Source organism: Anastrepha obliqua, chromosome 3 (genome assembly GCF_027943255.1).
Source record: "Anastrepha obliqua isolate idAnaObli1 chromosome 3, idAnaObli1_1.0, whole genome shotgun sequence".
Taxonomy (NCBI): Eukaryota; Metazoa; Arthropoda; class Insecta; order Diptera; family Tephritidae; genus Anastrepha; species Anastrepha obliqua.
This window is the reverse complement of record NC_072894.1, coordinates 65,877,380-65,949,468: the sequence shown is the minus strand read 5'-3', so window position 1 is coordinate 65,949,468 and position 72,089 is coordinate 65,877,380. Positions and strand designations below refer to the sequence as shown.

The following is a 72,089-nucleotide window of genomic DNA, read 5'->3' as shown; positions in this document are numbered from 1 at the left end:
CCTCCACATTTATTACGTGCCCTATGAGCAAATTCTTGATAAACCTAATCTAACTAGATAAAGCCAGTTTATTTCAAACGCCCAGTTTATCCAGTTATGAGGTAAGCGCTTTCGGACTGTTATTATAGACCCTAATGATTTCTATAACTTGCATATTAGGATTTTTTAATATATTGGCATTGTTTTATAACCTGCTGACTGCCGCCGTAGCCGTAGAATGAGATGGTTCGAGTCTCCGTGCATGAAACAGCAAAGTGTTGTTTCTAATAGCGGTGACCCTCGGCAGGCAATGCCAAATAGAAATAAAAACAGTTCATCAAAAAAAATTATTTGCTATTCGGACTCGGGTCCATCCATTTGTGACACAACATCAGGACGTACGCGACAAATAGGAGGAGTAACTCGGCCAAACACCTAACAAAAATGCACGCGCTAATTATTTATTTTGCTTTATTTATTATGACCTGCCATAGGCACACAAGGTGCCTGGTCCAAAGATGCAAACTTCTGTGCTTACAATCCAAAAATGGAGCAGGTAGAATAAGGAGAGAAAGAAACTCAAACCAGTATTGGTTGTAAAATCACTAAAAAGAGCTCAGTTAGGAGTCAGTGAATTCGCCTTCAAAGTACAGATACCTTCATGTACATATGCACATAAGTATGTAAGTAAGTATATAAGTTGAAAACAGAACATACCGCTGCCCAAACAACAGCAAAGCAGGAATAATAATAATAATTTACTTTTGGCATCATAAACAATGCAATATAATAAAAATAAAATATATGGCAAGAGTATAAAATATTTGTAACAACAACCACAACAGCAACAACATACATGGGCCATGGCAAAAGCGGCAGAATGAAATGGCAGAAAACAAATAAAATTCATACAAATAATGCGAACAACAATAATAATGATAATAACAAACAAGAACAACAGCCACAAAGACTACTACACCGGTATGGCAATTGCTGAACAACGTCTTTGTGCCCCAACCGTGTGCCGCTGCCTGAACTTTGAGCGAGTACCGACAAATTCTCGTAAGTAGAACAAACGACGTCGACGTCATCGTCATCAGCGTCAGCGACCACGATGACAAGACCGATAATGCTGATGAAGATCATGGAATTGATAATAATGACTTTCGTTACTGCGCGCTGCCAGAGCTTCAGTAGATATTTTTACCGCCGCTAACTACTCGTATATTGACTACGACGCTGACGTCTATGACGATTGTGGCCACATTGCGAATTTGCAACTTAGCCAAAGGTAGCCGCTTTTTTAACTATTGCTGTTGTTGTTGTTGTTATGACTGTTGTGGCACGAATTGCGACTTTCCTCATCCTCCTAACCGTGCAGTTTCACTTGAACGAACAAAAACATATCAACATATGAACGTATATGTATATGTACATACATACATACATTTGCAGTTGTTAGCAAACTAACATACATATGTATGTGTATATAATCTGGCTGCTGGTGCTTGTGTGGCAATATGGCAGTGTGACAATAATACGTACACGGTGTGGCATGCAGGTGGCGTTAAGGCCGTAACCACAGAAAACTAACTGCTCAGTTATTATGGGCAATCAAGTATTGTAGGAATTCAAAAATTATGCGCTATGTAGACTGGTATAATATATGATTTTATACGTACATACATACTTGTGTACGTATGCTTCCACCCAGAAATATTTTTAAGACACTAAGGGGAGGAGTAAATAAAAGAAATATAAGTAAATGTAATAGATCAGGCCTACACTTGTCCTTGATATGGAACACAATTTCTGTTTACAACTTGTGCTAAGTGACTAACATCTCTTTTCAACGCAGTAAGAAGGCAATTAGATTCAAAATATACACCGTCACCTCATCCCCTCAAACATAACTTATTATTAATGAAAGTATGTAAGAAAGCGATGTCTGAATTTGGTATCCCCACAAAACTAATACGGCTATGCAAGATGACGTTGCTCAACACCAGCTCCGTCAGAATTGGGAAGGACCTCTCCGAGTCGTTTGATACCAAACGAGGTTTCAGACAGGGTGACTCGCTGTCGTGTGACTTCTTTAACTTAATGTTGAGGAGCATCGTACGAGCCGCAGAACTTAATCGCTCAGGCGTAATATTTTATAAGAGCGTAAAATTGTTGGCGTATGCCGATGATAGCGACATCCTCGGCCTTAACAAACGCGCTGTTAGTCCTGTCTTCTTTAAACTGGATAAAGAGGCAAAGCGAATGGGTCTGGTGGTGAACGAGGACAAAACGAAGTACCTCCTGCCATCAAACAAACAGTCGGCGCACTCGCGTATTGGCACCCACGTCACTGTTGACAGTTATGATTTCGAGGTTGTAAAGGACTTCGTATACTTAGGAACAAGCATTAACACCGATAACAATGTCAGCCTTGAAATCCAACGTAGAATCTCTCTTGCCAACAAGTGCTACTTTGGACTAAGTAGGCAATTGAGTAGTAAAGCTCTCTCTCGACGAATGAAACTAACACTCTACAAGACTCTCATCATGCCCGTCCTAACGTATGGCGCAGAAACGTGGACGATGACAATGAAGTGACTCTTGGAGTGTTTGAGAGAAAGATTCTGCGCAAGATTTTTGGACCGTTGCACGTTGGCAACGGCGAATATCGCAGGCAATGGAACGATATATGAGCTGTATGAGCTTTACGACGACATAGACATAACGCAGCGAATAAAGATCCAGCGGCTACGTTGGCTGGGTCATGTCGTCCGAATGGATACAAACGCTCCGGCTCTGAAAGTATTTGATGCGGTACTAGCTGGTGGTAGTAGAAGAAGGGGAAGGCCTCCTCTGCGTTGGGAAGAGCAGGTGGAGAAGGACTTGGCTTTACTTGATGTGTCCAATTGTCGCCGGTTAGCACGAGAAAGAAACGACTGGCGCGCTTTGTTAAGCGTTTGTTTGTAAGGTGTTTTGGTGCCACCATATTTACCACACTTGTCCGCGCTGTGAGTAGGGTCACTGTAGACTGTAGAGTCACTTGAACAGACGTATATTTGCTCCGATTGAGGAGATAAAGACTGCATATCCCTAGAAGAACTCAAGCCTATACTAAAACGCGTTAATAAGAATCTTCGATGAATGGAAAGAGCGCTAGACAAAATATGTAATTGTTCAACCTTCGATCTTAAATAAAAATAAATCTTTAATAAAACTAAGTTAAGTACCCAAAGTCTTCGAAAGTACAGTAAGAGAAAGTTGTATTAATTATTGCTCCTAACTAAATAATAATTCCCTTCCTAGAGCATATTTTGGTTTAGAGAGGAGGATATGTGCCTGCCAGGATATAAAATAGCGAGGCATATTGTTCCTTTAATTTTGGGAATCAATGACAGTTTATGCCAGTGCTGCCATAGGTGATTTAGTCAAGTTGGAGTATTCTTTTGCAACAAGATTGATCGTGACATATTTAGAGTAATTTACTCTGGAGCTCCTCACCTAGAACAACGGAAATCGTAGGTTCCGAAAAGGTACATTAAACGCTCGTTTGTCTAAAGGGCCAAAGCTATCACAAATATAATGGTAGCTACTATTCGTAATATTAGCTAGAAAAGGCCACATAAGACAAGTGACTTTTGATGTAGGGCTTTCAAAGGGCTGTAGGGCTAAGTCAAAAGCTGGCAACAGCATTCGTAAGTTGGCATAGATTTCCTAAAGTTTGAATTGAATAGAAACTTTTTTAATTTCTTCTATCTGGCTTATATGTGAGGCAACATATAGTCTCCAAATAAAAACACTACTTAGGTATAGACTTTACAAGCGTAGGGTATACAATCGTAAGTGTATACGCGACTGAAAACGGCAAACTCTCACTGCGAAGAAAAGCCAAGATTGCATACGCTTTCGGAACAAGATACCAGGTGCGGCACTCGAAATGTAACTAATTAAAAGACCATAAATTTAGTTTGGAAAATTACTATAATATATAACTAATATTTAGCATTTACCTCGCCGCCTGGCTCGATAAAAACGATTGGAGAGCATCTGCGGTTACAGCCGCCCAAACCATTTCCTGTGGCGGGTGCTTCTGCATGGTGGCCAATAGATGACTCAAATTCTCGTATGAACTGTCGAATAAATAAACCTTATCGTTTTGATGAGTGAGTATGTAACAAATTTGGAAAAACCGCAGTAAGTAACAAAGGCCCTATAAATGCTACTCTGAGAAACGCCTGAAGGCTTCACAAATGATTGCGAAGAGATATTATCGGAGGCAACCCCATAGTATCTATTACTTCAAATTGGACCTAATCCGCACAATAAAATTTAAAGGGAGTCCTAAAACTTAAAGGTTTGAATGCCAAAATTTTGTCCTCAGTAAAAACTGCAAGATTTGACACTATTGACCTGCCTTAAACAAATCTATGTTATTTAGAGTAAATAAGACAACTAATTGAGAATGAAAGTTTCTCTTTAGCAACGCACTCGAACATTTTAAATATTACAATCGAAATCGGTCTGCAATTACTGACCTCATTCTATTTGCCTGTTTTATAAATTGTGGTTATAATGTCCGTCCACATCGATTTGTTAAGAACATATTTGTGATCCAATGGCTCTTCTAACGTCATCATTAGTTGGGCGACCTGAAAAACAGTGAAGATACGAAACTATGGTGGCTTCGAATCAAACAAAAAATTCGGGTAAAAACCCAACTCTGTAAAGAACTTAGCCACATCATTGGGATAGGTCGTAGGCTTATTGTTATGGAATACGGACTAGTAAGTTGAATTCAGTTAACGAGTAAGTTGAATTCAGTTCCATGCCAAGTGGTCCATATGTTTGGGACATTATCGATTTTTCTGAAACTGAAAGAATTTTGAAAATAACTTTTTTAATTTTGAGAGTTACAAAATGCAGCACATTTTGGAATAGAGTTTTTAAAGTGAAACATCTTCGGTTTTTCATTTTAATTTAAATTTTTTCAGAATGTACTTTTTGAAATACATTTTTTTCGAAAAAAGAAACTAAATTGTTTTCTTATTTTTCTGTTTAAGGGCATGCAAAAACCTCGTTGGCTGGTAGTAGTACCAGTAGCACAAAACAAAATAATTTTTTTTTATTTAATTAATTTAAGCTTTGTAAATACCAATAGCATTTACTGGTACTTCATATGGCGCCTGCCGGTCCGCAGTAGGAATAACTTCTATTGCATCTGCTGCGTCAACAATATTGGCCAAATTTCTCTTACTACTACGCTAAAATTTTCATACCACTTCAACCTGAATAACACAACACACAGCTCCAGCCAATGTGCACGTATGCCTGTATATGTACATACGTACATATTATGTGTATGTTACTATGTATGCATGCGAAGTGAAATACGTTGTGCCTTCATTGAACCTTCTGATCGTAGCCTTGCTGAGGAGGTTCATCGTCACTTAAATACCTCCTGCTACTGCTGAATTATTTATACATACATATAAAAATGTGGAATTATAAAAATAAGGGACTTTTTGTTATTATAAGTTGTTATTGATGACTCTCGTTTTTTCCGCTTGTGCGTTTCGAGCGTTTGAGTTGCAGCAACATTAATATAAAGTTATAGCAATAAGAATGGCGGCAACAACAACGACAGACTCAAATAAATAAATAAGCAGAAAACATTCCATTCGTCGTCATAAACTTCAATTCGAAAATCATTTCCTTTACTTTGCAGCTGTGGAGTTAAATAATAAAATAATATAAGAAGCTGAAATGCACAGTGGGACGAACTTTAGGTTGAGATAGTATTTGAATTTTAGCATTTTAAATTCTAATTGACTGATGATTAACGAAGTAGGCACCGTATCCAAATAGGGTGGTGTGTGACTTCGGAATTCAGAGAGAACGTAGGTTCGAATCTCCGTAAAACACCAAAATGAGAAAAAGGTTTTTCTAATAGCGATGGACCCTCGGCAGCCAATGGCAAACGTCCGAGTGTACTCGTATTTCCGCCATGAAAAAGGTGCTCATAAAAAAATATATGCGGATTGAAGTCGGCTTTTATAAAGGCGAATTATGAAGTGCTTATTTCATTCCATTCACGGCAGGTGTAATATTTTTAAAGTTATTTAAGCTGTGGGATCGTAAGAACTAAAATAAATTAGAAGTGGTTAATAAAAGAAGTTAGAAAACTAGCTCATGCAAAAAGGTATAGATCCTTTCTCCACCAGAGGCAGCCTACAAAAAAATTGTTTGCAAAAAGAGACGAACCGGGGTAGATATCGGCTATTAGACTATCGTTCTGCTCTAGAGAGTTGTCGTGACCAGAATAGGGACTATACCCTATGATCAAAAAGTAGCGGAAATTTTTACTTTAAACGAACCGCGCTCGTGGGAACCGGTCTACATTTTTTTTATATGTGCTAGGACTGTAAGATCCACATACGTCACTTTTTAGCGCCATCGAATTACTAGTGTCTGCCTGGCCGTCCGGATATGTGGGTAAACAATTCTTGGATTTTGCATGATGATAACGCGCCATCGCACCGATCCCAAATTGTGCTGGATTATTTGACACTAAGTAAATACCATCGTGCAAGCATCTTATTCACCTGATATAGTGGCGTGCGACTTCTTTTTGTTTCCCAATTTGAAGTTACTACTTCATGGAAGGAGATTTCAGTCGATAGAGGAGATCAAATAGAATGCGACGAAGGAGCTGAAGGCCATCCTTTCGTCGGCCTACCAGGGTTACATGGAGGACTGGGTTAAACGTTGGCACTTATGTGTTGCTTCAGACGGGTCATATTTTGAAGCAGAGAAAATAAATTTGCATAAAATTTAACTTTGTTTTGTTTTATTTAAACATTCCCGGTACTATCTGGTCATAGGGTTCATAGGGTTCATAGTTTCTGTTGTTCCGTAGCTGTTTCTGAATTTTGGAAATTGGTTTGATGACTTTTTTATCTAGCGCAGCAACGTAAAGTGTAAGAGGGTGAATTTAAGTGACCGGCTATATTGAACAGTCCATTACGAACTGTAGTCCAATATGGGAGTGGCAGAAGATTTAACTATTCTATATGTATAGCATATCGTGGAAAGACTCATGATAGTGAACACGTTCCTTGTCCGCTGAGCCACATATGGTTCAGGAAACGTGCGCCTGATAAGCACTGATACGTTCCTGAGCCATATGTGCGTCAGGGGCTATATGAAACTTCTAAAGCAAATTATTCGACTGGACGTAACGGAACTGTACAGTTTCTACACTCGACGTGCTGGTACGATAATAAAGTAGAGAAAAACGCCGGGACATAAGAAAAAATGTTTTTATTTTACGCAGAAATCACAAATTATTTTTAATTATTTCTTATTACGACACTCCCAGGCTTATCCAAATCAGCAATCTCGGGGTCACGCCCTATGTTAATATCATAATTCCAGACAAAACCTTCTTCTGTGCACAGTTTATAGATTTTCAAGCCGTATTTATGAGCTTTTGATGGGTTGTATTGACGGAAAGATATCCTGCCTCTAAACGGCATAATCGACTCGTCAATGACGATACATTCACTAGGTGTTACTAAGCTCTTCCAGTTATTGATAACAAGGTCCAAAAGTGATTTTATTTTGTATAGACGTTCGTTTTGATCCCTCGGAGCTTCATTATCAACAAAGTGCCAGCAACGTACAATAATATTGACGAGAACCGATTATATAACATGTTTACGTTGTGAAATATTGGACTTGTCGGTCAATTTTGCATTTTTGTATTGGGACAGGGAACGTGTTAACTTGCAATCAATTCGAAATTGTTACATACTTACAAAACCCGTCTAAACATTTTGCAAAATTTACTTTAACGTTCTTATTTTTATTTATTTAGTTATTTTATTTACATAATATTAAATTATTATTAATATATGATTTTCGGATTTTCTGAAATTCGGTTGCCCCGGGTTCGAAACCCGCTCTATGTAGGCATGTGGAATCAAATGATAAAAAAAGATCTTAATATAAATTCTAATATTGCCGTCCGTCGGTAAGTAATGGCAGGCCTCTGAGTGTATTTCTGCTATGAAAAAGTTTCTCATAAAAACCATCAGTCATTCAGAAGCGGCCGCCGTAGCCGAATGGGTTGGTGCGTGACAACCATTCGGAATTCACAGAGAGAACGTCGGTTCGAATCTCGGTGAAACACCAAAATTAAGAAAAAGATTTTTCTAATAGCGGTCGCTCCTTGGCAGGCAATGGCAAACCTCCGAGTGTATTTCTGCCATGAAAAAGCTCCTCATAAAAATATTGCCCTTCGGAGTCGGCTTGAAAGTGTAGGTCCCTTCATTTGTAGAACAACATCAAGACGCACACCACAAATAGTAGGAGGAGCTCGGCCAAACACCCAAAAAGGGTGTACGTGCCAATTATATATATATATATATTCAGAAGCAGCTTGAAACTGTAAATTTTGTTGTTGGACAATATAATTAATGTAAAAAGAATATCTGATTTTATTCACCGGAATTGTTAGCTTTGAAATTAGTTCAAACAAGGCATTGATTTTCATTGCAGACTTGGAAAAGTGTCAGTGCTAAGAGAAGTGAGAAGATGATTTTCAGGAAGTTTCAAAAAAGAAAAAAAGTGGAAGGAGTTCATATGTTTTATCAGAAGAAAAAACTGTAGGTCATCAAACAGTCCATCGATTCACAATTTTCGAAGCGCTCCCATTCAACATTTTTTTGTTTTTTGTTTCTTACATTTTGTAACACTGTGCATCACTGTGCCCTTTGCACGTCGCGTCGTTAAAGAATATTATAAATTACTACAACAACAATAATGAAAGCAGCAACAACTGCAGTCATTGACTTGACTGCAACAAACACACAAAGTTGGCCAATAACAGACGCAAAGATGCGAACGTAAGAAATATGTGCGTGGATTTATCTGTATGTAAGTAGTTATACATATATACATATACGTACATACTTGCATACTAATGTAAATTTGAAATATTTATTTTATATTTTATTTTAAGCTAAATTAAAGAGTATTTCTGCCGTTTCTGCTGCTGCCTCGAATCGAGCTACTTTGTTTGCCTTCAGTGAGTGTCTGCCTCCTGCAGGGCTCTTTCATTCATTTAGAGTGCCAGTGCCTATTCAGACATGTATTCGTATGTATGTATGTAGTCGTTTATTAAACACACCTACATAGACGACATGAGTACACGATGCGGCTGCAGAAGTTGTTGTATTTGTTGTTGTTCCGATTCTGACGCTGCTGCGTTAAAAATTATTGGCGTCATTGTTGTGGTTGTTAGCGGCGGCCGACAGAATTCGTTTTCTTTTACTTTAGCTTCAGTTTTTGCCTCTGCATCTTCCAATCTTGCAATCTTCCGATGTGTGTTTTTCGTTTTTTTTTTTTTTTGCTCTTGTTGCTCTTTTAGTATTTTACACTTTGTTGCTGTACCTTCTTATTTTCTTTGTTATTGGTTTTTTTGTTTTTTGTACCATTTAGAAGGTCGACCAGCCACAGCGGGTATAAAACTTATAGACAAGAAGGGTGAAATAATGAATGCGAAGACGATAAAATATAATTTCGGCTTTATATTATTTTAATGATGAAAAATGTTGAAACTTTAATACGATCGTATAAAAAATAAAAAAAAGCAAAAAAAAAAACACAACACTCACAAACGAAGCGAAAAGTGCATAAGTGGTGTTTGTGTATTCCGTGGATGTGCGGGTTTGTATATATGAAAGTGTGGCCAAAGGCGAAGACTGTAAGGGTGACTAAAAGGAACTGTTGGAGCAATTTGGGTTTATGAGAAATCAGGGAGAGGTGTTATTAGAGCTGCCATGAGGTCACAATTGGTGAAAGAGGAGCTTATGTACGTTGCTTTCAAATGTGCTGTGGGTTATTAAAAGACCCACATGTCCCAGGAGGAACCCGTCTCTCATTTTTTAACACACTTTTTTATTTTTTGACGTAATGATGGATTTGAATATGAGCTAATTTATGTAGAAATTGGCCAAATCTCTAGTCATAGCTTTTTTTCAATCCATTCATTAATCTTGGGCATGAGTGGCATTATATCTAAGTGTACCCATCTTTTTTCAACTCTCAATCGAAACAGTTAAATAAATTCAAGAATTTTGTTTGTTGATAATACTTTCATGTGAGTCAAAAACATATAGAATTGCAACCTTTTTACCCTATGATCAGAAAGTACCGGGAATGTTTAATTAAACGAACCGCGCTCGTGAGAATCGGTCTATATTGTTTTCTATGTGCTAGGACTGTAAGATCCACATATGTCACTAGCGCCATCGGATCGTTAGTGTCTGCCTGGTAGTCCGGATATGTGGGCAAACAATTCCGTTGAAATTGTTCACATTTCATTTACATCGTACCAAACTACTCTGAAATATGTCATGAAAACTCGTTTGTTAATAAAAACATTTAATGCAACATCTCACACCGCCCTGTTGTATGACCGAATTATGCTACAAATTCGACAAATAGCATTTGAAATCACCAGATCCGCCAGTTTTATACGGGCCACAAGCAGACAATAAATCATAAGAATCGGTGATTCCATAATAGCATATAACAATATACTTAGGTATACATAAGGAGTGGCTTACAGGCACAATATAGAACAGGATGGTTTAACAAGAAATGTTAATTAGTACATAGAAGTAGAAATTAAAAACATCCAAAAACGCGATTTATTGATTTTACTACAACTTTGGTTAAAACTATGGCGAGATGGATGAGTTGAATCCAAGAATCGAAAAAAGAAAATGAAATTTTGTTGACCTATGGAATTAATGGAATCTCCAGCTGTTAATCTGCTCTACATTTGTAGTCTATAACATTTAACTTGAAGAGTCAGAATAAAGAGTGTCAATATACGTATGACACAATGAAGCCCCAAATACTCGACTGGTTCGAAACATAAACAACATATTGTTACGAATTTTCTTACGATAAAATGCAAATAATCCTGTTACAATAACTCTCTGAGTTCGAGCACTGGATTGTTGAATAAAACACACAAATTAATGGCAACGCACTTGCTTTACTTTATTTCCAAAACTTTACTTCTAAATGTACACGTTCAGCTTAAGAATAAATCACTCTATTACTTTTCGTTTATTCGCTCTCAAGTTTAATTTCGAAATGAATACCCCATGCACATGCACTTCGGCTGATATACATGAGCTTAATAACTATCGTAATTTCTAGATCTAGCAGCTCGTACCTCGACGAGTTCTGTTGTTGTTGTCTCTCGTTTTTGTTTTGGACTATCGTTCGCTTTTGTTACCAGTCGGTTCGCGAGACTTCGCGATTGTAACAATATGAACATCGGGTATTTTATGATGAGATTGCGATGGCTATCACTTCTTTTAAATTTCCACTAGACAGTGCTACTGCGGCTAAGTATAAACAAGGTTTGCACAAATATTTTACTAAGGCTACTAATTAAATTTTAGGTTACTAATCATCAAAATATCCTCTGAAAAGTAGTTCTTCAATGAATTATTCGAAAAAGGCCGTATGATAATCTTAAGCGTTGAACAATCTCAGAATAACCGGATTATTTATATTTACCTAGGCACCGTAGTTTGGATATTGATGCATAGGCCACCATGCTGCAGAACAACCACACATCTCTGCATTCGTACCTCTAAAGTCGCATAGAGTCGCTGAAATATCAGCAATGCTTTTTAGATCGAAACTTAACCTTCCAGGAAATTATGTACTTGCATTCTCCCCTTCCGGTCGTACGTCTACTATCAGCCACCACGGCAAGGAAACGTAATAATTTCACACTGTATTTACTTGTAGAATTATTAATTCTTATATATGCTTCATAATCTTAAAAGTTATGTATCACTGGTCTTTCAACGGAAATTAATTCCGACCAGCACGACAGCCATGTCCAAATTCAATAAGACCGCAAAGGATTAATTAGTGCTGCTTCTGCAGAAAGATCAAGATGCTATAATTTTTCTTGTTTTATAAGTGGATAGTCGATACGAGAGTATCAAATTAAAAAAATTGTTTAACAAGTTGCTCTTGAGCCCTACGCTCTTCTCATTCAGGCTTCTGACAGACTTGTAGTTTGTACCAGCGTGTAAGTATATTATATATTTTTTATTAATCTAACCAATCGAAGCAGTATCATGTTCAGCAATCCTTACAAGGATCTTACATAGATATAATAGATGTTTTGAACTTTTGTCTCAGAATCTTACCAGCATCTGCTTTTCATTACTTTCAGACTTTGTCTATACCACTATGTCCTGTGACACAGTTTATATTGATATTGCAAGAGTATTTGATATGAAAAAGGATACTTCGTCATAATTGTCTATAAGCTTTGGATTATCGCTTCATTGTTCCGAGACTTAGCCCCGATCGATGTTTAATGCATTCTTTCATTAACTGTTTTTGATATGTTTCTTAAGATTGTATACGCTCGGTCAAGTGCTTGCTTGCACCTTTTGAGATCTAGAGGAGTTTTTGTCAAGAATTACTCAAAGAGGTTTTCTTTATTTCGACAGCCTTAAATTTATGTCCATAAAATTCGGTTCTTTCGGATCCAACTTAATTACATAGCAGCCATCTTAGCTAATTTAACTTAGTTAAGGCCTGTATCTTCTCCTCCTAATTTGATGTCCGTCTTGATGCTTTTCCACAAATGCAGGGAGCTACAGTTTATACCGCCTTCGAAGGGCAGATGTACGAGACTCTCGCGGTTTCGAGACCCTACGCACTACCGAATGGTAGTCACTACCAAGTCTAGTTATATCATCTAAAAATTTTATATATTTAAATTTTATATTACCAATCAACGAAAGCATTTACTGTTAGCTACATGGCAACTCTACCCGCCATTAAATTGTAGGAAAATGCTCTAGAACTAATACATAAAACATAAAAGTTATGCTAAAGTGCAATAAATAAATGTAATAAGTTGTACGAACTGTGCGTCTGGCGGATGCCATAAAATACCGGAAAAATTTGTGTTGGAAAATAACCACATAAAAGAAAATATATAATTTTTATTATATGTAACTACGTATACATATGTATGTAGGTACTTTTGTAAGAAATCGTAAATCTAACAAAGAGTCGAGTGTAAGAATAAATAACAGAATTATGAAAAAAGACACCAGGAACTTGCATGGAAATAAATTAGTTGTAATATTTCTGTTCAAAACAAAAGCAAAGAAGTATAAAAAGAAATTACACCGGCAGCAACAACAATAACAATGTGCGACATGAAAAATTAAATAAAGGTGTGAAAATCTATGTTAAAAAAGCGAATAAACTCACAAGTGAACATATCCCCATACATACTCGTATGGTATTACATTGTAGGCACACATACATCCCAAATATGTATGGATAAGTGATTGACTTGCCGGGTTTACAAAAACAACACGGACAATTTCCAATTTGTAGCAATGATTATACATACAATAACACATAGTTAGAAACAGGTACCCAGCTTGAAAGCGAAAGGGAAAATCAGAAGCAGCAGCTCAACGCTGATCGCTGAGGAGCTTGGAGCGAAGCACCAGAGGCCAAATATTGCCGACGGCATTACCACGGATAGTCAAAGTCAATGTGCGCGCTGGCATAGATACATAAATATGTACATATACAATAAATGTCAAAGGGGACTAATAAAGGTTCGCTCACTTATAGTAGTTGGCAGCAATGCCTACAAATTTGATAAATAAATAAAAACGTTGGATACTTCACGTTAAGCTTCCCTGTGAAGAACCAACGAGAGAGATAAGAAAATGCAAAAGATACAAGGAATAACTTCTTAAAAATTCGACTGGGATCTCAGCAAAATATTCGATTAACCATTCTTCACGGATTTCAGTGTAATCTCATAGAAGTGGAAATATTAGGCACTTTCGATTCACCACTTCTCTCTGCTCGCTAATTAAAAAATTCCGCTTAAGTTGGGATATTTTACGGATTATGAGTATTCTTACCAAATCGTTCGTTGTCCATTCGTGTATTTTGAAATGATTTAGTTTTATGGTTAGATATTGTTTGCTTGTCTTTAATTACAAGAAATAGTTTGAATTTTTTCTTTTGCGAGATGTTAAAAAAATATCTTACAGTACTGCCAGCCAAAATATGTGCTAGATTCCAGTGATTTTTTTATTTTATTCACTACTCGAAGGATGATTGGTGAATCGAAAGCAGAGTATTAGTGATTGTGCCAAATAGCATTTGGTTCGAATGCATCATTGCTTGTGAACGTATCGAGCATTTTCGGAGATTCCAGGCCGGAATTTTATACGAGGAATACGAATTTCGCAATGATCGCCAAAAATCTTCAAGTCATGACATATTGAAGTGTACCATAGACGAATATCTAAGACTGACCCTGTATATTATGGCTAAGGAAGTGTGCTCGAATACCAAAATCGTACCTTGAATATACGTACAGAGATCGTTTTGGCAATAAGAAAACGTAAACACGAGAGGTTGATCAAACTTTAACTAATGCTCTAAAAGAGACCCAATATTTTCTTGAAATATATATAAAAATAGGGCGTTCAGCAACTCAATAAATTATAAGAGTTAATGATCCGTGCAACTTCAAGTAAGACTTAAAAAGACTTAAGACTTATCAAGATTTCGCGATGACGTCAATTTTTTGCCTTGAGAAAAAGCTGGTCTTCCTCTGTAAATAAGCAATACTAAATACTAGAACCAGCTTCGAAAACTTTTTGGAGAATCCGAAAAAATGAGCTGCGGTACTACTTTCGGTTAGTTGTTTCCAAATAAAAAAATATAAAGAAAAGAAAAAGAGAGGGAACGGGGGGAAGAAAAGTTAACGAAGTTGTAAACTTAAAAACTCGATTTTGAGAATCTTTTTTGAAGTGGATCTAGTGGCCTCAGAAATATATTTATATATACTATATGTGTAAATTAATTAATTAATCTCTAAAATTATACAATAGCTCACTTTATATCGTACAAAAGTCTAATACATTTAAAGTCCTGTTAAAGTATGGTTTTGTTCTCTGGTATAACAACTTGGGAAATATTTGATAACAATTGATTTTTACTGAACGCTCATTACTTGAGAACTAGTAAATTTATCGCGTTAAGCAGTTATGAGGCGAAATGTCCCTTTAGAAATAAAGGGGTATTCCAAAAGACGCGCTTAGATGTTGTTTTTATCGATGTTGAAGGTTATTCAGCAACATTTTGCGCTTCTGCTGCATAATTCTCAGCAGAACGTCCAGTTTTTGATCTGCGAGTCCTTTTCCTATCCTCGACAAAACCACTTTCTTAAAATTTTTTCACCAGCTTTTGAATTGTCGACTCATTCAAACAGATATTTCCACTAAAATATCACGATTTTAATGCGTTGCACCGTCTATGAATTATTCACTACTTCATTTAGGCGTCACTTTTGAAAGACCCTCTGTTAGAAGAGTCAGCAGAAATTACCATTGGTATTTTGCTTGTACCGTACCGAACTTTTGTTATTTCCCTTTTACACATATACATACATACATATATATGGACATGCTCGTACAAAGTGGTATGAATGTACACATTTTATATGTATAATATGTATGTGTGTGTGTTTGTTTATCTGTACGCCTCTATACTAATATGTACGCCTATTCGCATGCGTGCTCACTTCGCTTTTCTTGAGATAGGACATGGCCGCACGACCGACCGGCAGGCAATCACTCCAAGTAGCAGATTTTGCGCTAATTGCTCGCTGACTTGAGGCAACATTTGCCTTTATTGTTGTTGTACTGCCTGATTCGCATTGATTTCTGGGCCATAAGACGTCGCTAAATTTTCTTCAAATCCGATCACGCCGCGCAATTGACTTCTGCCACCAGATGCGGCTTTTGCCGATACGTATGTACGAATATGAATGTGTGTATAAGTAGTATGTGCGTAACTGTGTATTTCCTTCGATGGTCCGTCCGTCTGTTTGTCTGCCCGCTGCTGCTCAGCGGCTGCCACAAATTCTTTATGGCATTTTAGCAACCTTTTATGGGGTCTCGCCACGTACGAATATTTGTATATACATATGTGCATGCATGCATATATACATATGGTACGTATGTATGTCAATCGGTACGTGAATACAACTGAAACATCAAACGTGTGCAACAACAAAGTTGCCGCAATGCAAATAATAAAGTGCAGGCAAGAAGAAAATCCAGCAAAGGGAACAAACGCTTGCAACTCAAATGTTGCAGGAAGATGTTGAGGAAATTTTCATGCAAATATTTACAATAAGTTGTGGCATTAATCACGCAGCAGCAGCAGCAGCAAACTGGGCAGTAAGTAGATGGAGTGAGGAAAAATGGTTTGAACGACGGAAAAGGGAAGAGTACAAGGGACACTTTATAAATATGTATGTATACGCGTGTGTACGCATGCATGATTGTTTATTTATATGCAAATTGAAATAAAAACTGCCGATTGCAATCAAGTCAAAAGCGTTAGGACGTCCGATCCAGAGTTCAAAGCGATAAAAGTACGGAGGGGTTCGAAAGGATGGTGTCAATTTGTATGTTGCAAGCAGCAAGCAGCACATTTGAAGTTGTGGCAGATCTTGTAGATCATGACTGCGAGAAAGATGGTGCAATTGCATTCTTCCTTTGCTTTTTCGATTTCAATTCCATGCGCAGTGCTAGAATTGAGCGAAATACAAACAAACATACACTGTAATTACGCTAGCGCTCAGAGGTGGCTGCTGCTGCAACGTCATATTTCTCTAAAGTTGCCGCGATCAGTCAGTCATTCGCGCCGATCGCGGTTGTAAACACAAGCAGATGATGAATGCATACACTCTCAAGTGTGTGTGTATGTGCGTGCATGTACATCATCCAACGACAGGAAAACAAAGAAAAACACTCGGAATCTATTAAATACTTCAATCTACGTATGTGAGAATTTGTATGGATGTACCTATGTATGTATGTGTGTACATGAAGCCAGGCAACTGAAATGAATTCAACATTAATAAAAATGGGCGCAAAATAAATTAATTAAAACCAAATGCGAAAATACTAAAGCTAAAAAGAGTGATCGAAAAGAAAATAAATTATCTCGAAAAACAAAACTGAGGGCTTAGCATTTATTTAGCACGTAGGTAAAATATGGTGTAACAACCTCTGTTGGCTGGCTGACTGACATCTCGCCTGCCAAAAAGTCGTCGTGACGCCCGTTCGAAGTTTGTGGCAGACAGGCAGGCGGGCAACTTGTCAGCGCCCAAACTTCAACTTGGTGCAAGTGGCTTGATAATCCACAGTGCTTTGATGCTTTCCTCAATTGCCGCTCATACATACAAATGTACATATGCATATACATGTACTTATGTATGCATATTAATAATTCTAAGATCGGGATTTCACTGGAAGTACATATGTACATATATCTATATATATAAAAATGAAATGATGTTCGTTTGTACGCATTTTTTTGGGCCGATACGAGGCCAATTTTATTCGTTCTTTTTTCATATTATAGGGATCCACTAGGGGAAGGTTTTTAGCAAAAAAAATTTCTTTTAAATATTTTCTTCATATAAAAAAAAAAAAAATCAAAATATTGTACAAAACAAAACTTGCTCGATTCTTAGATTAAAGTAAGTTTCGAATCGACATTCATTTTATGTGTACAACTTTTTTTGAATTTTTCGTTATTGTATACAGAAATTTCAAATGATTCGAATGAAATTTTTTTTTTTGTTTTTATTTCTTCCATAAAATATTACACCTGTCGTTAGACAATAAGTAATTTGATTTACAAAAAGATGGAATGAGAGTGATATTGAAGGGCCAATGCCCCCAAGCTCATTTAGAAGAAATATATACATATTATTTAAAAACAAGTGGTTAACAAACAATGACATATACGATTAGTTGACAATTGATTACAAGGATTTTGCAAGATCTGTTGGTGTTTGACGGTTAAGCCGACTTTGGGTAGATTTTTCTTTATTTGGTAGTCTTCTCATCATAGGATTTGTATGCGTTAATAGTCTATTTATGTGTCTTCTGCTAGCGCTTTGTATTGTTTCATCAATAGTATCGATGTCAAGGTCGCGATGAATATCTGCGTTAGGTATGTACCAAGGTGCATTAGTTAAGGTCCTAAGTATTTATGAAAATAATGTTTCAATTCAATTGAGCAATGCTTTCTTTGACCAATTCTATATGGAAATGAATGCGTTTGCAAACGATGTTTTCGGCTATGAACAAATGTTGGAATCGAATGAAAAAGGAAAGAAACGCGAAATGATAAAAAAAATTCTTGGAAAATTTAAAATGAATGGTGCTTCATTGGAAAAATTCAAAGGTAATAAGAACATACACAAGATAAAGTTAGAATTCGAATTTTTAGATTTATTTTGATTATTTCTCATTTTTTCAGAAGTGCACCACACAACAACTCATTCCAACTCTAATTTTGAAATCCTTTTGGAATTGGTGATCGGTAATTTTGTCACTATAATGGTCAATGGAAATTTGCGTGCATCAGACCCTGCATATTATTTACCATATCAACTTTTTATGGAACATATGGACCAAATGAACACAAAAAAATAATTTAGTTTTGTTTTGATTTTTTGCAACATTTTGGTTTTCAGTTAATACAATAAAAACAATACTGTTTTTTCGTGAACACAAAATTCTAAATTTATTACGTTGTTTGTTTAGAATTTTTTTAGAAAAAAAGCAAATTTTTTGGTTTTAAGGAAATTTGTTTATTGTTGCTATTTGTGAAAGCGTAGATATTTGTAAGTATTTGACTTTAATCCTAAAAGTTAATGGAATACCACTATGACACATAGAAAACATTTTTTCAAAGGGGTGTTTTTCGAAAATTATAAAAAAAATTGTTTTCAAAAATTTTGAAGAAATAAAGTAAAATAAAAAAATTTCGAAAGCATGAAATTTTTTCAAAACCAAATTTTCCTCAAAAAGATAAAAGAAATTTCTTCGAAGAGGTGTTTTTCTAAAATTACAAAAAAAAAAATTTCAAAAATTTTAAACAAATAAAATAAAACTTTTTCAAGGGTATGAAATTTTTTCAAAACAAAATTTTCTGAAAACCAAACAAAATTAAAAAAAGGCGTTTTCAAAGCATTTCATATTCCACTATTAATAGAGAATGCATTTTTTCGAGGGGGTGTTTTTCAAAGCGGAAAAAAATCTTTTTTAACAAATCAATTTAAACTTTTACAAAAGTATGAAATTTTTTTAAACCCAAATTTTCCTCAAAAAGATAAAAGAAATTTCTTCGAAGAAGTGTTTTTCTAAAATAACAAAAAAAAAATTTCAAAAATTTTAAACAAACAAAATAAAATAAAACTTTTTCAAGGGTATGAAATTTTTTCAAAACAAAATTTTCTGAAAACCAAACAAAATTAAAAAAAAGGTGTTTTCAAAGCATTTCATATTCCACTATTAATAGAGAATACATTTTTTCGAGGGGGTGTTTTTCAAAGCGGAAAAAAATCTTTTTTAACAAATCAATTTAAACTTTTACAAAAGTATGAAATTTTTTCAAGAACAAAATTTTCTCAAAAACGTTAAATTAAAAAAAAATAGTTTTTTCAAAATATTTAATTTTCAGCAATTAACTGAGAAGAAATTTTTTAGAGCGAAGTGTTTTTCAAAACTTCAAAAAACACTTTTTAACCAAAAAAAATAAACCTTTTTTCAAAAACAACAGGAATGATAACATTGCCTAACAATTTCTGCACTTTTGCACTGTCTAAAGAGGCATTGATACAGAGTGTATTTCCAAACATAGTTCAACATTACAAGAACCACGATTGACTCAGCGAAAGAGCAATTTTAGCTGGGAAAAATAAGGACGTCAATGATATAAATTCAGCTATTTTAGATCAAATACCTGGTGACATAGTTGCGTATAAGTCAATGGACACTATTACTGATCAAGATGAGGTCGTAAATTATCCAACTGAATTCTTAAACTCACTCGATTTGCCAGGCTTACCACCTCATAATTTACGATTAAAAATTGGAGCACCGATTATTATGCTGCGCAATAGTAATGTGCCCCGACTTTGCAACGGTACCAGACTCGCTGTGAAGAAGCAACGTTATCGAAGCAACAATTTTGAAAGGGAAGTACAAAGGAGAAGACATTTTGATACCCTGAATTCCACTGATTCCGGCGGATTTACCATTCGATTTCAAACGTTTGCAGTTCCCTATTCGCCTTGCCTTCGCTATGAGAATTAATAAGGCGCAAGGACAGTCTCTACAAATGTGCGGTATTAATTTAGAATACCCAATTTTTTCTCATGGACAATTGTATGTAGCTTGCTCACGAGTTGGCAAACCATCGTCATTATTCACGCGAAAGATGAAAAAACCAAAAACGTTGTCTACCAAAAAGTGTTACAATAAAGTTCGAATGAAATTGTATCAAAGAATTTGCTTTGTTTCGTATTAATTTTATTCTCTTTCAGCAAATCATTGAATTTATCGTCTAGCGAAGCGGGCGAGGGTACGCTAGTACATACATACATATTTCTCACTCTCACATTCAGACATTGGGAGGGATGAGTGCTTAGAAAATATTAGTAACTAGGTATTCTTCATTATAATTTGTAATACACATATGCAAAGAAATAAAGGCACAGGGTGTACCATCTTAATTTCATCAGCGGAATAACGGATAACTTAAAGAGTTTATTTTCTCGAAAAAAACGCCATCTCATTATATATTGATATAATATATAACGAAAATATGGTATGGATGACGAAATGCCAATACACAAAATATTCAAAACATAATCCATACCAGAGACCTGCATGGCTCATTGTTCTCTTGAGTTGTTCATACGCTAAATTTCTTGCTCACATTCAGTCAATTGAACCAAAATATTTGGTCAAGTGCAGTCAGCTCATGCAGGCGAACGCGTAGTTCAGCTCAGTCAACACGTATGATCTAATGTCTTCGGCTCAAATCTAATCATTGAACAAAAAGCAGCATTGAATTAAATTAGCATCGGCCTTTGCGTTCAAACGATCAAACTTGTTCAAAGAAGTAATTGTCATTATTGTAAATAGCACATGTTCGAGCAAACGAGCGTTGGCGTACAATGTACGCTGTAAATTGCGTTTCGTATTTGAAAGGATTAGTTGGTTTCAGCCGTTGTAAAATAATGTCAAACGATTATTATAAGTTTTAAGAAAAAAAAAACAAATATGAAAATATAGTGTTTTTGCTTTTACTTTGCTATCGTTACATGCAAAAACTCATGCGGGATCATATGTGTTCAAACCGGCTCATTTGGCTCTATAGCCCTTTTATTCTAGCTCAAAAAAATGAATGTACAGCCGAACGAGCAAATACCCGAAACGGCTGAAGACGATTGGTGATAACATCGGAGAGCTAAAACGCAGCACATGATTTGATTGAGCTGAAATAAACAATGACAATAACTTATTTGAACAAGTTCGATCGTTTGAACGCAAAGGCCTGTTTTTTTGTTCAAACGAAGCGTATGAATGTTTTACACTCAACCGGTGCAGTTCTCTGATCCATACACAATTAAATCCCAATCATACATAATCCAGAGAAGACACAAACCAGACAAAATATAAAGTCTCGCGATTTCTCTTTTTTGTATGCTCCTACTTTGTGTTTCCTGTTGCTATCCTGTGGCCACTGACGAAGTTCTGACAAACGGACCGAAGTATGTAGAACTTATCCCAGTGCTGCCCTGAATGTCGTTTTGCGCTTACTTTTCATTGACTTTTACTTTATTTCTATCGCTGCTCAAAGTGCAATCAGACTAAAGAAAGTTGGCTACTGGAGGCAATCTTTCAAGGGACATGGTAGCATTTTTAAGCCGTTTATACCGTATTCTTCGGACAAATCTCTATCCGCAAGCTGGAGTTTGAGGGTTGAGCCAGAGCAATCTTTCCAAATAGGTAAGATTGGACGGGAGGAAAATCTGCACCGAAGCTGGTATCTCTGTCTTCACTGACGACTTCAAGATAGAATCGGGAGTCGGAAAAGGGGCTCTCTCTAAATCAGCCAATTTATTTGTTTCCTTAAAATCGACGAATATTGCTAGTGTTTTTCTTTGCGATCTTGCAGGCATGCAAAGGGGGAATATAAATTTTCCCAATAGTCAAGCCGCGTCTAGGCTCTGATGAAACCATGGAGTAGATCCAAACTAGTCAACTTCTGCCAGGAGGAGATCAAACCTCTTGGCTGTGAAGGTAGCATTTTTCTAATCTGTGGCCCAGGACATAGGAGACATTGCTGATGAGCTTGCCAGGAAGGGGACTGAATTGATCTCAGAGATCTCCTACCCGATCATCGGTATCCCCCTGACTGTTGCTAATGAGATATGAATGAAATTTCAGTATGTGATGCTCGCATTGTTTCTTCAGTTATAATACATCATTATATTTTTTCTTTACTGTACGGGAAGGTAAGCGGACACTCTACCTTTTACAAAATAACGAAAATAAAATGGAAGATCAGAAATTAATAATAAAGTGCTTTTGTTGAGATTTTCGTAGAAGTAAATAAATATATAATTAACGCAGACCAAAATATAAAAATGAAATATTTATCTACTCATTCAACGTAGGGAGATTCACAATAATGCATATAAAATTAATAACAAAAGTGACGCAAAATTAATCATACATTTTGTTTTTGAATATCTTTTTTACTAAATATTATAAAAAAAAGTATTTTGAGTAATGGAAATCGTTATTTTGACCTTTATGCCTTGAATGCTATGAATAATTATGTGGATAAAAAAGACATTTAAGAGTGTACTGGAGAGATTTATTTCTGCGCTAGAAGGTCTCGTCATTAAAATATTATATGATACTGGGGAACTTGCCATCGTCAATTCACCTTCGGAGCACAATCACGATCCCAAAGCTACCAATGTTGGTAAAACCAACATTTCCCTTAGAAAAAAGGCTCAAAACCATGTCAAATAATTTTTCGCATATTGCAATAAGCACTGTGAAATATTGTTTTTACAATTCTTCAAAAAGTCTGGTGATGTCAGTCATGGTCGTGATGTCATACATCGATAACATACAATTTCTGTCAAGATCCAAAATATATTGTACCATATCGATGGAACCTTTAAAGTAGTGTCATCATAACTAATACCACTTTTTACCATTCAAGAACACTTAGGAACCGATTGCCGTAACGACATTGTACCATTAATTTATTGTTTAGTGCCGAGGAAAGGTGAGCTTTGTCATTTTTACCGACCTTCTGTAAATTGACTAATCAGAGGTGATTTTTAATTGGTTATCCACAGAAATCTTACGTTTTATATTGTAAGATTTCAATTTGATGTTTAATACGACTAACGCAATTGTAATGGGCTCTTGTAGTCTCAAGATTTGTTTAATCTTGTGGCACTCATTGTTTCTTAGGATAAGTTTAATCGCTTAATAAAAAACAAAACTGAAAGCATATGCATCTGGCATGATTAGGCAAACACTGTATCTCCGAGTCCAGATTGAATTTCGACAGGCGTTTAATACAGGGTGCATCGTTTTTATACGGGAAGATTCAGAAGGTCTCAGAAGACATGATTCGGGAGGTAAATTTACCGACTGAATAGTTCCTTCAAAAAAATATGTCTCAAGAAGTATAATAGTATGACGTTGAAGCTGCCTATCAAATACTGATTCATGTGCCGAATGGTAGCTATGATAAGAACCATTTCTCAAACATTTCTCTCTCTAAGGCTAAGATAAAGAATGTGGTACCCAAGATGAATTAATCTTATTTGGAATTAAGTAGATGCATTCAGCCCCTAGCTGTACAATTATTTGGCTTTGGTTAATATTTTGTACTAAAATATTAATCTGAACCTTTGTCGTACAGAATGCGGTACTATAACTTTAAGAAAAGGATTAATTGATTTCGGAAAACCCACTCTCAACTCCAATTCTCTTTGTGCAACTTACTTTTTTAATGGTGATTTCTACGCTTGTATGTACGTACATAAATATGTGGGTATGTGTTTTCAATAATTATACACAGTATGTATCCTTGGCGCACATATGATAGTTATTTCTTCATTTCGTCCATACCCTGCATCGCCATGAGAACCATAAACGGCTCAAGTTACTTCTGTTCTTAATACAGATAATAGAGCGATACCACTGTGACAAGTGTTCATTGCTTCCCGATATATTCTCTTTTTGATAGGTTGCATCTAGTAATAAATTCAACCCTTTGATCATTCCAAGCCAGTAGAAAATTCGACGAATTTGGTTTCTATTATATATTTCTTGAATCCTGCAAGCATTGTATTCAAATTTTTGCAATCAATAACTTATAAAACTTCAAATGCTTAATAACTATTTTGTTGGATTCGAAAAACTAATATACCTCATCTACTTTCAGCCGGATTCATACCAGAAACTTATTACGTCAGCAGATTCGTCATCAAACAACGCCACATGATCGTAGTGTGAGAGAAGGTTGATTCTTTTCTATTACTTCAGTTAGAACTTCATACCTATCATCCCAGGTGGTATGGCTTTCAGCGCTTTGCTGAGTCATAATATTTATCAACTGTATGAAATGCTGAAAGCCCACCGCCGCGAGATTTGTTGTGGAATTTTAGCTTAACTGTTTGGACAGTGACGAACTTTGACGATAGAAGTCTCTACTTGCGACCTGGATTGCGAAATTCTTCACAGTAGTTCTGAACCAGAAAGTTGACTCACTAATTCAGGTTTTCCTACAGGGTATGTATACTTAGTATAGGTACCTTTGCTTCCAATTCAATTCTTTGCTCTCTTGTAAGGCCTTAGCGGCAAAGGTGCCAGTAGTAACATTTTCGATGCTGCATCTGCTACTGAGTCATCGTCTTTCGGTCGTGCGAAGTGTTTACGTGTATACACATACTATGTATGTATACGTATGTATACTCATATTAAAAAATTATTTATTTATAGTTTTAATTTATATTTCCGGCGCGAGTTTTTGTAACGTTTCTGTTTTATTTCACTTCGCCTTTCATTTATCATTTTTTATATATCCTCATTTATTTATTTATTTTAATTCGAGCAGAGCATTCTTGTTTTTCATTTGGTTTGTTAATAAATGCACTGGGGATGCTGCTGCTTGAGCGATATTCCTTTTCTCGTGCCTTCTTCTTGGTTTCGTTATTGTTGCTTTCATTGCAATAAATCAAATATTTACCACTGCAATGCAGCGAGGCAGCATTCCATGTTTTGTACGATTGTCTCTGTGGATTTTGTTTTGTTGTTTTTCAACTAATTTCTTTCAACTTGGCACATTTGCAAGATATTTTATTTAATTGATTAAAGTTTCCGTTTTTTCGATACCCTACATTTGGCGTAAATAAGATTTTTAATTTAATTCTGAATTAAGCCAGAGAAAAAAAATGCTTTAAGTTTAATATGCATTTATATGCATGCTATAAACGTGGTTGAAAATGTTTTGTCAGTATTTTTTTACTTACATCTTATATATAAAATAAAGTCAACTTTTTGTGTGTGTTCGCTAACCGGCCGTGTCTTTGCACCGAATTAAACCAAACTTACACACATTGTTAAGTAGGTATTGAAGATGGTTTACGTATAGTTTGGATGCCTATTGGTGGATAGGGATCGAGATATAGGTCAAAACGTGGACCCGGGTAACCTTCGGATGTGTATGTACAATATGAGTATCAAATGGAAGCTGTTGGTGAATGCTTTAGTTCAGAGTATTTTTCATGCCGCTTCGTGACTAGGGTCTCGAGATAGAGACCAAAACGTGGAGCCTAGAATGTGTTTGTACAATATGGATATCAAATGGAAGCTGTTGGTGAATGCTTTAGTTCAGAGTATTTTTCATGCCGCTGCGTGACTAGGGTCTCGAGATAGAGATCAAAACGTGGACCCTAGAATGTGTTTGTACATTATGGGTATCAAATGGAAGATGTTGGTGAATGCTTTAGTTCAGAGTATTTTTTATGCCGCTGCGTGACTAGGGTCTCGAGATAGAGACCAAAACGTGGAGCCTAGAATGTGTTTGTACAATATGGATATCAGATGGAAGCTATTGGTGAATAATGTTATCGAAGCAACTATTTTAATTGGCAAATTCAAGAACGAAGGCGTTCCAATACCAAGAATTCCAATGATTCCACCTGAATTGCCATTTGAATTCAAGCGTTTGCAACTGCCCATTCGTTTAGCATTTGCAATAACTATCAATAAATCACAAGGGCAAACTTTAGAAATATGCGGGATGAATTTAGAAGAACCAGTATTCACCCATGGTTAACCATACGTTGGCTGTTCACGTGTTGAGAAGCCAACAGCATTATATATTTACTCAAAACCAAATAGAAAAACAAAAAATATTGTTTATGCCAAAGCGCTTGAATAAAGAATAAAGAAATAAATAATATGAAAACCATATCTTTTCTGTTCTAAACCATATCTATTCTATTTTAGTGTGCCCAGCGAAGCGGGCGGGGTTTGCTAGTACCTACATACATATGTATGAAGTCTTGTACTGCCATCTGTATAGCCTCTCTAGGACAAAATCTGATTGCACCGACCGTTATTGCACAGGCTGATCTTTGTATTCTTCCGAGTAATTTGGTATTGTACTATCTCCCTATAGCTTTCCACCAAACTACCGAACCATACAATAAAATAGGTCGTATAACCGCCTTATACAGCCATAATGTATACTTAGGTTGAAGACCCTATCTTCTTCTAAGCATACGTTTACAGGCATATAACGCATTTCTGCCTAAGTTGCTGTACTTGAACAAAAATCTCCTGACTTGTCTTTCCAAAATTTGTGTAATTTTTTCCGTATTCTTTCACGAGGATCAGCAAGAACTTGAAGTTAATAACGTTGACCAATACTTTGACCTTCGGGAAGTCTGCGATGACCCGTATTAAACCAATTGTTATACATTTTCATACATTTTTCATGCAGTAAGACGACACGCGGGAATCATTTAAACTCGCTGTTGACCAATTTGGAAACGTTTATTATTTCAAGGAATGCTGAAGGAAATATCCATTATTTTTCCAACTAAACACGACAATGGCACGTTCACTTTTGAGAGCACGAAAATTATAGAGGTTAGCTAGGAGAATGGCTTTTAATTGTAGCCACCTCTCGCCATCTCTTACTAGGTATCTTTAGAGATCTTAGCATAGTTATTTGGCCTTTTGTAAGATTTTCGACAGTCTCAATTCTGTCATACAAAGAAAAATAAATGAGCTTATAAGTAAGTGGCAAGAAAAAGTTGTTACCACGCCAACTGCCACATTTTGCCATCTTTCTTTTAATCCTACACATACTCGAATATGTATATGTATATGTGTGTACGTATTAATAATTTCTTATAAATATGCATGGCTTAGTAAGCGTAAGTTTATTTATTAAATTTTAGCTCTCCTTCCTTTTGGCAATAAATTAGTTTGCCCATTTGGTAACAACTCGTCGCATTTTTCGCATTTATCTTAATGTTAAATGACTAACACAACAACAAAAGCATTAACATTAACTATGTATGTTAGCTACTATTGCATACGCATGCATATACATACATATGTATTGTATATATGTATATATGCACTTACACACTTTCATACCTGTATTTATGATTTGTCAGCAACTCGTTATTAATCGGGTTGGCAAAGTAACAACAGCAAAAAATTAGTAAAAACCCATCAATTATGCACGTACAATAAATTTATTACTACAAGCACATAATTGAGATCGAAAAAAATTAATTTAATGTCTTTTATTTTAGTTTTAATTGCGCCTGACTTTTTTATTGGTTATATATGTATGTAGATATGGTGGCCTTAAATCTAACGTTTGATGCATATTAATGCATCACAAGGAAGGGCATTAGTGTGTTCGGTTGCGATGCAAGTTAAATACTAGGGCGGTATACCGCCATCTTAAACAAGGTACCGTTTTTTGGTGGGAAGTCATACATTTTTCAAATCTGATACTATATGATATTTGGAAAATTGAAAAAAAGGCACTTGACGGGTTTACAATAAGAGCACAACTATTTTACTTTCAAAGAAAAAGCGCACCATTCAATTTTTTTATAATCAGCGAGGTCCAAATTGCCATTCAAGTGGTAAGTTTGTATCTTTATGCAGTTCATAAACATAAAAAGTAAAAATTGAATGTTTCGGCGGGGGTAAGACAACGCAACGGTCGTAGTACCGGGAATATCGCTAGCCTAAGCGCTTCAGTTTAAAATGAATTAAATTAATTCAAAAACTCACAGTCATTTCGACACTCTTACTGTGCAGCATATTGATGATTTTGTGAGTAGAAATTTTTCGATTTGACCCTGTAAAAGTCATGCTACATGCATTACTATTGTGAAAACTTTGATTTATTTTAAAAACTGTAGGCAAAAAGTAAGGTGAATTTGGTTGTAAAATGAAAAATCTTTATTTATTCTTGTAAATCAATTTCATCCCCTTCAAAATAATCTCCTCTAGATCAAATACACTTATGCCAACGATTTTTCCAATACCCTAAACATGCCAAATAGTCCATTTCCGGTATAGCCATCAGCACCTTCTTCGATTCAGCTTTTATCTCCTCAATCGACTCGAAACGCGTTCCCCGGAGTGGTCTCTTGAGTTTTGGGAATAGCCAGAAGTCACACGGAGCCAAGTCAGGCGAATACGGTGGTTGCGGAACGATATGCGTGGAATTTTTGGCGAAATGGTCACGAAGAACGAATGCAGTGTGAGACGGTGCATTATCGTGATGCAAAAACCAAGAGTTGTTGGCCCATAATTCTGGTCTTTTTAGACGAATTGCTTCACGTAAACGACGCATAACGCTCAAATAATATTCCTTATTAACAGTTTGGCCAGGTGGAAGGAATTCATAGTGCACCACACCACGAAAATCGAAAAAACTGTCATCATGACCTTTATTTTTGAACGACTTTGACGTGCTCTTTTCGGTCTGGCCTCGCCTTTAGCACGATATTCGCTTGATTGGTCGGTTATTTCAGGATTGTAAGCATAAATCCAAGTCTCATCTCCCGTAATGATTCATTTGAGCTTGTCCTGATAGTCTGAAAGCATTGTTTCACACACGCGACGACTTTTTTCCAAGAAATTGAAAGTTTTCGGTACCAAACGAGATTTGACTTTTCGTAGGCCCAAATGGTCTTTCAAATTGGTTTTCACAGATCCTTCTGATATTCCGATCATATCAGTAAGGTCTTTAACAGTCAACCGACTATTTTTGAGCACTAACTCCTTCACTTTATTGACGTGTTGGTCATCTGTTGACGTCGATGGTCGTCCGGAGCACTCCAAGTCATCAACACGTTCTCGACCCTCTTTGAAGTCTTTGTACCACTTATAAACATTTTTCTGCGACATGGTCGAATCACCAAATGCCTTCTGCAACATGCTAAACGTTTCCGCACCCGAAATTTCATTCCGCAAACAAAATTTGATGGCACTTCTCTGCTCAATAAAATCAGGCATTGTAAAAATCAAAAAATCCACTCTTGGTGGTTTGGTAAACACAAGCGTAAATATATTACTGATAATGACATTCACATGAAAGTTGGCCCAGATGTTATTAACAGTGCTGCCATTTCATGAAAAAAATAACTAGAGCGAAATTTTATCCCGCGAAGTTTGACAAATAAATTCACCTTACTTTTTGCCTACAGTAGTATATTGTATATACCACCATTGGTGGAAAACATCACCCAAAAAGGGTGCTTGTGTAGGACGCTTTTGATACGAGAAGTTCATCTCTGAGGGGTTTTTTTATTATCAATGGCAATTAACTAATAGTAATTAATCTTATGGCGGCCACCGTAGCCGAATGGCTTGGCGAGTGAGTGCGGTTCGGAATTTCGAGAACGTAATTTCGAATCTCCGTGAAACACCAAAATAAAGAAAACATTTTTCTAATAGCGGTCACACGTCGGCAGGCAATGGCAAATCTACGAGTATATTTCTGCTATGAAAAAGCCCTTCATAAAAATAAAAAAAGATATCTGCCGTTCGGAGTCGGCTTAAAACTATAGAAATTTGTGGAACAACATCAAGACGCACACCACAAATAGGAGGAGGAACTCGGGCAAACACCCAAAAAAGGTTAAGCGCCAATTATATATGAATATAAAGGTGCGCCATCTTTTATGTCGGTATGTAAACGCTGAATAGCTTTGTCATTTACCAACCGATCGAATTCAACATACATGTTTTCGATACGTCAATTCAGTACAATTTCAACCAAGGATCGCTTTACACCGAAACAACCGAAATCGGCGCTATAAAACCGGAAATGCTTGACAAGGTGATGACCAAAGCAGGAAAAAGATCGCAGTTTGTGATTTCTAATAAAGGTGCTCACTTGATTGATATTGTATTCAAAAAATAGTTTTAATAAATAAATACAAATCAGTTGTTTTTTCTTTTCAAAGTTATTCAATGTTTTCATTTTCAAATTTTTCTTTTCAGATTTTTTGAGTGCCCAACTTGTAACCGAAATCAATCGCGTCTACTTAAGGACAAGTGTTGGCACTTACCATTATTAAGAGGTAAGGAATTATCATTACACCATGCCTCCAATCAGTCCTGCGTCCTCTATACGACTGTAAATTTTCAAGTCATCTACATAGACCAGACAACGCGATGTCAAAAAAGTGTCTGGAATATCATCAACAAAAATTAAGAACGACAGTGGCCCGAAATGGTTACCTTGAGATACACCTGAGGTAACTTTGATGGCATCAGATGTTGTATTATTTATACGAACGAACTAAGTTCTACCAGTGTGATAAGATCCAAATTACTTAAGTAAACTAGGGTGAAAACCAACTGAACCCAACTTTTTAAGTAGGTTACTATGGCTGACTCTATCGAACGCCTCGAAAATTTTCAAATTATTTTGAACACAATTTGCGAATAAACATAAATTCGTAACGGTAGATCTACCCTTAAAACAGCCATTTTGATAAGGCGATATGAGATCTGAAATTTGGAAGAAAATCAAATCGTGAACTAAAAACTGGGTATTTTATTGAAAATATAACTGCTGCAGAGCAAAGTGTTACTGAAGAACCTTCAATATCGATATCTCTACGTTTTCAACAATTAAGGATTCATCCACTGTTTGGCGTACTTTACCTGTAAACGTACATACATTGAATAAAAATAGTCAAACCTGAAAGAATTAAAATTTTTGTAATGTTTTATCTTAAAACAACATCTCGGCGTGTTTCTTAAAAGACTCTCTATTTTGAAGACCAAAAAAGGAACCAGAAGATGTCATTTTCATAGACATTCGATTTTTCGTAAAATTTTGTTAAAAATACCTTCTAAACCGAACGTTTAAATAGAACTAGGAGATCAGCCAAATACCAAAAACAGGGTGTAAGCGTGTAAGGGTTTAAGTATAAGGACGCAATTATATGCATATATAAATATATATAAAGGAACGGGTGATGTAAAATTGTTGCATTAATTGTGTATAGGAAATTGAATTCAAAACTGAAAAAAATCTGTTTAGCTATAATAACAATAAACCGTTCTACTTTCTTTCTAGTTATCTAATATCACATTCAATAATCAAGTGTAAATTTTACATATATGTACATATCGTCCTCTTAGTATAACTATGTGCTCATCGGCTATTATTTTTTTATTGAATTTTTGGATTCTCCATCGTCGATTTTATATGTGGTCAAAATTTTGTCAAATTCTAGTTCCACAAAGTGGGTCAAAACGTCAGTCAAAAAATAATAAATATTTACAGACATAACGAGATTTGAGTGAGAGCTACTTTCGACAAAAAGTTTGAAATTCATTTTCTCAAAACATCAAAAAATTTATAGGCTATTTTAATACTAAGGGGACGATATATGTATGTAGCAAATAACACTTAGTGTTGCAAGTCAATTAGTTTTTTTTTTTTTTTTTTTTTTTGTTTTTTTTTTTTTTTTTTTGAATTTGCAAGTTGTTTTGCTGGTAATATATTTCTGGATGAAAGTAAAATGGTACATTTCTGATACCATATAGTTCGTGTCTTGTCTATGGATTTTAGAATTATTTTAATGAATCTTTCATCACTAAGCGTACAGCTCATACATCAAATCGTGAAGCCATCGCATTGATTCATAATAATTGTTATAACTCTTTCGCTTTGGTTTGAATGATTTAAAGCATTAAATAATAAATTGCTTTAGTCAAATTCAAAAGCATACTCATACATAGACAAGCAAAAATAAATAAATAAACGCAATAATGAAGCTAATAAAAATACCAACACTATTAAAAGAAAAATCAGCAGAGGCACACAACCCCGGCCAATATGTTGATGAGTGCGCTGATGAGTCTCTAAACAATTCGAAAGGATTATGCCACAAATCCACGATGCCACAGAGACATCATACATAAATTCAATGATTACAATACATACATACATACATGCATATGTTAGTAGTTACTGCAGATGTGGCTGAGATACACGCAAAGACGGGCGGACAAAGCGCACAGCTGCCAATGGTTTATTGCTTCATCATATCCCCATAATAATAAATTTCTTAGAAGAAATAAACAAAAATTCATTAAATCATAAAGAAATGAAAACAAAGAAAACTAAAAAAGTAAAAAATACTACATTAAATTAAGGAGCAAAGAAGAAAAATAGGAATTAAGACGGATTAAACAAAATAAATTAAATAAATCAATTTGAGCAAAAGTAATAAAAACTGTACAGATGTACAAGGGAAACAAACATAAGCATACATACATATGTATATTTATATATATATAAGCATATAATACATTTCGTATATACCAATACATGTAAAATAAAACCAAAAGCGCGCACTAATTGCATTGCAGAGGATTGTATTGCATACTTATCCATACATACATGTGTATGTGTGCGTTAAGCTGGTCTGAATTTGCTGGCATTTGGCGTGCACATTATGCGTTACTAATTACTTTTATAGATTCGCATGAAATTAAGAAATCAGAGTTCTCAACTCGACACGAACTTCACGGAACTTAGCAGATATCCACAAATAAATTGAAATATACCTCAATTTATGCTAAATATGTACTTACATATGTGAATTTATGCCCACATTATGAATATATTTAGATTAATAAATAATCTAAGTAAGTAAGAGCCAATAGGCAGTATAAGGTTTTACGCAGCAAACATTGAAACCATTGCAAGCGTTTTCCTCCCTCATCTGGTCTACTTCACTTTATTTGAGCGGTCGACATTCATTAGTAAAATATGGATACCAAATAAGCTGAGACGAATTAAACTAGAGGGGCCGCATGGTGGTGTACTTTCAAAAACGATATTTAATAAGGATCATAGATTACAAGGTTCGGCTCTCCGAGCCAAAAATTGTGCGAACAACTTTGATTCAGAATTCTGCCAGCTCATTTCACACGGGCTCCAACACCCATCCAATCAGTCGTTGTTCAGATGGCTGCGTTGCTTTTTTTCCTATACCCTCGACACTATCTCAGTTTTTGCCGACCCCTGTCGTAAACAATCCACTGTCACATCTCAAGTGACGTCAGTAGATCAGTTAATTCCTTCAAATTCGCTGAGAGCCGGTTACCAGGCAGTTGTTCTGAATTATTTTCACCATGACAATTCAACCTATACATTTATATATTTACATGTACAGATTTATAAGAGTGAGCTTCTCTAATTTTATATGCTGATGCAGGCGTATAACGAAATCCCGACACACAAAACTACGAATCGAGGTATAACCTAGACATGACCGAGTCCCGCCTATACATAAAACCGACAACATATAGTAATTTAGATACACACTCTATATTTAAGCCTTTCATCCCCAAATTTTTTGCCGCCTCTTCAACTTTTTTCCTTTCCCTTCCGACTTGATATGGGAAACGACAATCGCAGGTCTTGGAACGTTAGGCCTTCGAACGTCAATAAAAGGCATTTCTTTTTAAATTCCAACGTTTGCAACTTCAACAGGTATATGGCCTATACATGATGATATAAGTTGAACTTTTTATTTGTCAAACCATTTCAAATATACAGGGTCCGGCACTCGAAGTATAACCAACTTCATACCCCTCGTGCAGCTGATGCACGGAGCTGTTGCCCGTTGTTAGCTGGTTAAATGACAGTCCAGAGTATTGTTTACAAGCGCACGGAAGCAATTTGCCGAGAGTAAACGCGAAAATAAATAAAGTGAATCGGTAATATATTTCAAACCTGATTAGTCTGATTTCATTATATTTGGCTAGAAAATCACAGTTGATAAGCTCGAACACCTTAAAGTAAATAAAGTTTTTGCTTATCGCACCAGAACTTGTTACAATGATACTGGTACGAGTAGCATCGCGAAACGTCATGGAGGGGGTCACCAAAAGACGGCAACGTCACGTGAAATAGTTCAAGAAGTGATGAAGTGACTTGAGCGAAGTCCCCAATCAAATGGTAAAGTGCCAATAAAATGGCGAAAGAACTGAAAATAATTGACCGTAGCATCCACCGCATACTGCAAAATGATCTCAAAGTCAAGCCTTACAAGATCCAAAAGACGCATAATCTCACACCAAATCAGCAACAAGTCAGTAATGAGAGTGCGAAGTAGTTGCTTTGCTTGGCCGAAAGCAGTCAATTTTCGAACATTGTGTTTTCTGACGAGAAAAGTTTTCAAATTGAGCAATTCGTGCACTCTCAAAACGATAGGGTTCATTTGTCCGACAGTTCATACGAGAATTTGAGTCATCGATTAGCCACCAGGAGGCAGCACCCTCCATAGGTAATGGTTTGGGCCGCTGTAACCGCAGATGGGCGCTCTCCAATCGTTTTCATCGAGACTGACGTCAAGGGAAAGTATTCTGGATGTTCCTTAAAGCCCTGGGCAGACAAACATTTCGGTGGCAGGTCATGAACGTTTCAACAAGACTCGGCACCGTCCCACAAGTGAATCAAGAATGGCTAAAAAGTACGTTCCGAACTTTATAACTGCAAGTCACATTCGGGCAGCTTGCGATTCGTTTCTAGACCGTCTCAAGGCCATATTCAAGGCAAAAGGTGATCATTTCGAGCAAAAGTAAATTGGTGCTTAATTTGGTATTATTTTCACACATTTTAGTAGTTTTCCAAACTAAATTTATGGCCTTTTTAATTGGTTACACTTCGAGTGTCGGACCAATCAGGGTCCGGAATTCGTTTCACATCTCATGTCAAAAGATCTTTTCCCTTTCTTTTAGTTCAGCATTTGAAAGCAATCTCTTCTTCTTCTTCTTGATTGGCGCGATAACCACTAACGCGACTGAATTCAACAAAGTGCGGAAGTCGTTTCTTTCTCGTGCTTATTGGCGCCAGTTGCACACATTAATTGAAGCCAAGTTCTTCTCTCCACCTGATCTTTCAAACATAAAGAAGGTCTTCCTCTTCCTTTGCTACCACCAACTGGTACCGCATCAAATATTTTCAGGGCCGGAGCGTTTGTATCTATTCGGACGACATGACCAACTAATGAATCTTGATCTTTATTCGCTGTGCTATGTCTATGTCACCGTAAAGCTCATACAGGTGACTGTTCCGTCACCTGCGATTCTCGCCGTCACTAACTTGCAACGGTCTAAAAATCTTCCGCAGTATCTTTCTATCAAACACTCCAAGCGACTAAGTTTAAATTAGCACTTGTTGGCAGGAGAGATTCTACATTGGATTTCAATGTTGACATTGTTATCGGTGTTAATGCTCGTTCCTTGAAAACATAACTATCATGGGTACCGATACGCGAGTGCGCCGACTGCTTGTTTTATGACAGGAGGTACTTTGTTTTCTCCTCGCTTTGTTTCTTCATCCAATTTGGAAAATGCAGAACTAACAGCGTGGTTGTTAAAGCCAATCCTGCATAGCCGTATTATCCGAAAGCAATGCAATGACAATTTCCTTATTAAAGTTTTACGCACAGCACCTGTTGCAAATATAACCATTTCTTTAGGAAGATACGAAGGCTTACTGAAGGAAACCAGTTCTCGAAATAGAGTTTATAGTCTTTGTTTTTGGGAATACTTTTTGCTGACCAAATCAATATACCGGGCGTTAAAAAAGTTGACGAAATATACAATCGATGATGGAATACTTTAAATGCAGTAAACTGCCTTTTTTCCAAACAGTATTTGGAGCTTCCATTGCTTTGATCTCCACTTGAGTGTCCTCTGATCAAGTTTCTCGAAGCAAATGTTAAGGGAACTGCAAGTTTCTTGTTCGAATTCTACCGCAATTATGTTATATTTGACCAATTCGATTCCAGCAAACTGCATTGTATGGACATCTTCGAGTCATACTTTGTGTTAATTTTTATGTAAATTTTTACGAAATCTGCTCTAAATCAGCCAAATTCGGCTTGATAACTGTTTGACTGTCCATATTGGCTTTCCTTTCTAGTGTTTACTTAACTATTGCTCAAACATTTTCAATCGGTTTGGCATCAAGCAACTGTGAAGGCCGATCAAACATTCTAATCCCTTCGGCTTCGATGCTTGGGATCGTTGTGTTCTGCAAAATCCAAACTTGGCCAGTTCTTCCAAACATCTTCGCAGCTTGCGATAATAATGCTTTTGGTCCTTCAATTCACCCGACCTGCATTCGAATTGGCGGTAAATACAATTAATTCGCCAAATGCTTTTTCGGAGAAGCAGCTCCAACCATGATCCTAAACCGGATACTTAACAATTCTTTGAAGTTGTTGATTATCAGCGGTGCACCAGGCCGAACGTATGCAACTATTTGCCCAAAAGGAAAATTCATGAATGTAAAATTGTTTCCAATTCCGTTCTGAATTTGCCTTATCCCATGCAAGTTCTTTTTTTAATATGTGATAATGAGAGCAATGGTTTTTTCAATGTCCGGAACTTGAGCACGTAAACGTCCTCGAATCGCGTGTGTGGATACCTTAACACCGCTTCAGCTGTTTTAGCTTCACTCAACGATAAATTGGGCTCTGTCACCACCACAGATCAATGATTTTCTGATCGTCAAAGCACGAGTTATTTTTATGTTTTGTTTTTAGGCCTCGCCCAGGGAAGTCGTCAGCGGTTTTAGCTTCGGTATACCATTGCACGCATTTATTTATGAACATCTTCGACTTTTTCAAATAGTTTGCTGCAGATGTAAGTATGTAACATTTTTCAGCTTTTAGGGAATGTCCATTGGAACACTGCTCCCAATTGTTTTTCATACGCGGAACTCATTTGGTGAAAACAGCGTACGTTTTCTAAATTTCTCACTAAACTAATAAATGATCCACCGCGTATGGCGAAGAGAATACGCCTGAATTTAATTTTTTTAACAGAACTCTTAGTTTTAACTTTGCTGCTCACGCTTCCAATAGACAGACTGTACATAAGACACTTGGCTGAGTTGAGTAAAATATCTTACATGTAGGCGAATTTGTCAAAAGGCTGAAACTAAAATTTTTTGGCAACATCGCTCGCTAATTTTCGTCTTCAAACCAGTTTTCCTCAGACCATTTTAGTGTTCTTGACTGGTATAAGTATGAATATTCTATTATCTGACCAATCCACAAAAAATTGCGAAGACATTTTTTTTTTAATTCTATAGCTGACAGCGCATACTTATCTAAAGTCGCATATCGCTGCTTCTTAATGCGAGTGCGTTCGCAATTGTGCTTTTGTTATTGAATAAGATCCATCTCATGCATTAATAAATGTAGGTATGTACATATATCTCCCATCACCCGGCATTAAATTAAAGTTTTCTGTTTTATTATTTGTATACAATTTTATGGCATCATTGTGCTGTTGGTGCCTCTGCTGCTGCCATGCAACAATCTAATCGGCTTTAGTTTGCCCTGTAGAATTTATTTTATTTATTTTCATACTCCTAATGCGGCATAAATAATTTATGCATATAAATAACAAACGATTGCTGACTTGGCTCGCTGTCTGGCAAGCTGAAGACGCAGCGGCTGCAGCAGGGCTAAGAGCATCAGCAATCGACCGAAGATATAGACCAAAAACAGACTAGAGTATTCACCGCTGCCGTTTTGTCGACGGCGGCGGCGTAATGAACTTAAAAAAAGAAATGCTACGAATCGCAGTTGTACTTTGCTGCCGCTTACCTTATTAGACTCGCGTAGCTTGTGAACAACCCTTGCTCAAATCTTTTTATATCCTTCTAAAAATATGTACATTATTTATTTATTTTATATTATTTTTCTACATTGCCTTGCGCTCGAACACACAAAGCATGCGTGTAAATTATTTGTGCCTTCTCTCCACTGTGCAATTTTTCTACATGCACAAATAGTTGGTACAATTTTTCTGTGCTCTTATTAATTTATTATTTAATAGAACTTGCAATAGCAAATTGCATTAAACCAGTTGTGGTAACTAATTCGCCGATGAACGATTCTGTAAGTGGTGAGAAACAACGAGGTGAGATCATATTAATTAGCATTAGTTGGAGTACTCTTTGAGATTTTCCTGAATCAACATCTTTAGCTATGGCGAAAATTAAGTTTCGTGCTGTTATTGGGATCTATTCGGAACAAGGCAAGAAACACCGCAGATCAGCTTGCGAAAAAAAGTTTTTTTTTTTTACCGAGACTCTTGCCCAAGAAGAATAATGAGTGGGAAAGTCAATTCAATCAGGGTTGAAAGCCAATTAAAGACGACCAGCATTCAGGCCACCGATTGAGGTGGCGTCATCAGACATTGTCGAGAAAATGTAAAAACTTATTGTGGGTGGTGCAACTTTGAAAAATAAGCAATTCACAAAAACGGTTAGAGTATCACCTACCAGCATTTTCCCCATTTTCTGAGAACAACTTATTTTGTCAGAGGTCAGCGCTAAATGCTACTACACAAACGGCGCATCGAGTGTTCTCGCGAGCTTTGAATCTGCCATAAGACCTGTTACAAGTTAAGTCCGTTATAGATAGGAAATCATATAATGATTTGTATAATCACTAAATTTTCATTCGAAAAGATCACCATTTGCTAATATATTATACAAGTCTTGATTGTAGCCGCACAGTTTTCATAGATATTGACGTCGCTGTTCGAACTGGAGATTATGTAAGACTCTCTAAATTTCTGTGAAATCTTCAAAGATTCAAATCTGCACTTCCAGACGACCAATCTTCTGCGGCTATGAACCCAGGAATATTGTTTTTTATCCACTGCTGGGTGGCTTTTAACATTTGCGCCGGGGCGGAATCTTGCGGAAAGATCCAATGCTTTCCATTGAGGATAGTACTGCTCCACTGCTTCATCATGCCTTGTAAGACATTCTTATGGACCACTTTTGCCCCGGTCTTAACCCCATTTTTCGCAGAAATGAAGAGATGTAACGCCTTTACAAGACACTCTCACCATCCCATTATGGAGGCTTGGTGGTGATTACACTGAACCCTTGGAAGTTTTAGCATAGACATTGTCGTTTTGATTATTAAAAAATTCTTGATTTTCTCATCTGTAGAAAGAAAATTTTCATGGCCTTTGACCGCGTGCCACCGAAGAAGCTGCTTGCATCTGTCGAGTCTAATTTTCTTCAAGCGCTTTGTCAAAAGATAACCAGTTGAGCGACGAAATGTTTTCATGTGGAGATCATCTCCAATTAGTCTTGACACGGATCTGGTCTATACATTCACTTCCCTCGACATGATTTTCTGTTTTCTAAGGGGATTTCTCTGAGTTCTTTCTCGAACGGCTTTTATGCTGCACTGGTTCGAACTATGTGAGGGCGACCACATCTTTTTATGTCTGCCACTTCGTTCTGATCGTGCGGTAAACAACCATTATCGATATATTCAGTTTTTTCAGTAAATTTCACTTGCACTTTTGGAATGCAATCACTGCAATGCGATTTTCCTTAGCTCGCCACTCCATTGTTATAAAAAGAAGCGAAATTTGCCATGGAACTGGGTATAATTTATGAGTAGGCATTGCATACGAACAAAGCATAAATAACGGTACTTTTTTCTGCGAATTTGCTCTCGCCGTATACATTGTTAAATTTGTCACAGAATTTATGGCAAGACTAAGTTCATACGAAACTTGTATTAATCGCTATGAACCTGAGTCGAAGCAGAAGTCTACATAGTGCCACGAAGAAAGGCAGCACTGCCTAAGAAGTTCTTGTTGACACAATGGACACAACGGAAAAGGTAGTATAGCCCATTTGACCGGTAAGAAAAAGCAATGGATTTCCAATAACTAAATAGGAGAACGCTTTTGATGCTTATCTCCAAAAGCATTGATTCTCATCTCCAAAAGCATTGCAAAGAGAAAGAAGCATCGAATGAGTCCATAAAAAGACTTTGGCCGACTTTCCACTGTGATAAATAAGAAATTATAATTTTTGAAGTGAAAACTTCTTTAGAATCGTTGGGAGTGATTTGGGAAAAAGTGAAACGAAAAAAGCGACCAACTTGGCTACGAAGCGTTATATTATATGTTGATATAAACGTAGCGACGAACTAAATAAAAATAACTTTTATTTTTATTTTTTCTTTTTCTTGTGATTCGAACCAAGGATTTTGGATCGGAAGCTCACATTGCTAGTCGCTCGGCTACCGCGTCATGCTGTAGGTGCTGGCCTAAAAGTTATTTAGTTACGAAGCGTTATATTATATGTTGATATAAATAATTTTTGTGAGCGTGTAATTCTCAAAAGGTTTATTAGGTTTATTATTTAAAATGTATTGACTAGGTAGTGTGGTTATCAGCTTAACATCTGATAGATCCTCCATCGGAGGACAACAAATGTTAAACTGATTTTTGGAAATGGGCGGAGTGTTTTAGGGGCTTGCTCCTTCTCTGCCACGGGTTGACCCGGTATTGCAGTACCGCCGGGATTTCGGCTTTGAATAAATACAAGAAAAAATATACTAATACATTTAGCTTTGGTGGGAAGAGCCATAAATTTTTATATGAATACATGTAGACGAAAATGGAATTTTTTTTTTTTGAAATTTGCATTGTAGGACATTTCTGATTATTTATTGAGAACAGTTTTTTTGTTTTAGATCAGTGCTGTCCAAAATGAAAAATGTGAGTGTATAAGTGAGAACGAGAGAATGGGAGCAGCCCAGTGGGAAATTTAAACCAAAATAAATAAATATTGGATTGGAGTAGAAAATTTTTGTGGGAGGAATCGAAATGCCTTTTGATATTATATCTATAGCTTCCTTTGAACGACTTGTAACATAACATAAAAGGCATTGCAAGTCGCCAAAGGTATTTTGTGGGAGGAATCGAAATGCCTTTTGATATTATATCTATAGCTTCCTTTGAACGACTTGTAACATAAAAGGCATTGCAAGTCGCCAAAGGCATTTTCTAGCATAAAAAAGTTCTCACAGGGCATTGTATTGCATACATTAAGCGTCGCGGACAAACGTGGTGTTTATTCGTTGCTGGTTTGCTAACGACTGAACGATGGAGAGTAAGAATACGTGTCATCAATTGATGTATGGGAGGACTGCACTGGTTTAGATACTGAAAGTCAGTTTAAGTGAATCGGTATAAACATTTCGTACATTAATTTTTGTGAGAGTGTAATTCTCAAAAGGTTTATTAGGTTTATTATTTAAAATGTATTGACTAGGTAGTGTGGTTATCAGCTTAACATCTGATAGATCCTCCATCGGAGGACAACAAATGTTAAACTGATTTTTGGAAATGGGCGGAGTGTTTTAGGGGCTTGCTCTCCACCTCTGCCACGGGTTGACCCGGTATGGTAGTACCGCCGGGATTTCAGCCTTGAATAAATACAAGAAAAAATATACTAATACATTTAGATTTGGTGGGAAGAGACATAAATTTTTATATGAATACAAGTAGACGAAAATGGAAGAAATTTGTAAGTCTGTTTCTTCGGTCCTTTTGGGTATTTTTTTTGACAACATCGAAACCAAAGCATTTGTATCATGTTTTATCTATCATAAGCCACTCGTATCATTTGTTGAAATTGAAAACATTGAGGATGAATAATGATAAAATGAAGAAAATAAAATATGAACTTTATAGCAATATTATAATGAACCTATAATTATCCCGCTCCTAATGCTGCTTTCGTCTTATCCTCTCTCAGTTTGTTTTACGGAAGGTTTCACTTCTATCAAGTCTAACCGTTAGACTGGTATTTTTTTTTTTTTGGTACACACGTTCCGCAACCTCGCCTCAAGTACCGTACTGACCGGAATTTGGTTCTTGCGACGTTTTTTTCCAAAACAGAAAATAGTAGAAGTAAGTACCTTAGGATCCCATTTTTATTTTAACCAGAGCGCTTCACTAAGTTTTTACTTTTCCGGAGAAGCAAATGATGTGATGTACTAGCACTTTGGGAATGGCTTGCATTGATGCACTATTATTTTATTTAAACGGACAGCCAAACCTTAATAAATACGTAGGCGATAGGCAATTACATTCCTAAGAACATTTTTTTATTGCTCGTTTTCATTTTCCGGCTCTGAAATAAAAGTATAGAGCTCTTCCACTAATTTGCTATAAAATTTGAAATCTTAATTAAAAGGTAATCTACAATTTCGCACACTTCTTCACAAATATAATATATTACATGAAGCTTTTGCTAGTGCGATTGCAAGCCTTCACTTAAAAACTCTTCGTATAAAATAATACAAGTATTGCGATTCAAAATTTACGTTTCGCTGACAATCTTGGAAAGTCAATACATTTTTTATAGATTTTTATTATTTTCATTCCATAACTTATCAAATTTATAATATTTGGGTAGTGCATTTTTTAACAAATCAAATATGATATTTTAACCGCAACCAACGTCGAAGGGGGCCCAACTGTTTACAAATATTACGAAATGTACAGTACTTTACAGCCACTTGCAAACAGTTATAAAAATATTAACTTTATTTAATTCTAATGATAAAGTGCAGCATATTTCATGAAATTTAATTGAGGTATTTTGTAATGCAGTGAAAAGGAAAAAGGAAAAACCGTCGACAGTTGAATAAACATCATATAAAATAATTTGAAGAGGCAAGTTTTGTTGAGAAACGTGTGAAGATGCCTGCCACACAACAGCAATGCGAATTTCTACGATGGGTTGCCCACAATGCTAAAGCAAAAGAGTGTTTAGACGGCAAAACTGAACAGATGAATACAAACTGTTGATGAGTATGAGTTTCAGCGAGCATCGAACTTCTGTCTGATTGTCCGTCTGCGAGTCGGCCTGTGTGGTGGTGGTAGTGATGTAATGCTTTGGTGTTCGATGATTTGAACTGCATAAACTTAGTTGGTGTTGTTGCTTTTGATTAGTTGGAGTTTGCAATAGCGTTAATGAGTTTAATGAATTTTGCCGTTTTGGGTTAAGTGGATTGTTGACTTCCTTCCGCCTTAGCAGACAAATTCAGTGATTTCGTCTTCATTGGTAGTGATTGTACACGTTATTGTCTACAGAGTTAACAACAATATTCGATGTGTTTGAACTTTTGTTAAAGTGTAAAATTTTTATATATCATTCAGTGTAGAACAGAGAATTTGATCCCAGAACACATATAACAAAGAAAAATAAAAATAAAAAAATAAAAAAAGCCAAACGATCACAGACCTGTAGCTTTGATGATATATTATATTTTTCTACCTTATTTCATTTAGTTCATTTACATTACAAATAAGAAATTGAAGGTGTTATATTGGATTTCAAATTCACGACCTGTGGAGGGCCTGCGGAATTTCAATAGTTTTAAGATTTAAAACCTGTGACACTGTTTTAGCAAATGATTTTAGGATTTTAAAATAAAGTTAACTATTTTTTTTCAAAATTTTGCATGCGTTATATTATTTTTGTTAAGCTGGACCTCTCTTGCCAACAAATGCTACTTAGACAAAGTACGACTGCCTACTAATAAAGTCCTTTCTCGGCCCGATTAGCCGGAAAAATAAATAGACTAAGACGCCAAACAGGCGCATGAAACACATTTTGGACAGCTTTTCGAGAAAAATTTGTTCGAATGCTTTACTTTGTCGGGAAAAGACATGAAATATAATAAATAAAAATAATTAAAACTTATTATTAAATTATTTAAAGTGAACAAAAATTTAAGGAAAATGATTTATTGGCGAATGATTCATAACGTTCAAGTTATTTTTGCAACAAGTCTAGAGCATCCACACCAGAATTAAATAACCCTAATTATTTACATATATTTATAAAACTAAAAGAATTAGAATAACTTTCGTATATGTATGTATGTTCGGCCGCCGTAGCCGAATGGGTTGGTGCGTGATTACCATTCGGAATTCACAGAGAGAACGTAGGTCGAATCTCGGTGAAACACCAAAATTAAGAATAAAACATTTTTCTAATAGCGGTCGCCCCTCGGCAGGCAAAGGCAAACCTCCGAGTGTATTTCTGCCATGAAAAAGCTCCTCATAAAAATATCAGCCGTTCGGAGTCGGCTTGAAACTGTAGGTCCCTCCATTTGTGGAACAACACAAGACGCACGCTACAAATAGTAGGAGGAGCGCGGCCAAATACCCAAAAAGCGTGTACGCGCCAATTATATATATATATTGTATATATATATATATATATATATATTTATTATATATATATATACTTATTAAAATTAAATAATGAAAATTAATTTATTTACATCGTCATCCTCATCGGGCAGCTTTACAGCTCAGAGTGAGCTTTGTCGCCCAGATACTTAAACGATTGTACGCCCTCGAAGCGATAAGTTCCAATAACCATGTCTTTTGGGTGTTTATCAACATATTCTTATAGAAAATAAATAACGAAATTCATAGCCACCTCTGCCAGAAATCGCAGTGTACTCACTATGAAGCCTCCATTTCTGACTAGGACCAAGTGCAACCTCCACCACATCTAGTATTTTTAAATACATTAAATTTGTTCAATTTTAATTTAGATTAAAAGGATTGCAAGCATTGTAAACACCTCTTTTGGCTAGCTTCCTATTATACTAATAATATAGCGGCAGCAATGGAATCTATTTTAATTAGCGCTATTTTATTTATATGTAATATTTTTAAAATAATGCTTTATTTCAATAATTAACAATGATGTGAATGAAAATCACGAATTCGATTTAAAAAGTCGCTATGACTAATTCGAACCTAGTTGAAACTGGTGGCAACACTAACTAGTACTTCTTTACGGGAGCTTGTTCATAATACATAATGAAAATCTTTAAACAGGCATCAGTAATTTCAATTAAATTCGACTTATATAAAATTCTGAGCTTAAATATCTTCGAAAATATTTTCGAAACTGCTTCGGTTAACTATGTATTTTTTTCCTAGCTCCAAGATTTTGATTTTAAAGGTAGACTGGTATCTACTTCCCCAGAGAATTCCTTGACTCGGATATGTACTCGAGGAGTAATTGTGAATAAAATAATATAATAAAATTTTGATTTTGTTGATTTGCTATCACTTGGGAGGTTTTGCACGACCATTACACAGGTATGTTATTCACATATTCTTCCAATCAGTCGCTGTTCAGATAGCAGCGAAGTAACTTAAGTGAAGGCTGTGTTGATTTTTTTTCGTATGCCACTAACACAATCTTATGACCAACCAAAATTTGCGCTATAATTTTATACATGTTCATACACTCGTCCAAGCAGTTTAGTGTTGACATTGGTTGATTTTTTTCTCATATCACCAACACAATTTCAGTTTTTTCGTAAAACCCTCACTTCGTGACCAAATTGATGTCAGCCGATCAGCTGATTCTGTCAAATTTGCTCAGAGCCGAATATCGGTCTGCTACATAACACACCTCTAAAAATCTGTGCGCCATATGTAGAGTGTACTGCTCGCACAAGTAAGCTTTGCCGTTCTCTGGTATAAAGCAACTTGAGCTGAGATAAAAGTATTTGCATCTATCCAGATGACAATACTTAACCAAGAAATCCTTGGAATCTTATTTATTAAACTATTCACAGGCATGAACCATTTTAAGAGTACAGATCTTTAACTCTTCTAAAGCAGGTTTTGACCTTACGCCATAGATACGATAATGGGATAAGGTGTATAGTTCCTTCACTGTGGCATACAACCTGGAAAGATGTTGAAGCCTTAGCTTGAATGACAGATGGTTTTTCTGAGAAGCTTTTTCATGAGACAAGCAAACGTGAAAAACTGGGTTAAGACAAGTCGATCTGTTTCTATTTCGATCTATTTTCTTAAATAATTTCTTATAATCTTAAAAAGTCCCTTGGATTTTATTTTATCACGGCTGAACTCCTTCGTAATCTGCATTTTTTTAACTCGTAATTTGCATTATCTATTGTGCATTGTAATAATGCATTTCCGTGTTTTACGAAAAAGTATCTTGCATTAAGATATGACGAGAACAGCTCGCAGTATTGTTTTGGCAACATGTACATGAGCTTTTGGGCGAAAGCTTGCGATATGTCAAGAACAACGGCTGAACTCACTTGTTTCTTTTCTTTTTGAACTCTTGTTTCCTGTACATAAAAATCAACCTTCATCGATGCGTCGATAATCCCTTACGCCGTTGATGGGTGGAAAGTTCTGAGGATACGCTAGTCAAAAGTACATCAACTCTATCCAACGTCTGGAAAAACAATCCTGCGGATCCACAAGTTCGAGAAGTGTCTCCTCCATAATGCAAGCCACGCTCTGTATGTTGGTCACCAGATCGCCGTCTTTGCTCTTACGGGAAAACGCCCCGGTCTTGAAATCGTCTGTAAGCCGCCGAATTTTCTGGTAGAATTTTCGGACGTTGTTCCTACTGGCCAGCATCTAAAGATCCCCCACTCATGCATTTCGGCCTTTCGTTTTTTCTTTCGGATAATACGTCTCTCTTTCTTTCTTAGCTCTCGGTACCGATCCCACATGGCTCGCGTTGCACCCGATCGCAGCAGGGCTCTATAGGCAGAATCTTTCCTTTTTTCGGCAGCATAACATTTCTCGTCGTACCAACTGTTTTTTCGGGATCGCCGGAATCCGATGTCTTCTTCGGCGGCGGTACGTAGAGAACGAGAAATGTTGCTCCATTGCTCGTGCATGCCGGTTTTTCTATAGCATAGTAAGTCTTATTATTTATTAACTACGCCTCGTATTGCCTCAAAACCCTACAATTTATTTTTCCTAATAAGCGATATACATATGGATGTTATCTTCTATATGCACCATGGGACTAGGTCCGCTTTTTTCTCAGTCGGTCTCATTTTCTTGTCTATCCTTGTTTCGGGATAACAATTATCAGCCATGGTACTTCCGTAAACATCATCCACTTGGACTTATGTACCTTACTTATTCAGCACCTGACCCTAACTTATGGCATAGCTGTAGATTTAGGGAATTCGTAAAATGAGTAGAGCTTTATTTTGAGATCTTAAGATGCGAAAGTAACACCTCTTCCGCATAATACATATTTTATTTTCTCCATTAATCAGGACTCCAAACCCAATTCAAAAGAGAGTTTACACCTCTTACAACTTGGAAACTTTCAAGATCACAAATATTGTGAAGGTAGCACATATGTATGTATATATGTATGTACAAATGTCTGGCAAATGTCTCCTAATGCCTAACAGCTGCAGTTGCACTCGCCGCATGTTGTGATCGTTGAAATTGTACCCATGCCACGTAGTGACTTCGACAAAGCACCTCCAACTGCCGGTATGACATTTGCTAGTATTTGTTTAAATTAGAAAAAAAAAAATAACAAAAAAAAAGAAATGTAAAATTAAACACAAACAAGAAAAAACTCGATAAATATGTAAAAAACAATCAAAGAAAAGGCTTATGAATGCAGGCACACAACCAATGAAAGAAAGAACGAAGAATTCAAGTCAGACTCAAATATTGACAGATGAAGTTTATTCTTTGTGTTTGCACTGTTGCTCCGACAATTCGATATTTGTGCACTCATATGCCTAATGTTCATATCTACATATCTACATATTGTATATATATAAATATATGCGCATGTAGCGTATGTATGTATGAGCAGACATTCATTCAATATTAAATTCGAAATGCTGAAGAGCGAGAATCAATTTCATTTTTTATAAGCAGATAAAAAGAAGATAAGTGTCAGTCAGTTAGACAACAAGTCAGTGTCGGTGTGCGCACACTCAGCATCGCTTTGCAGCGCATTGCAGTGCAGCGCAGCCGTGCCGACAATATTTAGCCGCATCCAGCAACCACCGCTGCAAACAAATGGTTTTCCTTTTTGCCGCTTAGCCTGAGCTTACATTCTGAGCTACTTGCGTATGTATGTGTGTATATATGTACGTAGGCCTCCTTGGTCTGCGCCTTGGCGTCTTGATTAATTGCACTTTTATGTGAGTGTTATTTTTTTAAGTATTTATAATAATTTTTAATATTTTTTCTCACCCCTCCTCTTATTTGCCGGTCATATAAGTACGTTTGTAGCTGTGCTGCGTTGTTTATGCGCGCCATTAGATGGGTTTGTTGTCGGTCGCCGGCTGATGTTGTCGGTATTGTTTGGCATGCAGTTCAATGAACTACTGCTGTTGTCTTTTCTCGACTTGGTGCGATTAATTATGGATTTTAAAATAAAAAGACGCTTAAATAAATATTGTAAAAACCATGCGGAAATCAATATAATAATGATAATTGTAAATATGTTTGTACATACATAAGTACACATATGAAAATGTCGAAATGTGATTTTAAGTTATCCAAGACTTTATAGCATAAATGGATTGCTCAGTAAATTACGCACATACATACAAAGTGGCGCAAAATTAATCATCCAATTTTGTCTTAGAAAAACTCGTCTACAAAATAAAACAAGTGAATTGAAAAATTGCTTCACCTGAACGGTATTTTTTGCCATCAAGAATCAGTGTAAAATTTAAACACGAAATTATTTTTGATAAATTGTTTTGAAAATAACAAAAGTAGCGTCACTTTTGCCACAATAACTTATGAACTAATGAATAGAATGAATGAATTTTTAACAGCTGTCTTTTAAAGATTAGTACTAAAAGAGATGAATGCATACATATATGTGTTAGGCCCGGGACTTTTCAGCCAATGTGTTACATACATATTTCGACTTTTAAATTTCGAGATTTCAACTTTATAACTTATCGTACCGATCACGGCCGAAAAGGTTCCCTTTCCACCTATATTTCTTCAAGAGAAAATAAAACGGTTGGAGTTTAGAACACTCTGAATTAAACGTAAATTCAGGTTTGCGGATTACTGTAATGATTTACTGATGGAGGTACTTTGATAGCCAATCCGGCATCAAAACTTTAGAATCAAAACATAGATAATGAGATCAACTGCATCTGAATACGTTGATATTATACTTAAAAGGGTTGTAGATCAAGTACTTCGGTGAAAACCACTGGCTGAGAAGAGCAGTCTTGTGGTTTTCTCTCTAAACAGCGGCGGTCTGCTCCTGGGCAAGCGAGTCTGTAGTCAGGTCCGCGACATAAAAACATTGACTCCCAGAACAAGCGGCAAGGCCTTTCTGATCACAAGTAGATCGGTGATTATTGAAACAGCTGTTGGAGATAACAAAGTGGCACTTCTCTTTACTTTACTTTGAGCCCTTTCTATAGCAGCAATTTATCTTCAGTTCCTCAGCAGTCATAATTTCCAAAAATCAGTTATACAAAATAATTGATCACACCTGCAATAGGAATCATTAATGCCATTTCAGAAGATGGGTCAGTGGAGACGAATGGTGACAAGCTATAGAGCTCCATATTCTGCTTTTAGTCAAAAGGCGGGATATCGCTTCAAAGATTACTGCAAATACGTGTATTGTAAAGAATTTGAACGAGAGAGGAAGCTGAACGGCATCTTGAAATATTTGAATGCAAGACTCTATATAATCTCTATAACTCCACGTCATGCTTAATTGCATCAACTAAGCTGGTTACAATCAACTCGCTCTCTTCACAAGTTTAAAATCTACAAGAAGACTTAAGGTCTTAAGTTTTTTAATCATGTCCTCGAATATCGAATTTACCATTGCCCTCTTTACCTACTTGTTGGTTCCTCTTGAACTAGTTGACTTCGGCTTACTTATATAATTTTTATTATAAATTGTATTTGGTGCTTACACTCTTTTTGGGTGTTTGGCCGAGCTCTTCTGCTATTTGTGGGGTGTGTCTTTCTGTTGTTTGACAAATGGAGCGGCATACCGTTTTAAACCAACTCCAAACGGCAGACTTTTTTTATAAGGAGCTTTTTCATTACAGAAATACACTGGAAGGTTTGCCATTTCCTGCGGCGAAAAAATCTTTCTTCATTCTCTTACGTTCTCCGAATTTCGAAAACTATCTCCGATAACTATCGATAGGAAACAAACCGCAGTTGCGTTGCCAGTTTCATGAATGATATTATAGATAGCGACTAGCAATTGACAGTTGTCAATTGAACTTGCTACATAATTAGTATTTTCTTGTATATGAAAGAGCTCAGGAAAATGTCCTCCAACTATGTATATCAATTGCTGCGGATAAGAACTGCAAAGTAAGTGGACGAATAAATCGTTAGCAAATTTTGCACTTATGTTATTACTTACGGCTGCCCTTGCAGTCGAGGAGCTCTGGTTTAGGTTGATTATAGCGGGTATGCTGAATGGCTCCTAAAAATTGGATAAGAATTTCGCACGTGTATTTCTGGTTTTTCTTTTGTTTTTTCTTCTTCTTCTTTATTTCTTTTGCTATATTGTCGCACTGAGCAGAATTGATTGAACTCAAGTTAAACTCAGGTTAAGATCACTTTACTATAGACTAGTGAAAGTTATTATCGTAAATTCAATTATCTGATTGTTTTGGAAACTTATGAAAAAATATCATTTTGTATCAACAAAATTTCAAAATTGTTGTTGGGAACGATACCCATAGACCATTAAGACGGCGTGCTGTCAATTATATGATCAACAAAAAGTATAAGCAGCGACAAGTATAAGTGAAGAACCACAACTGCGTGGCTTTATAAATGTACGATTACTTTTGGATTGTATGTAGTTCATTCACCGTCGGTAGAGTGGAACGCCAAGCAAAAACAGTGAAAATGAGAGTGGCACTTCGAATCCATTAATGAATGAATAGACTTGCTCTCCCAAGTTATCGCAGGCATGTTTTTACATATACATACATATGTATATTTTTACTGCATATGTATGCACCTCTACCATATATGTACGCTAACAGCATCTTCATGCGATCACAATTTTTACTCATGCAGCAGCTCCATTGCGGAGGCTAAATCGCGGCGCCAATCAATACGACATTTACGTGCATTACGACGTCAACTGTGGCGACGTGCGAGTGTAGCGCAATTGATTGCTGCTGACATACATGGCGCTACTTGGCGTGTGGACTGAATGTGCATACGAAAAGTAGAATCAAAATAAAAGCGCAAACGCAATGAGCCACTGCTTAAATAATTAGACAATTTTTTCCACGTACTATTTGGCCGATGGTGGGAAGAGCCTAAGTAGCTCAAATCAGAAGTGAGTGGGTAATTTTCATTGATAAATGCTAAGCAAATTGTGAATGAAATTGTTTAATAGACTTACCCGTTCTTCCTCGCGTATCATTTCCGCAATGCCCGGTTTAATTTCTAGATCATCCGCCAGAGAGGGCGTGTGATGGGGGCCATGTGTCGATGGAGGGCCTATTGTATGTGACATACCCATGGCACCTAAATCCATTTGTGCCGCTACGGCCGCCGCCATCGCAGCCGCTTGGGAGCCCAACGCAAATCGCGAGTCACTTACGCCACCGCTCTGCTCTGTACGCCCGCCAACAACACTACCAGCGCTGCCACCACCACTCATACTACCGGCCGTTGGTGTCATCTGCCCACTGATCAAGTTGGATTGGTGTGTGGGCGTTGCACTTGATGAGGCTGGCGATGTACGATGTGAGTGCTGGAGATGTGTTTGTTGTGATTGCGTTTGTCCCACATGATGAGCCTGTTGTTGGGGGTGCGCATGTTGTTGTTGTGACGATTGATGTGATAGATGTGGTGGGATGCCCGGTGGTGTACGCATTGGATGCAAAAGTGAAGGTGCTGGCGTCGTTGATGGTGAGGGCAATTCTAGATGAGCGGCGGTTTCGAGTAGAGTGGGGACTAGTCGTGCCGAGCTGCGGCTGGCTTGGGTAGTGCTCGAAGTTGCTGTACCAGTAACCGCTGACGTTGGCGGTGGCGGTGTTATCAATGTACAATCCTCACGATCTCTCTCTCGTTCCCGTTCACGTTCGGCGCGTTCAGCAGCAATAAGGCCACTCAATGGACTTGCTGGCGGATTGAAGACTACATCAGCTGAAGGCCAACGTCGCTTACGCACATTCCGCGCTTGTTGCTGCAGATTATGTTGTTGCGATTGATGTTGTTGCTGTTGGTGCGGTAAGTGTAGTGGTGAGAGACGTAACTCAAGATTACTGCTACCGCTGCCACCAATGGTGTCGCCGCTGATACTGGGTCCGCTAGCCGCAGTATTGAAATCCCAATCCGTGCGACCCAAACGTAAGTTTTTCTCAGTATCCAAAAAACGCTCTTCGCCCTCATCAGGATACTCCTTACGTTCACGTTTTAAACAAGGAGAACCACTTCCTCCCCCTCTTTTCGGCGAACTAGATTTGGAGGGAAAATGTAACTCTTTTAGTAAACGCTCTGCTGCTGCTTCTTCTGCGGAAACGCTTCCCGCGCTTACATCCGCAAGTCCGCGTACTTTCAGCATTTCAGCTATGCGCAAGAGCGGACCAATTTGATCTTGACTAACATTGATCTCACCGCGATACATGAACTCTACGATTGACTTCAGGTCACACCAGTTGACGTCCCTCATTATGACTATGGGATGCTGACAAGGGGTGTCAGAAAAGAGCATTTGAAAATAGGGCGAACAAGCGGAGAGGATCATTTTATGCGCCTTAATAGAGTGTCCGTCACAAGCTAACGTCACGTCGACAAACGATTCGGTTTGTAAAAGCTGATCAAAAACGCTCATCAGGTTGCTTTGGTAATTGTTCCAACGCAGGCAAAATTGTTGCGGCACTGTAACGGTGGAACCTGTCGACGAATGTGGCGAAATAGGCTGAGCATTACTTATAGCACTTGTACCACCGGGCGAGGTGATACGCCCAGCGATGGTTTCACCAACAGGCGTTGGTGTGCGAGTGATGGATGAGCATGCGGGCGGGCCGGGCGACTCCCCGCGCATTAACGGACTGCAACCAGTTGCCTTAGGATTTTGCTCGGCCGCCGCAATATTTTCATCTTTTTCGCCTGAGCCCGATACGGTTGCGGAAGTGTGTGATGGAGGTGGTGGTGTGAGCGGGCTACCAAGAAAACTTGGCAATACGGAAACGGGGCGTGCTGGCGGTGGCTGTGGAGATGCGGGCGATGAAAAAGACGTCGCGGACGAGGTGCGAGCTGCGATGGTGGCACGTTGTCGTGTCAACAGTGGGCTGGAAAGCAGCGAACGAAACGGTGATGAAGATGCCGCATTGTCAGTAGCCGTTAGAGGGCGCGAGCCGCTTTGAGGAGGTGGTGAATTGGAAGTCATATCGCAACTGTCGGTGGATGGTTAATGATCGTTTTGAGTTTAATTTTATCAGCGGTTGTGGTTGTTAGAACTGGAACCGTTTCTTGATTTATTCATTATGTGACGAATTGTTTGGATGCGGAAATACATTTAAATAATTTGGTTTTAACACAACCGCCGGCGTTTGTTTATTTTCGAGTCTTTTCTACTATTTAATAGCATTCACTCATATTTCGCACTCATCTTTACTCTCTTTCTATTTTAATTTTCTTAATATAATCTTTGTATCTTAAGTTTTTGTATTGAATAGAGAGTTTGTTGAAAAATATATCTAATTACGAGCTAATTTACTAAAGGAAAAAAACAAATTTTGTTAGATAAAAAAATTTAAGTAATAAATTGATTTGATGTTAAACTCTCAACTTGAGTGGAGTGCAAAAGTACAGAATATTATATAAGAGTAAGTCTAAGCAATTCCGTCCAACCTAGAGCTATCTTTTGGTTTAAATTAAAGTAGTGAATACTTTTTAGAGGATTCATTTAGACGCGAAATTGGAAATGTTAAAATAGTTAAAAGATTTTCTAGATTGAATTTATAGCTTTTGAAATTCAGCGATGTGAAAGTGCTTGTCCTAAAGGGGCGCACGATTCCTTAAAAGAACGATATTCTCAGCCTTAATATGGATAAAAACCCTGCCGACGGTTACATCAGCATTCCAGCTTGAACGATTTTTTTCAAATGTTTCATAAATGTGTAAAGAATTTCTGATATTTCCACGTTTAAAGGAATGCGTGTATCTCAATAACGACTTATTAAAACTCACCCAAGCATCCTGTTTATCGATTAATTCGTAAAATAATCCCAGTTACATTTTTGTACAAGACTCATTAAAATTCGATAAACTTATATCAAAATTTTTAACATTTTAATTAGAATTTCTAACTTTTTATTCATAATTTCGAGAGAAAAAAAATTGGGTACGCAGTTTTACATTTTTATTACTAAAAAGTGCAATTTTGAAATGACTTAAAATTCTCATTAATTTTTGCAAATTTCAAAGAAAAGTTTTAGTCAAAGAAAAAAGTTTTAAAAAATGAACTGGATTGTTTAGCAGCTTCAAACTTGTAATTTAATGCACTGAAATTTAATAAGCTCTAAAACTGTAAACCAAAAACTTTTCACGAAATTCTAATTAAACATTTCAATTAAACCGAACGCAACTAAATTAAATACCATATATCCATCCTGTATCCTCTGTCTAAGGCGCTGGACCATTTAAGGCATCCTTAGAAGAAATATTTTTAAAGAAAAATGTTGAGCGAGTGAATGCCAATCTGGTTGCAGATCTAACAAAAGTTGTATTACTGCAGTCTTACAAGTTACTGACGATATTAGGCTTAGGATGGATAAAAACCCTTTGAATTGTTTAATCCTTCTTGACCATTCTAAAGCTTTTGACACTGTTGATCATGACTTATTCTGTTTAAAGTTCAAAGAACTCCTTAATTTCTCGTCCCCCGTGTTAAATCTAGTCAAGTCGTATCTTTGTGAGTGTTCTAAGGCTATTTATGTTAAAAATTCTTTGTCGAGTTTTATGTCGGTAGTTAAAGAGTTTTATGTCCGTAGTCTCGGAAAGTTCTGCGCTTGGCCATCTATTCTCTGTTTTATATATTTATAACTTTTCTGAGGCATTTGTTCACTACGACAGTCATGTCTATGCTGATGACGCCCGATTGTATCTAGGTTGCTCCTTTGATACAATTAATGCAAGTAAATTTAATTTAAATAACGATCTAAGTGTAATTGATTGGTGGATGGTATTGTCCAGGTTCAAAATTCGCTGTGGTCACAAAACACTGTTTTTTCTAAAAGCGTTTTCGTCGACAGGCATTGGCAAATCTCTGAATGTATTTCTATCACGAAAAAATTCTTAAAAAAAACCATCTGTCATTTGGAGGCAACATAAAACTATAAGTCATTCTATTTGGGAGGAAAATTTCGTTAAACAATAATCAAATAAGAAACTAAATGTATTATATGTAATATTGCTGGATATATATGCGGTGAAAATCGTAAGCACATCGTCGAAAGCAAATTTCCGTATTTTTTTTCCTTGTTCGCTCCGCTCGGGAGCATAGGGCCGCGACAAGAGTAGTCTTGTGTTGGTTTCGTTAATCTATTTGATTTTCCATATACGCGATTAAAATTTATTTCATGCCTCTTGAAAACTTATTAAATCTGAGATGCCTTACCATGTTGCAAAAAATATTGATATGAAACGATACTCAGTATCTAAGGCATAGACTACATCACAACCAGTCAGTCAGATCACCTTAGCTTACAAGCGATAAATTTAAGCCATAAGCATGCCCATTTTTTGTTTTCATTATTCATCTTTAGAAAAGTCTCACACAAAAATTGAAAAATATTAAAAATTCTTTGCGTTTTAAAAACGTGCTTCGGAATTATTTGACCTTTATTATTAAGTATCTTTGCCTGCCTCTCGCATTTCGCATATTAGTTTACCTTTTTCCTTCTTACTATTTAACTTGTTTTCTCTTTCTCTTTCTTAGAAATAAGTTTTGGACTCAGAATTTAAATATATTGTAATCTACCTTGTATTCAATGGAGATATACCCCTAGCCATAGGTTGTTGTGTTGAATATATGTAAATAAATAAATAAGTAATTAAAAACTGTGAAATTGTAATTAAAAGTTTGTGGAACTGTTCTATAAAAGACTTTAAAAATAGTCCTCACTGAATAATTTGTTTAGATGCTATAGTTTTTTCGCTGTGCTAGTAAAATTACTTATACAAATGTATTATTTTTTGCTATTAGACATGTGCTAAAAAAAATGTCACTGTGTTAGAATACTTAAAGTACTCGGTTGCTAACTCCGCCATGACGCTGCCTCTTAAAGGTTGCCACATTGGCCGTTTTCTTTTTAAAAACGCTTTAAAACACCATTTCATATTTCAATTTTCCTTTAATAAAAAGAGTAGAACTTCCGAATAATTCTAGGCTGGCCCCTGAAGTGAGTGAAATTTCCGACGGTTTCGGCACCCATTTTAGCCATACTTAGGGTTGGAAAAAAAATGTATTGCCGATTTATGTTTCAAATGATTGATTACAAAAATAAAAAAATTTATTGCATTTACCATAGAAACTCGATTCTTGCACATTCTCGATACTTGCACATCTCGATACTTGCGCCACCATTTTTTTTTCATTGCGTACTCATTACTTGCGGCGTAAGATAATTTTTATCTCGACACTTCAAACATTTTTTGGTTGTTTCCTTCTCTTTTGCTCTTTTTATGTGAATAAAGCTCGGAGAAGTACCGTCGATGTCATTCTGGTAATGAGAGTGCCTAAAGAAGTTTGTTACGCGTTCTGAACCCGGTCCAGGTAAAAGGCAAACTCTCAAGATTTATGAGTTTCCAAAAATGGAAAAGGCGTTGTTCAATTGGTTTGCGGATTTAAGGGCCAACAATTTATTTGTAATAGGACACTGTGATGTGGTAAAAGAGGAAACCAAGTTATTACATGACGAAATTCAGGAAAAAATCTGGAGGATTCCACGCTAGCAATGATTGTGTTAAAAAATTTAAAAAGAAAATAGAGTACGATGGCGCAAAATTTGCAGAGAAAAATTCTCAAATAAGATACCCAATTTTGGATAAATTTAACAAAGGAATTATGGATTTAAGTTTGACAAAACAGCAGATATTCAATTCTGATCAGTGTTGCTTGTTTTGGAAGCTCTAACCCGATAAAAATCTTGTGCACTCAAAATAGACCTCAACTTCGGTGGGCATAAAATCAATAAGGTGGGAATGACGTTCCTTGCTTATATATACAAATGCTGCTGAAAATCATAAAGTAAAAATAATTGTTATTGGAAAACCGGAGAATCCGCGTTCATTAACAAGTTTTACTGGTATACGAGTATCGGTTGTGTACAAAGGAAATAAAAGTGCTTGAAAGATCTTAGCTTTATTTGAGGAATAGTTCCACCGAACATTTGTATGTTAATTTTTTGTTAAAACAAAAAATTCTGTTTTAATCAAAAATTGCTTAAATAAACAGGTAAAATAGTTCCTTTGTGCACAAAATTTTGCGGAAAGAGTATTTTTTCTTATTGATAATGCTCCATGCCATTCCAAAGAAGGCAATTTAAAGAGCTAAAATGGTCAAATTAGCGATGATGTTCTTTCCTCCAGACTGTGCGGCTCTACTACAGCCCATGGGTGAAAACGTTTTAAGGCTTACTAAATTGAACTACAAAAATTCCTCTTTGCTCACATTGTTGCTCGATGAGTCGCTGCGTAATATCGACCTGAAAAATGCAATATGATTTTTAGCAACTTTAAATCAATCAGCGTTTCAAAAACTGTGTGAAAAAGCGTCTGACTGGGATTGCGACGATATCACTCCTCTTTCGGAGTTACAAGTTCAGATAGCTGATGATGCATTAAATACTCAATTCACAGTAACTTCGTCGCTGGAAGTCGAACTATTGCAACAAGTCTCCCACTCTGAAATCGAGCAATCGATTGTTGAATCTCATTCGGAACCCACGGCTTTAAAATGAAGAGTACTGTAATGAAGACGACAAAACAGTCAAGGAAACAGTGAAGGAACTAACGACATATGAATAAAATTACATCGGAGGAGGCAATATCAGCATTCAATATATACTTGGATTGGGCAGAGCAAAACAACACTTGCTTAAACGATGTTGTGACGCTGCAGATGCTCATAAACGCGCAGAAGCAGTGTAGTACCAAACAATCGAGTTGAAAATTTCTTCAATTCAAATGAAACTTATCGTTTTAAAATGTATTAAATTAATTTAATAAAAACAAATGAATTTGTCTTGCTATCAGTAGAAAAATTATTTTAATTCACATGAAAAAAAACCTCAGTACTTGCGATAACCTCGACTCTTGCGCCGAGCCCGGTTTTCATTACATGTAAGGCTCGAGTTTCAACTGTGGTTACAAGATACTAATCGATTAATCGGCAGTTTCGACGATTTTTTTTTTTGTAATGTTAAAATAATGAAATAAATTGTTTTAAAATTTTTTTGTTGATATGAAAAAAATAGTTCACTTAAAACTTTTTATTCAAATATCTAAGTTTGCAAAAAAGATAATTTTGATAGCTTTTCGGTTGTCGATCTGCTTCGGCTTCCCGAAACTGTTTCCTCGAAAAAAGACGTTCCACGGGTACCGATGTATTAATCAAGGGTAAATAGCAGATAAAGTGGAAAAGTAGGGTTTGGAGAAGTGTTTAAGCTTTTTTTCTGCATTTGATAAAATTCGTATCTTTTACTCAAATTTTACTTCTCACAGGAGCCGTTTTGAACACGCACGTTGAATTTTACATAGACAGTGATGTGACTTTTAGAAATGGCTTCTTTTACTCACAAACAAAGTAGTTATATTTACAGATTTTGAGGCGAGATCTAGTACAAATTTTGGTATGAAGCATATGTTATCAAGGGCAGCATTTTTTAAATATTATAAATAAATTAATTTCATAATTAATAGATTAATCGGAACTGGCACTCCGATGTGTTTAAATCGCTTTCTGAAAAGTTGATTATTAAAATTCATTTGAGTAATCTTGCCATCTTTAGCAATACTGCATTTAGACCAGTGAAGCCTTTCCGAATCGCCAGTGTAACGTCGATCTCTAGCAATACCAAACAAATAAAACGAGTCCGTCATTTCGTAACTCATGTAAATGATATTTTTGTTGGGAAGTGCTGAAGCCAATTTTAGTTAATTTTAGGCCATAGATAGTAATCCAGGTAATCCAGGTTCTGTAATCGAAAAGCTCGATTATGTCTCCCTTTCAAAATCCATGCTAAACCGTCAACTTTCGCAAATAAGCAGGCGTATTGCCCTCCCTTTATATTAAAAATCCCATTTCTACTCATTTTTTGTTATTTTTGCTAAAGCGCGGTAAGCCCCCTTTTTACTTATTTTTTAAGTAAAATTTTCCTATGTTCACACGTACGTATGTATGTGTAGTGTGGGTCGAAGGGCTTGATCACTACCGAGCTACTTCTTCATTAACTATTAAAGTAATTTTTTCTTTGAACAAATTTTATTTGCTTCTCTTTGATAAGGTTCACTACTTTCCTAAGCGCTGACACACTTCACCTGTGCCATCACAAGCACACACGCACACATATACCTAGCTTAAACACCCTGTGCCCACATATATCTAATGTATGTATGCATGCATGAATGTTAGTATGTACGTTTTGGTAGTTGGGGCCAAGCGAAATGCCGCAACTTGAACGGAAGTACTTTTTTGAGCGTGTATGTGTGAGCGCGTTTTATTGCTTTACATGGGATAGCGCGTACTTGTGCTCATCACATGCACACACACGTACGCACACACATATGCAAACATAATTTATAATACACTCGCACATTTTAATGCTCATGATAATATTTTGGTGTAATACAGTGGTATGTGTGTGCGTGAGTGTGTTTATGTCACAGATGTTCAATGCAAAAATACACCGGAAAAAGCGCGATTACGCCATACAACCACATGCACACACTCGTTATTTTTTGTTTTTTTTATTTTTGTCAAACAATCACCGGCGCACAGCCAATGTGTTTTACTGTCACACACAACAAATAGTATTTGTATTACTTTTTCGCAGCGCGCATTGTAGAAATTTGTTACTCGCGTGGCACTCAGCTGAACTCAGCGCAACGTAAACACAACACAACTCAACTCAATTCGTTTCGATTCGAATCGACGCGACTCGACACTGTGCTGCGGTTTTCCCTTTGCCTGGCATTGCTGACTTAATAGCCGACTTACTGACTGGCTAGTTGGTTGGCTGGCTAGCCGGCTGACCGGTTGACTGGTTGGCGGCGCACACTGACACAGCTGGAAATGCCAGCGGCATAGCTAGTCGGCAAATGGATGCAAAATAATCTCAGCGTTCTAGTATTTGCTTTTCCACGATCTTATTGTTGCATTTGTTTTTATTTTTCTTTTTGTAGGTTTGCTTGATTGGCGGTTGATGACGCAGCTTAGTTAGGAGCGGACGGTAAGCGGCAATAGCAGCTGCGGCGACGGCGACAAGAATTTTCCGCACACGCCGATTTTTCACTTTTCCCGTTTACCGCTTCCACCGTATGTGCGTGTATGTATATACTTATATATATGTGTGAGTTTAGTGTTGTTAGTGGCGTTTAGCGCACAGCGTATAGCGTATGGCGTGTATCTCGTGTAGTGTGTCGTGAGCGTTTTGTGTTGTATTGGTTTTATGGTAGTATATTGAAATGACGTTCAACAACAAAGTCTTCTCAGCACGACTGTCTGAATTAGACTGAAATCGTTTCGCACATTATGTTACGGAAAAACTAAACTGAACTCAACTGAACCAAACTGAATGGCACTGAAATCGCAACAACTTTGACTGGGGGAAAATTTTCGCTGTCTGTTGCTGTTGTCTGCGCGCCACGGCCATACTACAAGTATACGTAAGTAACTACGTAAGTCAGTACGTATGTCATTTACATACCTAACTACACACAGTATGTTTGTATGTATGTGCAAATATTTTACCTCCGACTTGCCTTATTCCGTTTAGTTCCTGCGATTTTGGCGTTGCTGTTGCTGCTGCCGATGCCGATGCCACTCTTATCGTAGTTGTGTTCTTACCGCACATGTTGTTGTTGTTACTGCTATTGCGATTGCGATTGCCGCTGTTGGTCGTGAGGAGACGCTAAAAAGTTCAAATCAAATAGAGGCGAGACGACAAGGCGCACAGCACCACTGGCAGCACGGCAGCATTGTGGCACTCAGCCATCGAAGCAGTGAAGCTCCAAAGTAGTTGCTCGCCGCCTGCTTTTGCTTCGGCTTCTGCTACTACTACAGCTACTTTTCAATTCACATTTTGTTGCGCTTGCTTGGGAGTAGTCGCGTATGCGCGCACTCCTCCATCGACAGGCCAACATTCAGGCAGTCCAGCCCAACAAGCGCGTGTGGCACCTGAGTGTGTATGTTTTTGCACACTACCCTCCTGAGCAGAATGCTGCCGCGACGTGCCGTGGCTGTTATAGTAGTAGTTTGCGGCAACTACCAAATATGTAGTTGTATGCCACGTCGTTGCAAGTGCCTGTCCGTGCACGACCGAATCGTTGTTATTGTGTTGCAACAGCGTCGGCAAAGCATTGCCGGTATCGTTTGTAGTTGTTCTCGCCCATATGAGTTCTCGGCGACTCTTTCATCATCGTCGTCGTCGTCGTAGTCGTAGTCGTAGTCGTAATCGTCATCGTCATCGTCGTCGTCGGTGTTCTCGACATTGGCGTCGTCGAAGTCGTTGAAATCGTCATTGTTACCGTCGCTGCTGTCATAGTCCCTGTTGCTGTCGTACTAGTTGACGTTATTGTTGCAATTGCTCTTATTTCTGTTACGTTGTTGTCATAGTGTGTGTTGTTGCTATTAGGTTTTGTTGTTATAGTTTGGTTGGCAATAGCGTAAATGGCGAAATTTTGCGCGATTACCGGCGGCTTTCGCGTGTGGCTCTTTCTAATAGCAACAACAACATGAAGGAGAAAACTTCTCTAATAATTCTGACTTGTGGGTTTTAGTGGTTTTTGTTTCTACAACTTGTTCTGATGCTCGGATTTGTATATGATATTTTTGGAAGCCATTTTTGGAAAATAAAAAACCTTTGTAGAAAAAGCAAAACAGACGAATAAAAGTAAGTGTTTCACTTACAAACTCACTCACGGATATTCTATGCCTGCCTTAGATCCGTTGCTGCCCCATCATTTTAAAGTATAACAGTGAATCTAATGAACTAGAGTTCGAATTCGCGGCCTTGGGTTGTCGATCTGCAAGTTTTGAAGAATAGTTCAACATTAAGACCAGAAAATGATCTGCATTTCCTCGCTCTTCCTCAATTCCCATGCAGAATATGCTCGAATAAATGATGGCCTGCCATTTAGAACGTAAGTTTGAATCTAACCAGTTCTCAAAAAAGAGGAAGAAGTCATCTTAATATTAGACAGAAGATAAAACCTCCTAAGTGAAAATTGAACCCTATTGAATCTTATGAAAGGCTTCAAATCCGGAAAATAGAAGAGAGTAGAAGAGAGAATGGAAGAAAGAGATCTATGAAAATTGGAATGACATCCACTAGCAGCTTATCGGCTGTAAATACATTTCTCATATCAGTTTTCGATATTTGGCCGAAACCACTAACCCTGTCCGAACTGAGACTTCTCCGAGCCATTTTGAAATAGTAGAAAAGTTGATCTACCTTAGATACAGCGTTAATAAATTAAAATCCAGCACACTTTCAGCTTTAAAACAGAAGAGGAAATCACTCTTATCTACAAGTACTATATTGGATTAAGTATGCAAATGATAAATAAGATTTTCCGCCGCTGTTAATATATGGCGCTGAGGATTAGATGCTGTGAAGACTCTTTAAGCGATCGAGACAGAGGCTGACCGCCGCTCTTATAAGATTTATGAGGCAAAGACAAATAAAAATATTCGGTGCAGGGCCATTTTCCGGTAGCCGGAGAAATTGGAGTATCTTCGATGTGTTCGAGTCGAGTATTATTCTAAATGAAGCCAATTTGTTTTTTTTTCGTTTTGAAGAACACAGCTCTTATTTGGGAATTTCTTTTGTAAGTTTGGACAACTGTGTGATGTAGTGCGCTAGGATCAGGAAAGTGGTAGATATGAAACACCGATTCTTGCGCGGCAGGATTTCACATTTTTTGGTGCGCCACATTCTAGTGACATTGAATCTTTTTATTGCTTGCTAAGTAATCCGAACAAAACAACGCCAAATTTTTGTCCAGCAGCCAAAGTTTGTTGTTATAGTTTTTAAGATACTCGTAGGCACAGTGAAGATAACATCACACTCACCTTATAAATGTAATAACACCATTCTCTACATCCTGAAGAAAGAAGCAGCAAACTAACCACCCGCATCGCACTTAGCTCTCGAGTCTCTCCGGTTTGTTGGCAACAAAAGCGACAGTTGTAATAAATAGTCCATTTGGTGTGCTAGTAATCGGGCATTGTTTTTGTTGTAATAAAACGCAGTGCCGCTCAACAACAGGGTGCATCTAATACGGCCTATGAGAACAACAAAAACAACATCTAAGGCAACAAAAAGCGACTGCACTCGACTGCAGCTGAACTATTTCGCGAAGTGTTGCTCTGCTATCGCCGCTGGCATAAAGATAGCGCAGCGACTTCATCGCCTATTGTTCAAGGTGCTGCTGCTAAAGTTTGTACCGTTGCAGCCTTTTCGTTGCAAAGTATTGCAAGGCGCACAGCGACATATGTTTGTAGGTAGGCCTGAACCGCGTCCACACCAGCGATGCTTAGGCGCACGTTGTTGATTGGTGGCGCGGCAAGAGCTCACCTATATGTAGAACGCGCCCGCGCGCTACGCCAATCGAGCAACAACAGCAATAAAAATCCATTTATAGTTTCTTCACTACCACATACATATGTATGTACATAGGTACATAGGGTGCAAGCCTAATGGAATGTAACGCGAAGTTATGTCTAAACCATGCACCTACGACGCTGTTGCATACTCACGGTTATTCGCTATTTGCAGCAAATGATGACAACATGAACGAGTGCGTACTTTCTATGCGAGCGAGCGAACCCTTTTCCCATCTAAAGGAATTTGCTCATATGCATATGAACACTTGCATATTTCATATATGTATGCGTATGTGTATGTGTGCGCCTCGCATCAATGCCGGTAGTGATTACGCTCACTACCACCGCATAATCATTCTTCTTCATACGCGCAACGCAACGATTAGCAACCCCACGTTTGAAGCACACATCGCCTCCTTCGACGCTGCCACTAATCGTCGCTCAACAGCACCATCTCTAAGTACAACGGCAACGAATATGCGAGTATGACTGCTCACGACCACCTTCTCAATCCCATTCCTACCCCTGTCTTTCATCGCTAAATCACCGGCTTTTGCTTTGTGAGCATTCGTTGCCTCGTTTTGCTACTGCCCAAAAATTTCACGTTTTTGGTGCTCTCCTCTTTTTTGGGGCAGCGTCTGCGTTCTTGAGTGCGCTGTGACAGCAGGACCATCGCAAGCCATGGTATGACCCTGCTCACCTCTTCATTGGTCTCACCAACTCATACATTTGTTGGTGCGTCCAGCCAATTTTCGATGTTTCTGTAATTTTCTCAATTGCTCTTCTCATTGTTTCTGCTTGTAGCCGTAGGTTTGCGTTGCTCGTATGTAGGCCTGATTTGTCTCTCCTATTTCTTTTATTACTCACACCCAACCCCATGGCGATAGTGCATTTTCGCCGATGGTACAACTGACATATATACATACATATTTTGCAAGTGTATATATTTATTTATGTCGTATATACATACTTGTATGTGAACATTTCATTTCCGGCACCGCAAAAGTTTTGTGGAAGGTGCAAAGATTGTGTTGTTGTGTAACGTTAACGGAAGAAGGGACAGCGTAGGTACATACATAGTTTCGAGTGAAGTTTCAGACTTTTGGGGTGTTGGACGACGAAATGGATTTCTTCAAATTACAGTCTGATTCCCGAGATGATGGTCAATTCTTAATGATTTCATTTATTGAAAAAATATTCAGAATAGTTCAAATAAAAAGGGCCTTGTGATGAAATTTATAATTTTATAATTTATTTCTTCGATTATTAATCTCAAATTCCTCTGCATAATTATTTTATTTTTATCTTTTTTAGGTGAACCTATCCTGGATTATGAAATAACTATTTTTTTTAACTAGCCAAAGGCTAAACAGAGAGAGCTACATGCATGCCTTAGATTAGGCATTAGAATAGGCTAACTTAGTTGATCAAGGGTTATCTCTTATAGGCCAGAACTGTGAGTGTTCCGAGTGTCCACAGAGTATTGTATCCAAGGGCAATCAGGTTGTAACATTCATAACATTGAACATTCAGATAAAATTCGTATGGTTAAAAATGTGTCCAAACTCGTATACTATACTTATTTAAGGAGATGTAATTAAGAGCGAACGAGAATTTTTAATTTCCTAATGCTTAAACTAGGAAATCTAGGAAAGAGCTTCATGCTTATTCGCTGATATGTAGCCGAAATTTTATAAACAGATTGAGAATTAGGTACAAATTGCACAATTTTTTAGGAAACAAAAATATATAATGTTCCCATATTACTTATGTTATAAGATTAGCCTGTGTGCTTCGTATTTTTTTACATTTTCTCACAACTTTCTGATTACCCTGCCATCCACCTCATTTCCAATCACCTACCACCAAATGCACCTTCCATAATCCTTTCACTACTACTACCCATTACACTAGCGCATCAGCATGTGCCTCTGAATCGCGGAGAAACGCACATTTACAAATCATAAGAAAAATGCAGTGAGCATTATTTTTTCTCAATTGCCTATGTTCGTAATCAAGAGGGTGCATGTTTGTGTGAATGTGGGTATGTCAGCTCTCTTGTACGAGTATTTTGATAATTGGTTCCGTTTGGTGCCGCTGCCAACGTCGCTGCACGCGACATCAAAATCTTTTCATTACAGCATACGAGTGGGCGCATGCATACACGTACGATAGGTGTGCTCTCTCACTTAAAGTGCTAAACAACATTGCATTCGCTCAGTCGACAGCTACACAGCAGGTAAACAAAGCAAACACAAACACATTTCGTATGCATTTCCATAGACAACGTGTGGAAACGAAACAGGTACAAGTGCGGCACATGTGCTGGGAACTCGCCGCACAAGAATTGAGCTTAAGAGATGGAAGTCTTCAAGTTACAACCGCACAATACGTTGAGTAATTTTTATTTTGCTGGTGCTCACCAATTGCTAACTCTTCCCTACTGGCAGGTTGCTCTTTTTGTATTGGTTACTAGTGGGTGTTAGAGCGGCGTTGAATATTTCGTTACGTACGTAGAAGAGTGCAGCCCTCTTGTGACTCCATAAGTTAAAGTGTTTTGAAAGCATAGTTTTCTCGCCTCTTAAATTTGCCTTACCTCAAACCAATACTCTTTCAACTGTTTCTCTTTTTTGATATTAGTTGAAATTTGTATAGCAAGGGAACTATGAAACGGTCAGTAGCCGGTATCTCAATTCCCCTCTTGAGGTTTGCTGTTGACTTTGGCTTACTCTTAATGTTTTTGCCAATTTTTTTGCCCAATTCTAGTATAGTTCGAGCCCCTACGAACATATACATTCATATATATATATATATGCATATTTTGTGCTTATACATACATATGTATATGTATATGTATGTATACAAAAACACATATATACAAACAGCACCCTGGCAATCTCATACCATTCGTATATTATGAGTATATGCGTGCAAATTAAAATTGCACGATTTGCTAGTTATTCTTGTTTTTGTATAATTTTTTTTTACTCTTTCCTTTTTATATGCACAAATAATAGCATACGCGCCTCCCCTTCAATAAGCCTATCCATTGGATTTTACCACTACATCAACTACTATTTACACTCGTACATACACAAGTACAGGTTTGATGCATGACCACTGCCATTTAAAATAATGTATATATTATATGCAAACTAATAGCAACAAAAACAGAAACAACAACGCCAACTAAATAATAACAACATGCAGTTGGCAGATTGATAATAAAAGTATCTACTATATTTTATTCCTCCGCACACTCGGCTGGTAAACGGTGAAAAAATAAATGAGTAAGTGAGATCGACGATGAAACGAAAGTTGTATAAATATGAACACATGTGTGTATATATGTACATATGTACTATGTCCATACATAGTATTGTACATACAGGCATGGTGCTACTATACATATATACACATATGCATGCACGATTTCTTTCAGCTGTGCATTGTGCTTTGATTAGTTGCAATAATTAAATTTTTATTTTTTGTGCTTTAGTCTGTACATACATGCGCAGTCAAATAATATAAATTCAAAGTTGAACATGTTAGACGATTTGGTAACAGAGTAAGACGCAAAGACAACTCCGGGAATTATTATTGGTCACACAACTAAAATGCTTCAAACACATTTACTTGTAAATACGTACAAGTGATGAAAGCTTTGTATTTATAAATCTGTGAGCGACCGCTGCGACTGCATTTTGGTTATAAAAGTTTTTATACATTTTTCTAATTTAATTTAACAAAAGTCAGCAAAAAATTTAATTGAATGAAATTATTGGATGATCGTTAATGACTGGTTGGGTATACCCACACATTGTGGGATAAAAGTGGTATGAGATAAAGGAGGGATTTCACGATTCTAAAATAGCAACTTTCACATGGGCGCTAATACAAACATAGTTGTAAGTTATGAATTAAAAAATGTTTAATGGCGAAATTTAGTTAGTCTCCTCCTATAAAAGACACATTAGTGACCGAAATTTCACAAAACATACATATATACAGCTGTTGACAGCTAATTAGAAACGACACTTATTTCAAAATAAAGTTTCCATTTTCCTTTTAAACACGTATTTGCATAACTTTTTACCAATTTTATTTAAACATATGATAAACTTAAAAACTAGTGGAAAACAATTTAATCGCAATTCTTTATTAAATATATATATATTATTTTAAAGCATGTGAAATGCACGATTTGGATAGGGCAACTAATTAGAAACAATAATGTATTATCAGATCAACATAAAGATTATGTTAGTATTTGGTTCCATAACCCTTTTGCTTCAACACTGCCTCACATCGATTGCGCATTGATGTAATGAGATTCTGACAGCGCGCCACAGGTATTGCTTGCCATGCCGTTTTTACTTCGGCAAAAAGGACATCCATATTTGGGATATTTGTGGCACTCACGGCTTTCACCCCAGAGATGCTCTATTGGGTTTAAGTCCGGACTGGATGATGGCCATTCCAAAACATTGATGGAATTTTCGTCGAAAAACTGTTTCGTCAACTTTGCCGTGTGCTTTGGATCATTATCCTGTTGAAACTTCCATATAACAGGCAAATTTTCCTCAGCCCACGGCAACATTACATTTTTTAGTATATCGACGTATTTCTCCTTATTTAAAATTCCATCAATCCTATGGATTGGGCCAACACCATTCCACCAGAAACATCCCCACACCATGATTGATCCTCCACAATGCTTCACTACCCGTGAAACGTAGCGAGGATTGAATTCTTGGTTGATTGGCCGTCGAACATACCTTTTACCATCTGGGCCTATGCGATTTATCTTGGTTTCATCGCTCCAAACGATATATTTCCATTGATTTGGAGTTCATGACCAATGGGATCTCGCAAAGACTACTCGCCGTCTCCTTTGTATCTTGGTTAGAAGGGGCTTCTTGCGTGCTGCTCTGCCATGCAGTCCAGATTCGACCAGACGCCGAGCAATTGTCCTCTTGGACATTTCGAAATTATATTGATCCTGAATTTCTCGTTGGATGTCAGTGGAAGTCTTTTTTGGGTCTCTTTTGGAGATGATTGCTATCTTGCGGTCAATTTCTGCTGAAGTTTTCCGGGGCCTTTTCTTACGTGGAACATTGTCAACAGTCTTAAAAAGTTGGATATGCTTTAAGGCGTTAAAAACCATTTTTTTGAGCATTTGACTTGCTTAGAAATTTCACTGTACGCCTTTTCAGCTTTACGAGGGTCAAAAGTGGAGCTCCGCAGGGCAGGTGTACAGCTGCTGCTTTTTCCCATTACAAATCTTGAAAACGAATATTTTAGTTGCTTTTAAACAACCAATTTAAAATATATACATACCAAAAAGTCGATTATATTACTATTAAAATAACACAACTTGCCGAATATGCTTCCATTGAACAACTGTTTCTAATTACTTGTCTCAGTTTATTTACCTTGAACTAAGTAACCCATGCACTGCGTTAGATAATATTAACGGTACTTCAAATTCACAACTACAAAACTAGGCGCATTGGGTAGTAAATAGAGTAACAAAAGCAATGCAAATGATTTTAAGAGAAAAAATAACGGTAAATTTAAACAGTTTAATATTATGCTCATCAAGCGTTTATCAAAAGGGGGCGTTTCTAATTAGCTGACAACAGCTGTATGAATATATATAATTTGAATATTCATAAATATGAATTCATACTTATTTTTAAAGCAGTTTTAAAAGCAATACAATGCTACTAGAGTAACACATCTTTTATAAAGTTATTTGTATGGAAAAACGTACTAGAGATGACTGAGATGAAAGTACATAGCATATATTGCATATTAGCTGCACCCGGTCACGATTTACTGCGGCTTAGTCTGGTTTATTATTACCATTATGTTGGGAATAGATTCCTGCAACCTTCCAGGATTTTGATAATGCCTTTTAATCTTGCTTACGAGAGAAATTTTAGAATGGGCTTCAAATCTTTGGAACTCATCGTGCCGTCCAGTAGACGCCCAGTACTTTTTTACATTTGTTTAGTTCTTTATTTAGTTATTCCTATCCTAACACAGCAGATGTAAGCAATATAATTATTAGTGCTAGCCACAATAGGTTACGATATTCATGATCAAATTTACATATATATTTTAAGTTAGAAAAGAAAACAAATCAATTTAACATTCAAATACACGAGAACAATTCATTAACTAATTAATATTAGTTTGGGGAGAAGATATCCATTACCTTACGTAAAATCCTTGAGCAAATGATTTACAATTTTTTAATGGTCGATCTTTATCTCCAGGGTAATGCTAACATACCGGTCAATTTCGACTATTTTTATGATTTGATCGACATTTTCGACGACGGGCCTGCCTGTGGGAGGTGCATCTTTAACATCAAAAATGACCAAACGGAATCGACGAAACCAAAGTTGAACGTTATTACAGTGAGTCAAAAAAGTATTGGCACACTTGAAAAATCAAAGTTCTCAGTGCTATAACTTTTCTTCTAATGAAAGTATAAAAAAATAGTAAACGGTATTTTCTAAATGTATTTATTTATTACGTATCTGAACAAAAAAAATTAATTTCGACTTAGGTTTACAAGCTCAACCTTGAAAGGTAAAATAAGGCACAAATTCACATCAAAAAAGTATTGGCAGATTCTTTATGTTAGCTTGTGCTTTTGGCGTCGTAACGGTAAACTCCCGTTATTTTCACTCTTGATTTTTACTTATTCGTACGTTTTAGGAATTGCATACAGCCGCAATCACTTTTGATCGCAATTTGAACGGACATAGACCAAAATGCGCCGTGGTGCTGAAATTTCCTTAGAACTACGTCAATTAATGATATAACTGTATTTAGAAAAAAATCCTATCGGGAAATTGGCAAACTTGTCGATAAATCATGGTCCAGCGTTCGAAGGATCGCTATGCATTATTGCAATACTGGCAAAATAGCTCCGGAGAGCAGATCTGGCCGCACACAAAAATTAACCGAACGACAGGAGCGAATTGTGGTGTGCACGGTGGCACAAAATCCAAAAACTTCGATTGTCAAATTGTGCGTGTCCCTGCAAAATTCATTTGAAATCAATTCCAACCGCCAAACTGTTCGGAATACTCTATATAAGGCTGGGTATCATGGCCGGGTTCGTCGACGCAAACCATTCAATTTGAAGGTAAATAAGAAAGAGAGGCTAGAATTTGCTAAACAGCATTTAAATAAGTCCTACGCTTTTTGGAACACCACCATATGTAGTGATGAATCAAAATTCAATTTATTTTGGTCACAAAAGATTTGGCGAAAGCCAAATAAACAGCTTCAAGACAACAACATGCTCAAAACAGTTAAACACGGTGGAGGAAATGTGATGGTTTGGAGGAGTTTTGCGGCATCTCGTGTCAGAAAGCTCGTGTTCATGGATGGGATAATGGATAAGCATATGTATAATGGCATTCTTAAAGAAAATTTAAGTCCAAGTGTCGAAAAACTGGGCCTTAAAGGGACAACTTGGCAATTGTCAACAAGATAATGACCCAATACATTCGTCTTATCTTGTGCAGGAGTGGTTGATATACCGACGGACTTAAATCCTATTGAGCATGTGTGGCATCTTCTGGAACGAAAGATACGATCTCACCACATACCGTCAAATCATTCTCTAAAAGAGGCAATAATTGCTGAATGGAATAAAATAACGCCTTCCGATACTTCAAATCTGGTAAATAGTATGAAGGGACGTTTGCAGGCCGTTATTCAGTCTAAAGGAGGGCCACAAAGAATTAGCGCGTTACAGCTGCAATGAAGCAAGCGGATTACACTACCTGTGCCAATACTTTTTTGATGTGAATTCGTGCCTTATTTTACCTTTCAAGGTTGAGCTTGTAAAGTCGAAATTAATTTTTTGTTTGTTCATAAATAAATAAATAAATTGTTTAGAAAATACCGTTTCCTATTTTTTTATACTTTCATTAGAAGAAAAGTTAAAACACCGAGAACTTTGATTTTTCGATTTTTAATCTAGCAGAGAGAAGCTT

The 72,089-nt window shown here is 36.9% G+C and overlaps 1 protein-coding gene and 2 pseudogenes across 1 annotated transcript; 2 read left to right on the top strand and 1 right to left on the bottom strand.

Annotated features, from left to right (window-relative positions):
* The first annotated feature begins 40,759 nt into the window (after positions 1-40,759).
* LOC129243209 (U2 spliceosomal RNA) lies at positions 40,760-40,943 on the top strand (annotated as a pseudogene).
* Positions 40,944-41,656: 713 nt separating this feature from the next.
* On the top strand, positions 41,657-41,842 carry LOC129243229 (U2 spliceosomal RNA; annotated as a pseudogene).
* A 9,514-nt stretch (positions 41,843-51,356) lies between these two features.
* LOC129242040 (protein bric-a-brac 1-like) lies at positions 51,357-53,622 on the bottom strand. Its single transcript, XM_054878600.1, has 2 exons — positions 51,628-53,622; positions 51,357-51,428 (listed from the first exon to the last, which is right to left on the bottom strand). The coding sequence occupies exons 1-2, from the start codon at positions 53,620-53,622 to the stop codon at positions 51,357-51,359; spliced, it is 2,067 nt and encodes a 688-aa protein (XP_054734575.1).
* Positions 53,623-72,089: the final 18,467 nt, after the last annotated feature.

Coding starts and splice junctions, on each gene's coding strand:
- LOC129242040 (XM_054878600.1), bottom strand. CDS start 53,622: ATGACTTCCAATTCACCACCTCCTCAAAGCGGCTCGCGCCCTCTAACG. Junction 51,429..51,627: donor TGATACGCGAGGAAGAACGG/GTAAGTCTATTA, acceptor ATGCACATTCAG/TCCACACGCCAAGTAGCGCC.